This window comes from Mytilus californianus, unplaced genomic scaffold (genome assembly GCF_021869535.1).
Source record: "Mytilus californianus isolate M0D057914Y unplaced genomic scaffold, xbMytCali1.0.p SCAF_11, whole genome shotgun sequence".
Taxonomy (NCBI): domain Eukaryota; kingdom Metazoa; phylum Mollusca; class Bivalvia; order Mytilida; family Mytilidae; genus Mytilus; species Mytilus californianus.
Window position 1 is genome coordinate 18,763,044 of NW_026262593.1, and position 72,089 is coordinate 18,835,132.

General features: G+C 32.0%; 3 protein-coding genes and 1 long non-coding RNA gene across 6 annotated transcripts; all 4 read right to left on the minus strand.

Annotated features, from left to right (window-relative positions):
• Positions 1-1,929: 1,929 nt before the first annotated feature.
• Positions 1,930-8,345, minus strand: LOC127720715 (uncharacterized). Its single transcript, XM_052227480.1, has 2 exons — positions 8,184-8,345; positions 1,930-4,168 (listed from the first exon to the last, which is right to left on the minus strand). Exons 1-2 carry the CDS (start codon positions 8,239-8,241, stop codon positions 2,907-2,909), a joined length of 1,320 nt encoding a protein of 439 aa, XP_052083440.1. The 5' UTR covers positions 8,242-8,345; the 3' UTR covers positions 1,930-2,906.
• A 7,932-nt stretch (positions 8,346-16,277) lies between these two features.
• LOC127720702 (uncharacterized) lies at positions 16,278-46,270 on the minus strand. Of its 3 annotated transcripts, XR_007990936.1 has the most exons (3): positions 45,774-45,922; positions 45,065-45,274; positions 16,278-16,672 (listed from the first exon to the last, which is right to left on the minus strand). XR_007990936.1 is itself a non-coding variant. In XM_052227457.1 (2 exons), the coding sequence occupies exon 2, from the start codon at positions 45,140-45,142 to the stop codon at positions 43,061-43,063; it is 2,082 nt and encodes a 693-aa protein (XP_052083417.1). In that variant the 5' UTR covers positions 45,143-45,274; positions 46,053-46,270; the 3' UTR covers positions 43,051-43,060. The 3 variants fall into 3 exon arrangements, 2 of the variants coding, with proteins under 2 accessions (XP_052083417.1, XP_052083416.1); XM_052227457.1 differs by lacking the exons at positions 16,278-16,672; positions 45,774-45,922 and adding an exon at positions 46,053-46,270 and having other exon boundaries at positions 43,051-45,274; XM_052227456.1 differs by lacking the exon at positions 16,278-16,672 and having other exon boundaries at positions 43,051-45,274.
• On the minus strand, positions 25,288-29,729 carry LOC127720728 (uncharacterized). Its single transcript, XR_007990963.1, has 3 exons — positions 29,543-29,729; positions 28,248-28,354; positions 25,288-25,532 (listed from the first exon to the last, which is right to left on the minus strand). It is a non-coding gene; the product is annotated as an uncharacterized LOC127720728 (long non-coding RNA).
• Positions 39,747-42,622, minus strand: LOC127720704 (uncharacterized). Its single transcript, XM_052227459.1, has 2 exons — positions 42,335-42,622; positions 39,747-41,977 (listed from the first exon to the last, which is right to left on the minus strand). Exon 2 carries the CDS (start codon positions 41,975-41,977, stop codon positions 40,022-40,024), a length of 1,956 nt encoding a protein of 651 aa, XP_052083419.1. The 5' UTR covers positions 42,335-42,622; the 3' UTR covers positions 39,747-40,021.
• Positions 46,271-72,089: the final 25,819 nt, after the last annotated feature.

Here is a 72,089-nt window from a genome sequence, read left to right on the forward strand (position 1 = left end):
TGCATGATGTATACATTTATTATATAAATAAAAAGAGATATGGTCATACGTCAATAAGATATCATCTCATCAGACATATAGGGTTTGTAAACTGTGTAGTTTTGCACAAGTCATAAATGTGAGGGTCACTCCTCCTGGTTAGTCTTTAATTCAAGACTTAATCTCTGTATTGTTGACCTGTGCTCTAATATATAATGTAACTGATCACAGTCATGTATTTATATATTCTCTGTAATTATGCAATTTGAAGTTAATGAGACATAAAGTTCATTCACTCTTAGAGTTCAATAAATGGTCTTTTTATCAGTTGTTATTGACTTTGAACTAGCTGCCAGTAACTGCGAGTACTCTAAGAACTAGCATGACTTAGTGTCTTTTTTTGTTGTTAGGGATGTATAAGTACCATGCCACGTCCGGTCTGTGTTTTGTTAGATGTATTTCTGTTTCGTATCTACCTAATGAGTTAAGCGCTTTTAAACTGATTTTTATAATTTGTTCTTATGTTGTACTGTTACACCACTGTCCCTGGTTAAGGGGAAGGTTTGCGCCTTGAAACTTGTTAAACCCCGCTGTATGTGCCTGTCCTAAGTTAGGAGACTGTAATTCAGTGGTTGTCGTTTGTTGCTGTATAGCATATTTGTTTTTCGTTCATTATTTTGTTCATAAATCAGGTCGTTATTTTTTTTCTCGATTAAATTGTTTTACATATTTCATTTTATGGCCTTTTATAGCTGACTATACGGTATGGGTTTTGCTTATTGTTGAAGGCCGTACGTTGACCTATAGTTGTTAATTTCTATGTCAGTTGGTCACCTGTTGAGAGGTGTCTCATTGGCAATCATACCACATCTTCTTATTTTTATATTAAAAAATAAACGGTTTCTTTGCAATATTATAAACAATAATAATAAAGTGATATGATGTTATCTACCATCATCACAAAACCCCAATAAAGATAAAATCACATTACAGTAAGATATGAAAAAATACAACCGTGGTAATATTTATTTTAGTTTGGTATTATTAGTCAAATTCCAGGAAAACTGTTTATGTTTGGGTTGAAAATTAAGTTCGTACACATACATGTTCATACGGATCATTCTATGATGTGCTTCTTATTTGCATTTAAGCTTTGTTTGAAAGCATAAGTGTTATCTTACTGTAAAATGAAAAATCAAAGACCGACCGATTATACTGAACTAAAATGAACACTAAGAGCGATAATTCTTATGGAATTTGGTTAAAATTATAAGATTGTGAAGAATAGAAATGTCATACTTATCCCGTTATCGTTTCTCTAATTGTAACACAGTGAAGCGACTTATAATAATAGAAAACAAATGATATGGGGTTATTCATCCATATAGTTGGTTTTTACTTATCATTAGCAACATGGCGGTGCCACTTGTGGAACAGGAACTTCTTACACTGAACCGGAGAACCTAAGTTAATGCTATTCTTTATGTGGGAGTTCGTGTTGCTCATTCTTAGTTGTCTATGTAATGTGCTGTTGGCGGATATATTTCTGTCGATCTTAAATTTATTTATTTTTGTTGTGGTGTTGTCTGTTTTCTTCGAACTTTGGTTTCTGGTTAATTTCCTCTTAATTATCTTTTTTATTATTTTCAACAGTTGTAGCTTTAACAAAGCATACAGATTAAGTGGATATAAGGAACAGGTATGGTATTGCTGCAGGGGCGGATCCAGCCAGTTCCAACCATATGTCCCCATTCAAAAGCATTGATCTTCAAAAAAGGGGGTTCAAACCCCAGGAACCCCCAACTCCCATCCCACCCTTGATCCGCCACTGTGCTGCGAAGTGTGAGCTTCATAGTTAACTACTAGTATTTAAAACCTTTTATATTGACCTCGTGACCTTTCTTTTCTGATTCGTGTTATTATAGAGAGTTTTCCTTAGAAAAGTGAAAATTGTGAAAATGACTTTTATTCTTATATTTATTCGTAATTTCGATTACAAACAAAACACAATTCATGAACAAACTGATAGACGTCAACCTAGTAGGATTTTAAAATTGCTTAAACTTTCAATTGTTTATGCAACAACAACAACAACAAAGTGGTAATTACAAAAATGTATTCGATATATAAATAAATGCATGCACTTTTATACAAAATGACTGAAAAAGTCGCGCGCACTCAAGGTAATAATTTAAATACCTTTCGACTTTTGCAAAAATACTAATTCGAAGCTTGCTTCTATCGATATTATTATAATGGCTATTCTATTCCTATTTTCACTTTCTACTTTATTTCTAGTCATTTTTTGTACACATTTTTTATGATCATAACTTCCTTATAACATGTAGTCTATAGTCTGCCTATTGATTTGAAGTATTGTAATTATCTTTATTTTCACATTCAATCCAATTTATTTGTCTTCCAGAAAAAGTATATGTTTTTTTTAAATTAAAGAAATAACAATTCACATTAAGATTGACTCAGTCTGTTGTACTTTTTCATTGATTTAAAATGACGAAACTTCGTTATATTTTACCATTTTATCCGTCATTAAAAAGCAGTACTTGTTATAAGTTTTCAATTCTGTCATTTTATCGAATATCCGTTTAGTTTTAGACCAAAGTGATATTTTTAACCTCACATTTAAAATATTTAATAGATAATTTTTCAATGTTGATTATCATTTTGACTTTAGAATGAGAATGTTAAAGGATACAAATTAACAGTTCAGCAAAAGGGGGGAAAGTCTTAAAAATGAATGAAATGTCAAATCTCTACGCCTTCTAGTAGTTTTATCAAACGATTTCGAACCAATGAAAAGATCCAACATGGAACACATCAGTGGCGGAACGATTCAAACAATCCTTGAAGTTATATGGCTTTAAGCCGGTACAATCCACATACTTTTTACATATTTATCTGTAAAATTAATCGTAATCTCCATCATCGTCGTAACCGTAGTATGATGGTATACAGCATGTTGACAGTCCATATGACCAACGATGTCCACAACGTCCCCTATATTCAGTTCCTGGAGGACACCAGGTCATGCATACACAATATTCATCGGCAAAATATAGTTCACGACCAGATGGCTCAACCGGTTCTTGGGTTGTTGGTGCTTCTGTCCGTACTGCTTCTGTTGGTTCCACTGGTTCAGCTTTCGAGCTCCCTTCTACTTTTTCCGATTTTGGACCAGCTTTCAAGCTTCCTTCTCCTTTTTCCGGTTTTGGACTAACACTCTGCGATGAATTATTTGAATCAGATATTTTTTTATCAATATGCTTATTGATTTTTTTCGTTGTCCTTAGATCAGATTTAATCACATCTTTAACAAACTTTCCATGATGTTTCACGTTCTTGCCCATCGTATCTGTGTTTTTCGTGGTCTTTCCTAATTTGTTGGTAACAGCTTCTTTGTTAACAGTTTTAACTTTGACAACATTAGTTTTTTCCGATTTCTTTACTGATTTAGTTTCTTTCTGTACAACATATGGTGTATCATTTATATTACCGGCAAATGGACCATTATTTGTATTGACGATAGAGGGACCATTATGTCTATTGCCGACATATGGACCTTTATTTGTAATTCCGACAGATGGATGTTTATTTGTAATGCCAACATATGGACCATTATTTTTATTGCCAACAGATGGACCTTTATTTGTAATGCCGACAGATGGACTATTGTCTATATTGCCGACAGATGGACTATTGTCTATATTGCCAGCAGGTGGTCCATCAACTAAAGCATCTACAATTAACTGTTCAATTGATCCGACAAGGTCTTTATTTTTCCTCATAAGAGAATCAATAGGATCAGCAGATATACCGGATAATGGTACTGTCTTGGCAATGTTCGTGTTCAGTTTCACAATGTCTGACTTTGCTATTTTCATGTTTGGTTTCAAAACGTTTGAAAATGGAGCAGCTTCAACGATTTTCATTTTCTGTGGAATAAATGGTCGTGTGGCTGGTAGCGGAAACTCCCTATTAGCATTTGCATATGAGAATCTATGTCTTATACCCGTTTTAAGTCCTGAATTCAATGGTTTGGATTCAACTAGTAAATTTGGATTTCGGTAAGAGAAAATATGTTTTCTAGTACGGGAACCAGACATTTGTCCCTGTCCATCGTTGTACTGTTGAAGTATTGATTGATGTCCATTTGTGTGACGGTGTGAACCTGTCAAAGATACAAAATTAAAGGTATCATTTGTGTGAAAGTGTGAGCATGTCAAAGATACAAAATTAAAGGTATCATTTGTGTGATTGTGTGAGCATGTCAAATATACGAAATTAAAGGTATCATTTGTGTGAAAGTGTGAGCATGTCAAAGATACGAAATTAAAGGTATCATTTGTGTGAAAGTGTGAGCATGTCAAAGATACGAAATTAAAGGTATCATTTGTGTGAAAGTGTGAGCATGACAAAGATACGAAATTAAAGGTATCATTTGTGTGAAAGTGTGAGCATGTCAAAGATACGAAATTAAAAGTATAATTTGTGTGAAAGTGTGAGCATGTCAAAGATACGAAATTAAAAGTATCATTTGAATTGCTATCTGTTTATGGGTTAGTAAATAAGATAGTCAATGTGACTGTGGATTAATTGGCAACTGTAATGACGGCAACCAAACAACCAATTAAAGCAAAAATGTCATTGGTGGATAAGTATGACATATTATACTGTTAGTATAATAGTCCCAGATTTGCATGAGTTTGTATAATTGCTACTGTAGAATAATAAATAGGCGATTTTTTTCATAAAAAATTCAGCCTTGTTACACGCGGCAAAAATTGAGAAAAGGACGAACATAATTGTTGGAGTCCAAACTAAGAGGATGTTAAAAAATTATTTTATCACTTTACCTTATAAAGCATGTTCTTATTTATTGGGAATTGAGAACTAAGATATTGACGTTTAATAAATTACAAAAAGTAATCTCCTTCACATTGCTTTTTTTCAATCTAACGTTTGATTTGACATCTCTTTTTTTCTTTTTCTTTTTTTTTAACAAACTTCAGATATTTTATTGCACTAATTTGAAATCTCTAAAACAAATGTCATTTGATAATAATTCCATTTTTGTATTCTCGTATAATTTAACTTCCGGTTTTAATCATTATTGATGTTCTTTATTTTATTTGCCATTCAATCAATGCAGCTGCTATTGTAGTAATCCAAAGAACATGTAAAACATATAAATATGACATCTATAATGACCACTTATCAATTAAGAACAAACATATTATTGTTTACATGTTGTGTATTGCTGTTCGGTGACAAGGTAATCATTGTTTGACAATGAGAAATATTGACATGTTACAATTACCATTAGTGACTAATGAACTATTAAATGTGGAAGAAATGCCTTTTGACAAATAAAAAGCTCCTAAAATCAAAACTCACTAAGAAATCGCAGAAATTATAAAAAATAAAAAACTATACAGTGCATTATTAAATAGAATTAATGTAGTATTAAAAGTTTCTTATTTTAATTTGCAATTCAGATTGTATATATTTTGATAATAATTGAATATATTTGGGATAAGTTGTATTTGTACGTACGACAATAAAAACCCAGAAAACTAATACAGTATTTTAGTAATTTTTCGTGAAGAAAATAACTAAATAAGAAGATACCTTTTTTGTTTTGTTGATTTTCATTACTAACTTTACTAAATTTTCTTCGAAGTTTCGAGGTCCAACAGCTTATTATTATTTTTTTTTTCTTTTTTTCAATTTTTTCAATTTTTACCTTTTGTATAATTGTAATCAAGCGACACATTCGCTTTGTACAAGAATGACAAAATAATTTCTTGCTTTTCTGTTGCAGAAAGTGCAGCCAATATTGTTTTGATAAAAAATATGAAGATGTGGTATGATTGCCAATGAGACAACTTTCCACGATAGACTAAATGACGTTGAAGTTAGTAACTTTAAGTCACTATACGGCCTTCAAAAATGAAGAAAACCCATACCGTATAGCAAAATTTTTTTTATTATAACTTACATATATAAATAGGAAAAATAGGGAAAAGATAGCAAGGGACCATCAAACACCATCAGTCGCAAAAGACAGACAAACCCATAGAGAAAAAACGACGATAGGTCAATAAAAACTTACACAGAAGATTTAAGATTGTGTCACACCCCACCAAAACCAGGGTTGAACTGAAGTGCTAGAGAATTGTAAATAGTTCCTAATCCACTGGTGACACCCATCCGTTTAAACACGTTTGTGATTTATGTCCGTTGATAAGGCATCGCAAAATATCAGATTGTTAAACCCTCAGATATAACAAAAGTCATTACACATCATTTCAGGTAAATTGACCGAATGTGAAAGTTTGGAATGAATACATGATTTTTTAAACAAAGGATTGACCAGACCTTATCTGGTAGAAACAACACAGACACTGAAAAATTAAATAGCACAAAATAGTAAGCAGCATTGAAAACAAAAGCAAACAAAAGCAGAACAAACCCGTTTGGAATAAAACAAGAGGTGTACTCAGGTATATTGTAAGAATATAAACATGAATAATATTAACGGTACCAATTTTACGGCACGAGATGCGCATTTCGACAATTATTGTCTCCTCCTCGAGGCCAAAATATTATAAATCCAAAACTTATTCAGAAATTGAAAAGCTTATTAAACAAAAATAGGAGGAAAAGTATAGCAGAAGATGGGCAAGGAATCAGAGCTATGAATGACGAAGATATATTCCGTAATTTAAAATAATCTCCAAAATTTTGTAAAACCAAATTTCAAGAACACTTTATCCGTATTTCCATGCCAGTACCGAAGTACTGGCTACTGAAGTTTGTATTTCATTACTATTTATGCCCGTAGAATATCGATATTGGTATAAATATAAACCCGTTACAAAACTGAGTCATAATACTTGGGAAATTGATAACAAATATTTAAAAAAGTATACGAAAATTATATTATAAACTGTCTATAAGTAATTTTTGATGCATTGCATCCAACAATCTATTGTTATGTAATAACATACACGTCATATATCGGACATGAATGGTGTCATGTCGAATAATTAATATGTCATATATGTGTGTTTTACTTATTTGTTTTGATTCCTGAATGAAACACAGATAACAAAAAAAAAAACATCTAGAGGGTAACGTACAACGTAAGAATCTTCATTCATTTATTGATTCATTAATTTATTGTACAAAACCGATAAAGATTAGTAGTTTGTTTTAAATTAGGTCTTTTGTTTTCTCGTTTGAATTGTTTCACATTTTTCATGGAGGGGCCTGTTATAGCCGACTATCTTTTATGCGTTTTTCACATTGTTGAAGGCCGTGCGGTGGCCTATATTAGCTTACTTTGACCATGGAAGTATTATATTGACATTTTACTTTCATGCTTTGACTTAATTCTAACTCTGGTAGATATCTGTCCCGTTGGCAATCATATCACATGTCCTCATTTTCATAGTGATAAACGCAAAAACAAGTTACAATGATGGAATGTGGCAAGGATGTCGGCTGCTGACTGATATTTATCATGGGATTTTCTTTTAGAGACAGCAGTTTTCAAAAAGACACGATAGCGGCCAGATGTACATGCATTAAGCTTTTGATACCCGCGCGTTATATACTGATAACAAAAGTTTAGCAAGAAATATTTATAATTGTATAATTTTTAAATAAACTACACTTCAAACATGACAATAGATGAATTATTGTAACACAGAAAATAAACCATAAGATGCAACCTTTTCTCGACAGAAAAAATATCAAAATGTTATTTCCGCAACTCTGAATAATTTTGATTCTATTTAGTTTTTGAATTAAAATATATGTTGCTAAACTTTTTTACCTCAGTATATATATATATTATATCGATTACACACAAGCCTTTATTTTAGACTAACTTTGAAAATAAATACCATGAAAACTATTGTAGTATAATTTGAGATATTGAACAGATAAGTGAAACATCTAAATAATATTTTTTATTATTATTATGAGTAGTAGAAGTATTAAAATATTAGTTTTCATAACCTGAGACTACTATATTACACATTATAGTAGTTGAAGTTTTAACTTATCTTTATAATTTATTGTGAAAATTTCAATAGAAATTATTTCCTTTAAACTTAAAAATGATAAATATATATATATATATAACACGGGTAATAGTTAATAAATAGACCAATTACCTTGAACTGAATTAAAAATCACAAGAATGGAAAGAATAACGTGCACAACCAATTCCATAGTTCGTCAAACAACCCTCAGTGCTGGCTATAAGTTATATATACTATAAATTCCAGGACTGACGTGCCGAATGTCCACTATCAGAATGCGTAAATTGGTCACTAATTAATTGTTGATATAGGTAGTGCATTGTTTTATGGTACACATTAATCACTGTATTAATTTCCGACATATATTCACCTGGGTAATCACCTGGGTAACATTCCCACACTTCACATCCTTTGATGTCACGGGAACACACGTTAACGTAGATAGGTAATGTTGATGTATTGGGTCCGTCATTACTGTTTAGTAATAAAATGATTAAGGGATGATACCTCAATCTAATACCTATGAACATGAAATTGTTGTTAATTTGGAATCTGTTACCATTATCTAGGTCTCGCAGACATTCTGTAGACTTTTTCACGCATTATTAAATAGTCTGGGCTGTTTTTATTCTTTTGTAAACTGTTCTCCCCTGTTTAATGTATCTAACGAATTTTTCATTAAGTTATATCAGATTCAACAAGGATTTGTATAGGCACACGGAAATAATTTAGCAAAATCAAAAGGTAATGTCCACATCATCATCAGCAGCAGCAGCAATAGAAGCAAATAGGAGTAATACACGTAGTTGTATTCAAATTGCATGTTATAAATGCAATTAACGATATTTCTGTATGTATAACATCTTGTCATATATCAAACTTTATTTTCATCATTATGTTTCGGGTTGATCTTTTACACGGCCACCAATCCAACTAAGTCATACACAAATAATATGAAAACAAGTGCGTTAATCCGACTTCCGAGTATGCAGTAGAAGTAATAAACAATCAAGACTTGCTATACATTCACAAGGTAAGTCACCAATTTATATCATAAGCTTTATATTTTTCAAAAAACCGAGAATGTCATTCGACCCTTTATTTTGTTTTCCTTCGTGTGTTATCACAACTTTGTTGTACATTGAGTAGTATTTTTACTACAGCTTTTCTCCCGGTGAATAACGATACAATCTGCACGAAATTCTTACCGACATCTTATGTTATTTGTTAATAAGACACGTTATGCATGAGTACTGGTACATTTATTGATCGGTGTGATATATAGATTAATTCTAGAAAGCAAAATACTTTATATTTGTACTAATTATCAAATTATCGCAACAAAATTAAGAATGTATGGTTAAGAAGGACCATATATGACTTAAAAGTAACGAGTATGAGTAAGTGAGATATATTTTAGTAACCAACATGATGATGTTCTTTTACACAATGTCAATGTTAATTATGAATAAATTCATCTTTAGGTACCGTCCTTCCTTTAGGGGATATATATCTAACAGTAATAATTAGCCAGTAAGCATGAAGGTTTAAATTCAACCCTGTTAAGGCGGATGCGCTCGACGCCTATCTTAGTTGACTGGGATTGCCAGTTTTCTTACCGAAGACCGGGGTGTCTACTGGAAGCCTTCAACAATAAAAGAAAACTAATAGTCGAAAACTGAGCTAGCAAAACAATCCATCTAATGAAACACGCAGATCAAAATTATTTGCCTGGAAATGCAAATAATTATTGTACGCATCTATTTGCTATTTATCGTTTTAAACAAGTTAGCAACCTGCATACCATATATAAATACAACTTTTAACAATCTAACAATGTTTATAAAAATAAGAATACTCGCTCGGAATAGTAAATAACCTCTCAACCAGAACCTTATATAAAGAAATGGATGTCTTTGATGAAACGTTAACAAAATGAGACAGCAAACAAACGATAAAAATAATCAAATAACCAACATTGGACAACAAACACACAGTTTCAGCTCTCTATAATTATAAAAAAAGGTTGAATACGAATGTGTTAAAATAGAATTCTAGATTAAAACGGAATGAGGCAAAATGCAAAGCGAAAACTAGTGACGGATCTAAAAAAAAAAGGGGGGGGGGGGTGGTCGATGATTGAAATCGCCTTTTTCTTTGACGACCAATTCATCAATATTGTATCTGTAATAGTGCGAAAAGAAAATCAATCTGTATTTTTTGCAAAAATGTCAAATTATTGTCACTTTATAAAGGGGGATTCCGTTTGTCCGATCAAAACTATTTGCCTGGAAATGCTTTTCCCATTTGGAACCTGTAAAGACAAGCAAATAAATTTAGAGGAGAGCTTTTTCAGCAAGCATTACAAATATAAAGATGTTTTTTTTTATTAGAAAGCTGGATTATTGAGATGTGTAACTACATTATACTAAGAGCAATTTTATGATCTAAATTTTTCGTAGTGTGTTCTTACGTTACCATCAACTCATACTTGGTACGTTTTAATCATATGTGATACCTTCAAATCATATCCTCCTAGTTTTATATCGTTAAACGATAATAAAGACATATATACACATCTAGCAACGTATAATTGATTTATATATCACACCGATCAATAAATGTACCAGTACTCATGCATAACGTGTCTTATTAACAAATAACATAAGATGTCGGTAAGAATTTCGTGCAGATTGTATCGTTATTCACCGGGAGAAAAGCTGTAGTAAAAATACTACTCAATGTACAACAAAGTTGTGATAACACATGAAGGAAAACAAAATAAAGGGTCGTTTTTTGAAAAATATAAAGCTTATGATATAAATAGGTGACTTACCTTGTGAATGTATAGCAAGTCTTGATTGTTTATTACTTCTACTGCATACTCGGAAGTCGGATTAACGCACTTGTTTTCATATTATTTGTGTATGACTTAGTTGGATTGGTGGCCGTGTTTTAGTAGATTGTAATCCTCTTGAATTGAAGCGTCAAACAAACAACAGTGTTTAGTGTAGGCATACAAACAAACAACATGTTTAGTGTAGGCATACAAACAAACAATATATTTAGTGTAGGCATACAAACAAACAACAAACATGTTTAGTGTAGACATACAAACAAACAACATGTTTAGTGTAGGCATACAAACAAACAACAAACATGTTTAGTATAGGCATACAAATAAACAACAAACATGTTTAGTATAGGCATACAAAAAAACAACATGTTTAGTGTAGGCATACAAACAAACAACATGTTTAGTGTAGACATACAAACAAACAACATGTTTAGTGTAGGCATAAAGAATATGTAGAGTTGTAAAAATGGTTAGGACCAATTTCCCCTGTATTTATTTCACTCACGGGGCTAAAATCTAAACGTTGTCTTATCCTTCTGAAAATTGAATATCGAAAAGGCTATAGCATCCTATAGGAAATATATTGAATACTGGACATACCTCTTTAATTTTTACAACCAGGCAGGAAAAAATAGGAAAGACGTGAGGGAGGGATCACTAAAATCGGATGTCGTTTGGTTAATCAAAATGTCGTTTCTTTATCATAAACTAAACAAATCTCTTTAAATTATATAAAAAATCGAAAATATTTGATGTAGTAACACGAAAAGGAAATACTCTCATATTTATTTTATTTATACACTGAAAACATATCTCTACATGCAAATATTTTTTCTCTTTTTCGATAAATACATTCTTAAGTATACGGTACTTCATTAATCTTTTATATTTTAATATTCAGACAAGTTTCTGCTAAAAACACAAGGGGTTTCACCCGCAATGGTTTAGAAATAATATATGGTGTATTGGCAAGGTGTGTTCCAACAGGGAGTTAAAACACACACCAAAAGGTTTTATCGTAATTGTTAACATCCAAAGTGAATTTTCCTATAAAACCAAGTGATGTCCTGAATCAGATCACCACAATCCAGTACGCATAGTGTAATGTGCAAACAATTCGATATCTTATTTCCTTAAGGTGGTACATAACATTACAGGGAGATAACTCTGTCAAAATCAGCTGAACGTTTTAATCACGTTCTATTTGTTAAGGAAATATTAAGCTTCTCAATGATCAAAATTAGTGTTTGTCAAACTGCTATATATCCAATGAAATTTTTCAGATAAAGTGTGGTTCAAGTTTTTTGAAATTTTTATATTTTTGTCAAAGGGTAAAAGTAAATATTTTGTCAAAATTTTATGAAAATTAAACGAGCCAAATTAATTTTAGTCAAGGTGTTAGGTACCACCTTAAATGAATTTACTCTTGAAATAAATTCCTTAGACATAATGACCTAATTCTAACACCAGGGTCCTGAGACAGACATTTTCATTCCAAAAGTTAGAACAGCTTTGCGCGGAATTTTTAATCTATGATACACCGAAATAATGATTAATATGAAGTTGAGATTACTGTTATAGTAATCTGGATATGAAGTATGTCTTTAATTCTGCCTCGCTTTGTTATAGCAATTGAGGAAAGTAGTACGTTTTACATGGGCGGGCTTTTTTTTTTCTTCAACGTCTTATAATGTTATGTAAGATCCACTTCTAGTGCATAATAGTTATCAAGTGAAATCTTTTTTTAACTATTGTCAAGAAGTTATAATTGCACTTTTTAAGATATCCTTACCATATTATTATCTTCAAGAAAACAAAAGATCCCTTGTAGAATAGTCACGTACGCGGATGTTTTTTGGGAAAACTTCCTTCTAAATACTTCACCAATAAGCTTTTACAATGAAAGAAAGGACTTTTGTTGGTTTAATTCACATTGTTTTTTAAACCTAAATCCACTTTCATACTTTTAACTAGTCAAAATACATTTTCACAGTCTGTGGCAAATTTACATGAATTATAAAAAAAGATTAGCTATGGGGGAAAGTTAACAATGTATTCACCTAAACTTTTATATAATCAAAAAGTATTAACAAAAATACCAAATTCCAAGATAAATTAAAAAAGGGGGAGTCCATAAAAACTGACAAAATCAAACGTTATCAACCAATGGAACGAAAACAAATTAACTGTCATTTTCCTGACTTTGTACAGGCGTTTTCAGAAGAAAATGGTGGGTCGAACATCACATGTATACTATCGATGTTCTTTTAAGAATTCATGTTTAGCTTATCTCATGGAACTAATGTTAACTTTTATTGGATGAAATGTATTGAATCTATTCTTAATGAAACTGGTTTATCTAATGTACATGTATGGTTAATTCAAACTTGTATTAATGAAATTTAGTTAAAGACTGCTGTTAGAACATCTCTCCAAGATCAGTTAAACAAACATGGTATTCAGATATTCAAACGAACCCGAAAACATTAACTCACCGCCTTTTTAAGGAACTTTTTGGATTCGAGAAGTATTTAGATATTTTGGAAACCCGTGATATTTACACCCTCTGTCAATTTAGACTAATTAACCATAGATTACCAATAGAAAGTGGTAGATGGAAAAAAATTCAGAGAGATAAAAGAATATGCGAACAATGTGACTTAAAAGATCTTGGAGATGAATTTCATTATGTAATGAAGTGTAAAATGGCTGTAGAAAGAAAAAAGTATATTGATAAAAAGTATATTGATTATCCAAATATAATCTAATTTAAGGAAGTTATGAATAGGACAAAATTTCATATTTAAAAAAGCTATGTACATTTATAAGGCATATTAATGCATGTGTGTGTTCTCCTGGCTAAATTCAATTTATATTTGTAAATAGTGTACATATTATGTTTTCTTTTTAATTATATCTGTGCTATTTATGACATGTAACTTCTGTATACCATTGTATTGACAAAGGTTTATCAGAATAAAGATATATATATCAAGAAACGGAATGTTAAATGTACTTTCAGTAATCATAATAACAATATACAGGACTTATATTATATTTCGTCTTTTCTTTTTTTTATCCTCCTTGATGATTTTATGCTTTAATATTATAACGTTTAAAATTGTAATATGATGTATATAAAGACTACTTTATAACTTGTGTCTCAAACTTTTTGCTGTGTTTTTGCAGAAATAAACTATACACAAAAAGACATTTATTTATTGTGGCAGTATGGTTTCTATTCTAAGATTTAATTTACAAATTTATGGTATCTCATACAATTTTTTTTTATAGTAATATTATTGATTAAACTACCAATGTAAGCATTGCCCTTAGACTATTTTCTTTTGACACTTATAATTTTGTAATGTAGTTTTGAAGTCAATTACGTCTTGCATTAAGGGTAATCAATTTAAAATTCAAACATATGATGTATTTTTGGTATAGCACACTATTAGGATATTTTTCCGCAGTGTTGAGGAGTTGCTGTATGTCTGTGTGTTTATTTGCGGTTAACGTAACTTTCATCGCCCTTGGATATATCATGGCAGCGATTTTTTATTGGCGGGAGCCAAAGTACGCGTAGAGTACCAACGGCCGCAGGAAAACTGTTTCGCTGTAAGACGACATTGTTTCGATATCAGAGTACTTTGAATTTGCTTTAAGTAACTGCGATCATTCTTTAAATCGGCATACTAGTAATTCTACAGTCAGGCCTATGTTTTTTATTAAGTCTACTATACAAATGGAGGATGAGTATTAAAATTTTATTGAATTTTCATTAAGTATTTGTAGTTTGTCTCTCGTGCTTTCTGAATACATCAAGAAGCATACATATGTTTAAAGTTTCTGTAGTTTTTATAATTGAATGTATTTAATCTCGTTGTACATACATCCATTGGTTTCCGAATACAAACTTGAGTCTTTTAATTACGAAATCATTTCAAATATGGAAAAAGTGTTAGAGATCCCTAAGTACACATCCTATTTCAATTTGATTGCTTTTATTGTTTGTCTTAGCGGAGTAATACCCCTTGATATAGCGTGAAATAGGATATTGTGTGGTTTCCTCGAAAATACCGTGGATAGGCCTCTATCAAATAATTTTAAATTTTGAAAAAGAATTGAAAATGTTGTTATGAACCATTACACAAAGATCTGGGTCGAATTTTACCGAGTTAAGAGTATTTTTAGAGCCCGTGGAATTTTTTGGAAAAAGGTTTGGTTTCCGGACAATAACTCGCTTAATCCTCTCACAAATCATCTGAAATATGAGATAGTTGAAAGGGGCATCCAGTTCCAATTTCGTTCCAGAGTTATGGCCATTGGCACTCATACCACATCTTCTTATTTATATTTATGGCCCTTCATCAAGAAAATAATCAATAAAGAATAACTGATAACATCCGTGTCTACAATAGGCGGGGACATCTGTATCTCATGGACACCATTTGTTTCTAATTTTTACATCGAGATGACCGTGAAGTCATTCCGATGTATTGCTATCGCCTAAATTTTGCACACGCAACTTTCGTTTTGGGATTGTAACCGATCTATAAACATGATAAATACGCGGATATTAAACTAGTGCAAACTAACATTCCTTATCGTTTGTTATAAATACATCTTTTCTATGAATACTGATAAAAATATTTTTGTTTAGAACATAAATTAATAATATGAAAATGTTTTGTCGTTAGATATTTATATATATATATATATATATAAGTAAAAAATCATTGATTTAATATCTTTGCACACGTACCGAAAAATTGTGTTAAAGTATGCGGAAGAATATCCCAAGAACGTTTTGCGATAAGTCCGGCAAGGACCGGTAACTCTGTAATTGTTTTTGCGGGAAAATATGAACTCCTACTCATATCCAATCTTTTAGAAAAATCGAATTTTACAGAAGAGTGTCCACCATGCACTTGCACTGCGCTATTTTTAGAATAGTAGAATGGAATGATATACAAATGGATGAAAATTATATATACATGTAACTTTTATATTAATATAATATATAACAACAAACAAGTGTATACTGATTTGTATCACTACAATATAATAGTTATTACGGTGAGGTTGAATTTCCTGTCATTTATTCATCATCCACGCACGAACTTGTCTCAGAAAAAAATATATCTCTGTACATTAACCTCAGTTTCAGGTATAGAGATGTGATTTTTTTTCTGTGACAAGTGCTTTTGACCAGCCACAAGAACTTGTGGTCATCCGATGTTCAGTACTTCAGTACTTTGATTAGATTTAGAGTTACCTCTCATCTTTCTTCAAAGAAGGATTAATGGTTAACTCTAAATTCATAAATTATAAAATAAAAAAGAAAATTTTTAGTAATATAATAATATTTAATAACAGAACTTTTCATTATTTCACTTTTTCCTAGTACGTAGTAACCTTAACTTGAAATGGATCCAAAACGCAAAATGTTCTTGTATTTCTGGATCTTTGTAAAGCTTTTGGTCTTCTAAATCATGAACGGCTCCTTTAAAAATTACATTAATAGAAACTTTCTTTACTCTTCTGCATTGGTTTACTTCATATTTGACTGATAGATCAACAATAGTTGCACATGCTAAACACGTTATTCTGTTCTATACCATTTGTAATGAAACATTTGCTATATCCAATAATTGCCAACATATGAATTAGTCACTGTGAAAAGGTCCTTGGTATATTTTGTTGACGCAACTCCGTCTTGGTTTAATTGGTCATATCAATGATGATATCACAAATGTTAATACTGAAAGAATCAAGAAAAATCAGCATCAAAATCCAATAATTTTATTCAAAATGCATATATTCTTCCACATTTCAACAACTGTAGTAGCAACTTTTTCATTGAAGCTTGAATTATGTAAACGAACATAAAAATATAAAACCATCTTCTGAGTTATTCCAGAAAAACAACAAGTCATTATCAATTTAAGGAATGACTGTAATATTTTTTCTGTCTATGAAGAAAAAACACAAAAAATGTGGGCCACACTGAATAACCCGCGTAGCTTGTTATTCAAAAGTGTGCACCACATTTTTTATCCTCTTTCGAATAGACAGAAAACATATTACAGTAATTCTTTATAATTAATTCTAAATTCCATTTTTAAGAAGTAAATCATGAAAAAACGTTAATGACGTCACGGTCACATGACACAATTATGTCATGAGCTGATAAACAAAAAACTTTCTGCTAATCAGAAGACGTGTTGCATCCAAAATTAAATTATATATATATATACAAAAAATTGATAAGCTTCTTAAAAATCGTTATAATTGTGCCTACAATAACAAACAACCATACAATACTGGACCTGCATCATCAAATAATTTCATTGTTCTTTTAAATTTTAATCAAATACAGAATTAAACAAATCAAGCTAAATTTTCTGTGAAAATTAAAAATTCAAGAATAAAATAGCCTTTGCATGTCATTATATTTCTATCAAATTAATTCCTATATTTGTTGGTTTTATGATTTCAAGAAAGTAACACGCACAAGCGCAGGTACAAAATGTATAAAGAACACTTATAAATAAAACCAAAAAAACTACATCATCACAATTAATTTAATAGATTGACAGGTTGTCAAAAAAAACGTGGATGATTTTTCTGAAATTGAGTTTGACAGATAACAATACTGCCAAAAGGAAAAAGGGCATTCAGATAACTGTTCTGCCAAAAGGAAAAAGGACAGGTAACTCTGCTGCCCACAGGAAAAGACCAGATAACACTACTGCCCAAAAGGAAAAAAGGACAGATAACTCTACTGCCAAAAGGAAAAAGGACAGATGACACTACTGCCAAAAGAAAAAAGACCAGATAACACTACTGCCCAAAGGAAAAAGGACAGATAACTCTGCTGCCCACAGGAAAAGACCAGATAACACTACTGCCCAAAAGAAAAAAAGGACAGATAACTCTACTGCCAAAAGGAAAAAGGACAGATGACACTACTGCCAAAAGGAAAAAGACCAAATAACACTTCTGCCGAAAAGAAAAAAGGACAGATAACGCTGCTGCCCACAGGAAAAGACCAGATAACACTACTGCCCAAAAGGAAAAAAGGACAGATAACTCTACTGCCAAAACGAAAAAGGACAGATGACACTACTGCCAAAAGGAAAAAGACCAAATAACACTACTGCCCAAAGGAAAAAGGACAGATAACACCACTGACAAAAGGACAGATAACTCTTCTGCCCAAAAGAAAAGAGGACAGATAACACTACTGCCAAAAAAGAAAAAAAGACAGTTACACTACTGCCAAAAGGACAGATAACTCTACTGCCCAAAAGAAAAGAGGACAGATAACACTACTACCAAAAGAACAGATAACACTACTGCCAAAAGGACAGAAAATTCTACTGCCCAAAAGAAAAGAGGACAGATAACACTACTGCCAAAAGGACAGATAATACTAATGCCATAAGAAAAGAGGACAGATAACACTACTGCAAAAAAAGAAAAAAACACAGATAACACAACTGGCAAAAAAAAAGGACAGATAACACTACTGCCCAAAGGAAAAAGGACAGATAACACTACTGCCCAAAGGAAAAAGGACGAATAACACTGCTGTCAAGAAAGAAAAAAAGACAGATAACACTACTGCCCAAAAGAAAAGAGGACAGATAACACTACTGCCCAAAGGAAAAAGGACGAATAACACTACTGCAAAAAGGACAGATAACTCTACTGCCCAAAAGGAAAAAAGACAGATAACACTACTGCCCAAAAGGAAAAAAGGACAGATAACTCTACTGCCAAAAGGAAAAAGGACAGATGACACTATTGCCCAAAGGAAAAAGACCAGATAACACTTCTGCCCAAAGGAAAAAGGACAGATAACACTACTGCCCAAAAGGAAAAAGGACGGATAACACAACTGCCAAAAGGACAGATAACTCTACTGCCAAAAAGAAAGAGGACAGATAACACTAGTGCCAAAAGGACAGATAATACTACTGCCCAAAAGAAAAGAGGACAAATAACACTACTGCCAAAAGGATAGATAATACTACTGCCCCAAAAAAAATAGGACAGATAACACTACTGCCAAAATAGAAAAAAAGACAGATAACACTAGTGCCCAAAGGAAAAAGGACAGATAACACTACTGCCAAAAGGACAGATAACTCTACTGCCCAAAAGAAAAGAGGACAGATAACACTATTGCCAAAAGGACAGATAACACTACTGCCCAAAAGGAAAAAGGACGGATAACACTACTGCCAAAAGGACAGATAACTCTACTGCCCAAAAGAATAGAGGACAGGTAACACTACTGCCAACAGGACAGATAATACTACTGCCCAAAAGAAAAGAGGACAGATAACACTATTGCCAAAAAAGAAAAAAAAAGATAGATAACACAACTGCCAAAAGGAAAAAGGACAGATAACACTACTGCCCAAAGGAAAAAGGACAGATAACTCAACTGCCAAAAAGGAAAAAAGACAGATAACACTTCTGCCAAAAGAAAAAGGACAGATAATACTACTGCCAAAAGAAAAAAAAGGATATATAACACTACTGCCGAAAAGGAAAAGGACAGATAACATTACTGCCAAAAGAAAAAAAGGATAGATATCACTATTGTCCAAAGGAAAAAGGACAGATAACATTACTGCCAAAAGAAAAAAAGGATAGATATCACTATTGTCCAAAGGAAAAAGGACAGATAACACTTCTGCACAAAGGAAAAGGGAAAACACTTTTTTTCAGAGAAATAACGACAGATGAAACTTTTGCCAAAAAGAAAAAGGACAGATGACACTCTTACCTGAAGGAAAAAGGACAAATATCACTACTGCCAAAAAGAAAAAGATCAGATTACTCTACTGCCAAAAGGAAAAAGGGACAGATAACGCTTCTGCCCAAAAGGAAAAAGGACAGATAACCCTACTACCAAAAGGAAAAGGGCAGATAACACTACTGCCAAAAGGAAAAAGCACAAATAACACTTCTGCTCAGAGGAAAAGGGAAAACATTTTTCCAGAGAAATAAGGACAGATGACACTTTTTCAAGAGTAAAAGGGACAAATATTACTACTGCCAAATGGAAAAAAGTTCAGATTACTCTACTACCAAAAGGAAAAAAAGACAGCTGACACTTCTGCCCAAAGGAAAAAGGACAAATAACACTTTTGCCAAAAGGAATAAGGACAGATAAAACTAGCGCCCGAAGGAAAAAATACAGATAACACTTCTGTCCAAAGGAAAAAGTACAGATAACACTACTGCCCAATGGAAAAGTATGGATGACACTAACGCACGAAGGAAAAAGAACAGATTATTCTATTGTCAAAATGAAAAAAAAAAAACAGATAAACACTGCAACAAAATCTTTGAATATTGTTTTTATCGGTACTAACATTAACTTTGTTATTAGTTAATTAAAAAATACCTTAATGTGTATACTTATACATTTATAAACACTTACGGTCCTACATACAGTCGATACTTATATTTTTGCATTGTACATGTTTTTCTTGCCCAGTTTATAATATATTTACACTAAATCCACTGGATGTGTACTGATTGATATATTAGCATGGGGAAGCATAATTTATTTATTACTTTTGTACTAGCTTTCAATAATTGCGAGTACTCTTAGATCTGTACTTTGTGTCTTAAGTGTTTTTGATAGTTTTTTTTTTGTGTTTCGTAACTCGACCACATTGTTTATGTGCTTGTCATAAGTCAGGAGCCTTTTATTCAGTGGTTGTTGTTGGTTGCTGTTTATCATATACGTTTTTCTTTTATTGTTTGATACATAAATCAGGCCATTGGTTTTCTGGTATGAATTGTGTTACGTTTGGTCATGTGGGCATATAAGCTTATTATACGGTATAGGTTTTGCTCTATGTTGAAGGCTTTACGGTGAACTATAGTTGTTTACATCTACGTTGTTGAGTCTCAGATGGATAGTTGTCTCATTGGTAATCTTAACACATCTTCTTACCCATTGTACAAATACGAAATACTATACATTTCTGACTTGAGCCATTTATTCATTTATTTATTTTTATTTCAAATCAAATCATAGTCAAATATACATACTTAAAAATATAAATACGATGAATAGCTGTACAGTTTAAAACACAGAATATATTGTCTATTTCTTCGCTGCTAACGTTTTAGTGTCTTCTGGGATAAACATCATATTGTCTTAGCATCAACAAGTGTAATTAGATAAACATTGACTCATTGTAAAATATTTCAATTCCTGTCAATTTGTGAAGTTTATCAATTAAAAAAAATAATAATTTCGGATCGAAAGTGAAATGTTTTAATGGTTTATTTAGCTCTTTAATATAGGAGAAAACAATTTTAGCTTGTTCCTGGCATCCACAAATTGATAAAGCTACAACTAAACATTCGCTGGTGTCAGCGATGGAATAATCATTAGAGTTAAAATGTTCATCTTGACAGGCTGCCCTAATATCAAGTAATACTTGTGTACTCGTATGATGTATGGAACTTTTATTTAAACGATATAAACATAAGAAACGTAGAAAATATAAATACACATTAGAACATATATAGGATTGAGTTGTATTCTGTACTTTGAGTTCTTGTGGATTAACTTTCGAGTTTAAATAAAAAGATATTTCATCTATGACATGACGCCTGTAGACATTTAACCTATTCCACACACCGGAGAAGATCCCTTCTTTTTCAATATCGTCAAGATTGCTGCTATAAAGTTTTATCGAATTCAGAAACAATTTATTATCCGAACAATTGACAGAAGCATGTAAAATATGTTGCCGGTTCTGAGATTTAAATTAAATTAATGTCTTGCACTTAAAGTATAACTTCTTCATGATTTTGAACATACTTCATACTGCGCAAGCGCAATCAAGAACAAGGAAGTAAAGTCCCAATATTTTTCTAATTCATACACTTATCTTTTCTTAAAGTACTTTCTTTGCTAAGTAGCAATACTTACTCTTACATAATAATTCATCAACCGGAAGTCTAGACTAATCCGCTACTTGTCTCTTACATAATAAATCATCAACCGGAAGTCTAGACTAATCCGCTACTTGTCTCTTACATAATAAACCATCAACTCATACCACACCGGAAATCGGAATAAATCTGCTACTTGCCTCTTTTTGTGTTTCTATATGTATGGCAACCTTTACTTGGTTCAATGTTTTGCTGTAATCTGCACAGGACATTTGCATATACAATTTATAAATTTTAATATAAAAAAATTAGGCTTGTCAGCCGCTAGGACTCAAGTGTGTTGCTTTAAACTGTTATTTATCATACCGCAAAAAAAAAAAACCGTCCGAACTAATTTCAAATCTATATTATCACAAAAATTACCATGTTGAATAATTATAGGCTCGCCTTTATCATATGCATATTTCTGACTTAAACTGTAAACTATTTAACGAATACTGATAGGGTATCGTATACAATGGTCTATCAAAGTTTGCAAAACACATTTTATTTAAATCTTGTGTCAGAAGGTTGATTACATTTAAAGATTACTCTTTGTGGTTAACCTTACCTTGTTTAGTTACATTACTAGATAAAGTCATACTTGATGTATCTTTGGATAACGAAACATCTTTATATTGTCTGAACAGTGTTGGTTGTCTTTCTGGGAATCGTACCACATTACCACAGATTAACTTCACTTATTGATTGTATTTCAGTGTTTTGTCTTTCTTATGGATCATTAGCCTTTATTGTTAAAATGAATAGACCATTTTCATATTTCCAACTTCTGAATCCGGATTTTTTTTTTCGACAGGTATCCTTCTCTGTGGTAGGACATCCTGGTACTCGGTCAAGCAAAAGCAACGTAAATAAGTAAATTCAAGATTTTAATCGGTAAAATTTTGAGGGAAAGTGAACTGATTAATGACTAAATCATCGGAAAACAGTAAACTTTCCCCCAAATTGCATCGATTATATATTTGATGTTACTTCTTTTGGTTGCTCGTAATTGACCGAGTACCAGGATGTCCTACATGTACCACAGAGTAGGTAACCTGTCGAAATATTATAGAACCCGGAGTCAAAAGTCGGTTATATGAAATGGTCTATTGCAAATGTACCATTCTTCGAAAAACGGTTTGACTCTAGATTTACTTTTTCATACTCATTTAATGGTTAATTTATTTTCAATTCCTTACTTTCACTTGTCATACGTAACATGACGGGGGATACTAGTGGGAAATAATCTGATTACCCTTCCGGAGCAAATTACCCCAGTTTGCAATGGTTTTAGTGTTTTAAGTAAATTTTCTGTGAAGTGTTTTGTAGACTGTTCTTGATCTTTACGTAGTTTGTTTTGGACATGATATGGCCATAATTGAACTTGACCTTGGATTCGCATAGCGATTGGGTTAACGTTATAGCAGTGATTGAACTTGAATTAGGATTTATATGGCGGTTGAGTTAATTTTAAAGAAATGATTGCACTTGAATTAAGATTCGCATGGCGATTAAATTAACGTGATAGCAGTGCTTGAACTTGAAAAAGATTCGCATGTTGGTTGAGTTAACGTGATAACAATGATCGAACTTGAATTAGGATTCACATGGCTTATAAGTGAACTTCATAACAGTGATTGAACTGAATTTGGATTCGCATGGCTTATGAGTTTACGTGATAGTAGTGATTGAACTTGAATTAAGATTCGCATGGCGGTTGCATTAACGTGATAGCAGTGATTGGTTGAGTTAACGTGATAGCCGTGATTGAACATGAATTATGATTCGCATGGCGGTTAAGTGAATTTTATAGCAATGACTGAACTTGAATTTAGATTCGCTTGGCGGTTGAATTAACGTGATAGCAGTGCTTGAACTTGATTATGATTTGCATGTCAGTTGAGCTAACGTGATAACAGTGAATAATCTTGAATTAGTATGATTCGCTTTGCGATTGAGTGAACTTTATAGCAATGATTGAACTTGAATTTGGATTCGCATGGCTTATAAGTTTACGTGATAGCAGTTATTGAACTTGAATTAGAATTCGCATGGCAGTTGTGTTACCTTGATAGCAGTGATTGGTTGAGTTAACGTGATAGCCGTGATTGGACTTGAATTATGATTCACATGGCGGTTGAGTGAATTTCATAGCAATAATTGAGCTTGAATTAAGATTCGCATGGCGGTTGAATTAACGTGATAGCAGTGCTAAAATTTGAATAAGATTTGCATGTTGGTTGAGTTAACGTGATAACAGTGATATAACTTGAATTTGGATTCGCAAATTTGGATTCGCATGGCTTATGAGTTAACGTGATAGCAGTTATTGAACTTGAACTAGGTTTCGCATGCCCAGTAAACAATCCAACGTTGACATTACGTTGTGACAACGTAATACTATCGTTGTGACAACGTAGTAAAATTACGTTGGTACAACGTAATTTTGTGGACTCCAAGGCACGTGCTGACAACCATCCACACAACGTTGGTACAACGTAATTTGTGACGTAATTTATTACCATCATAAGACGTTGTCACAACGTCGCAACACAACTGTAAATGTCCCTTGTCCTCATTTGATTGATAGGAGCAATAAAATTCCATTGAAGAAGTAAACAAGGTCTATATTTTATTCTTTTGACCAGTTTTTTAAGTTGTAAATTTGTCTATGTAGGAAAGATGGACACAATGTCGATATGTACTCTTATTTCCAAACTGCCAGCTGTGTATAATATAGTCACAAAAGTTTTTTTTTACCTTTTTGCCAGGTTTCAATGTCAAATGTATAAATATATCGTTTTCCCAAAAACTTTGCATTATGTTTTACATTAAACCTGTAGTTTTGTCCAATTCATGTTTCACACAGTTGTTTAAGGTTAAAGTCTTAGTTTTTAACTTTTGCAATACTGAAGTACAAGATTAACACATTTCGATTTAACAAAAACAACTTTCCTTTAAAATATTTAACACATAATACTATTCGAAAAAGGAGATTTTGTATGATGGCCAACGAGACAACCCTCTATCCTAAAATCAAATATTGATGATGTTAGCAATTATAGGTAACTGTACAGCCTTCAACATGACATCTTGGTACATGCTGCAACTTCTGAATGTTTAGGGTTTCAGTGTTCTAGAATATAGATTTCACTATGATGGTGGAAATTCTAGAATGTAGATTTCACTTAAACGAAGGAAAACATTTTCTAATGAATTATTCAGAAATACAACAAACTACCACATATACCTTAATATTTACTGTAGATTCATTCAGCTGGATTCACTACACAATGACAAGCTAGGAAAAAAGTTTGGAAAAAGGCCCAAAAGCTGACTTTCTAATTTACAAATATATATTCTACACAACTTATACACTTCTAAAAATATCCCAAATGAAGAAACTACCTGAAATACAATCAAACTAACTATTGCTTTTTTCCATTGACCAACTAGAGATAGACCTATCCAAAAGTTAAGACTTCTTTTTTTTTGGCTTCATGAACCAATAAAAAAATAATAATATGTTTCTGAATTTTTTTATTTTTATTCCAAATTTTAGTCTTGTGTTGGTTGTATACATGTCATTCCAAATTTTGGTTTTCTACCCTCTGATCAGCTGGTCTTGTGTTGGTTTCAGGTCTCTGAAAAAAAAAAATCATAAATTATAAAATACAAAAAAAAAAATGATCCCAACCTATGAATTACAGCAGTTCTTAAAAAATATCCTGTGTGTAAACATAATTAATATTTTTTCTATTGCTGGTCGTATAATAAATCTTGCAGATTCATAATTATGTTGTGCTGTTACTGAGTCAGCAAGGCTGTAGTGCATGTCCAAATAAACTGAGGCAAAAAAATATTTGAGCCGAGCGAAGTGAGGCGAAAATTTTTGTTAGGGGGGGTACGGGTGCCTGAAACGGGAGAAGCTTATTTCAGCATTACCATGGGAGAGGTCTATGTATTTATAATAAAAAACAAAAAAAATATAACAGAAATGCGTTTTTTTTTATTAGCTAGCCTTGTAAGTAACAAAACAAGTTTCAATATTAAAGTTAATGATTCCATAGAAAAGGCGCTTCATGATTTTGTTTAAATTAATTATAAATAATTATTATATTTTTGGTCAATGAATTATTTTATCGATTAGCATTTGTTGTTCAGTGAGTTGATCATAGTGTAAACATTAGTAACTATAGCGTTATCGATTCAAAAATAAACCAAGGATGTAATAAGTCAGCATACTTATAGGGGGTGTTTATACTCATGAGTTACCTTTTTCTGCTTTTTTTCTCTTAAAAGAACCCATCTTCAACCAGTTTTGTAACGACATTAAGATTTGTGTTTCAATTTTTTTTATTTTGATTTGTATTCGGAACACTTATTTTTTACCTTCACCGCTATGGTAAAAGCTACAATCGCTGCTGCAGATTGGACACACTGTATGTAGTGTGCCGGTAGATAATTTGAAACTCGAAACTCGCATATTGATAATGTAAAATACATAATTGAAAAAAAAAATGACACTTCTAAAGTTTGGTCGTCGTTTCAAAAGTGAGGCATTTGCCTCAGTTGCCTCCATTACGCTACGGCCCTGGTCAGAGATGTTTGTATCTTTGCCAATTATACACATTTTGATAATGTATGTTAGAAATTTTAACATAATTTCAACTGTATATAATGATTTATAACTTTTGGTTAACCTTTGTTCTTATTTAAAAAATAAATTTGTTGTTAAATTGAACATGTGTTAATGAAATTATGGCTGTTCCAGGGACGACCATTTTTTAACCCCCAGCACCGACAGAATTAATAAACTGCTTCGCTGTGCGCAGCTGGATACGCCCGCAAAGGTCCAACCATGAACAGTTGGGGCAAAAATGGACACAATATTCAAGCTTGATACAGGTCTGAATTTGGATTGAAATTAAATATTTGACATATTATAGGTTTCTGAATAAATGTAGTCAAAGAACTTGAAATTGGTTATATGAATTGAATTTATATTCAATTAATATAAAGATTTCTTGCTGTTGTGCAATACACTGTGCTGTTGTGCAATACTTAGTAAATCTGTTGTCAGACTATAAACAAATTAAGTTCAATTAATTCTCAATGTCATATTAGAAATTATGAAAATCAAAAGGGAGCTTACATCAATAGATATAAACAATTCACCAAAGTTTCATGAGAATTGCTGACAGCATTTTTGAGTTATTGTCCGAAACTGGAAAATCCCCCCTTTTTTAATGAATAAAACCCCATAACTCAGAAATGTAAAATGTAAAATTTATAAAATTGTAAAGGGAGCTTACATCAATAGATATAAACAATTCACCAAAGTTTCATAAGAACTGCTGAAAGCATTTTTGAGTTTTGTCCGAAAACTGGAAAACCCCCCTTTTTTATGAATAAAACCCTGTAACTCAGAAACGTAAAATCTAAAATTTATAAAAATCAAAAGGGAGCTCATGTCAATAGATATAAACAATTCACCACAATTTCTTGCAAGTTGGTGAAAGCATTCTTGAGTTATTTTCCGAAAACTGGAAAATCCCCCTTTTTTTAATGAATAAAACCCCATAACTCGGAAACGTAAAATCTAAAATTCATAGAAAAACGAAAGGGAGCTCACGTCAATAGAATTAAACAATTCACCAAAGTTTTATGCAAATTGGTTAAAACGGTTTTGAGTTAATGTCCAACATGTTGATGACGGACGGACAGACGGACAACAGTATACCATAATACGTCCTGTAAACGGGTGTATAAAAATAAATAAGAACAACACTCCCTTTGCATTTTGGTATTTCAAATACAACCACCCCCACATAAAATTTAAAAAAAAGAGCCTTCCCTGGGGGGACATAGTATTTTCTGGAACAACCAGTAGTTATTCTACAAATAATAATGAATCCAAATATAAAAAGGAAGTTTGGTTTCTCAATATGGTTATTTATCAATTAAATTTAGATATTCATAGGATTTTACCTTAATACATTTAGAATTTACAGCAATACAGCAAGACCTTATATCATATGCCAATGAACGCAATCTATAAAATCAACAAATTATAATTTGATAAATAAAATTAATAAAAGAAGCATGTGTCTATGAGCCACAAATTATGTTATTAAAGGAGATAACTAAAGAACAGTAAACAGATGCTCTTCAAATTCAAACTCTGCGTTTTATGATAATAAGCATTGTGTATAAATTTCATAACATGTCGTTCAGGCAAACTAAAGTTAGAGAACAGAAACCAATTTTGAGTTCAATGTATGTACGTACAGAACAAGAGTAAAACTATATCACTCAGTGAAGGAGGGCATAAAAAGAGCTGATCAACTGATGTTTACCTTTTTATATCTTGGTCCATCTTTATGAGCTGGTGCATGCTTAAGTGTTACTGCAATGCATTCTTCAACCTCAGACACATTGGATCTGTGGATTTTTATACAAGACTCTGGAAAAATAATTATAAATACATTCAATTATCTTCTATATTCCTCCGTCTGTTTACATGAGTGTCAGTCCAACAAATCTTTGGGAGAACTAGGTAAGTGACAAATTTACATGCATTCCAAAATTCATAAGTTTTATGATTGATTACGACATTGTTTCTGATCACATATTTAGTGAGAGTTGAATACAGCTCGTCATTGATAAACATTTAGATTTCATACCATAAATTGAACAGCAAAAAAGACGTCCCTATATACTGGTTTTTCTAACACCAGTAAACTTGGTTTTACCCTCAAAACAGGAAAATTTTACCCAACTTTTCCCGACTGGATCCTAGTCTAAATAATTATGACGTCTTGGAAGGCTATTTTAATTTTTTTCTGTGACGCCTATCTACGACGACCTAGTGCCAAATAATTATGACGTCTTGGAAGGCTATTTTAATTTTTTTTTTGTGTTTTTGTGACGCCTATCTACGACGATCTAGTCCCAAATGATTATGACGTCTTGGAAGGGTATTTTAATTTTTCTGTGACACCTATCTACGACAGCCGTTATTGGCACAAATGTTTATTCCCATGCATGTCAGACCCTGTGATACATTGATTGATTGTTGGTTGCTTAACGTCCAGTGGCAAATGTTTCATGCATGTTCAGGACGACCACCACTGATACATGTAGTATTATCATTAATAGGCCGAGTTTGTAATGTGCCGAGTTTGTAATGGGCTGAGTTTGTAATGTGCCGAGATGTCTAGCTTCGCATTTGTGACATTGATAAGACTTTTATGCTTCCAACATTATCAAAAAATAACAGTGCAAAAGACACTTGCAGCCTTAATATATAGGGATAGTAGCTCTTGGCATGGATAGAAAACAAGTGCCTGTGGCTGTGCTGTGCACTCCCCTTTTTTTTACTTTCTACAGTTAATTTCATACATCTTAAAAAACAACACAAGTTAATCGAGCAATTTGAAAAATGGATTCAAATAACACAAATGTTGGCTAAAATATTTTGTATCAGTGCAATATATTGACAGTAAAAAAAGAAGTATCATATTTCAACACGGTCACGGACAACAGACTTGAAAGAGGCGCCCAACACGGCAACAGATGTTTTATTTTCTTCAATCATACTTGTTTTTATCATGGAGAAACTTTTTGGCGTAATGTGCAATTATTATATTACCTTTTTCTTTGTTCTGGAATCTGGATCGAGCTAAATTTCACTGCAAGTTTGGTTATCACTGTTTTTAAAAATCAAGCGTTGAAAGTGCGCATGCTCAGACTTTTCATAGTATGCAGCGGTAAAACCCGAGTACTGCTGAACGTTCCACTATTTATAACCAATCGTAAAAAAACGATAAATGATGACAAAACTTTAATGATATATTAGGGACCGGTCAAAATTTCTTGATGCATGGGACCGGTGCAAACTGTAATGGGACAATAATTGCAGTGTTTACAGGAATGGGACTCAATGTTTTTTCATTATTGGCAAGCATGGGACATGAACTTTTTGAAACAATGTCTGTATATGAAAAAAAATTATTTGATAAATTTATAGCAAACAAAAATAACATCATGAACATCTAGCAATGTGAATTTAACAGTTACAATATACCGGTGCAAAACGCAGTAGGACACAAATTTTTTTAACTTAATTTCTGATAGGACTTCTACTTTTTTAGTTTTCAGCACTGATAGGACAGCAATATTGTTATGGCATATGTATGAATGTAGAAAATAGTCTATACAAATTTAACTACAACAAAATAAACAAGATTAATTGAGGAATAAACAAGTAACATATGGTGTAAATCAGTCCATCTAACTAAATTAAATATAGATCTATCAAAATTCCAATTTTTCTTGGTAGTTTGGTTCATTGCTGTGAAATTAAAGAAATTAATAGGTAAAAAAAAAATTTGATGAAATTCAGATAGTCATCTTTAATTATTTTTATAACTTTTTTCAAATCAACTTGGATTTTCATCAAACTATACAGCTATCTCAGTTATATACTGATCTTACTGAATCCCAGGTCGTTATGTAGTTAGGGGTATTGCTGTCAAATTTAAGGATTAAATTAATATAGTTCAAAAAAGCTAGAATTTGCAGTTCAGACTAAATTTTGTATAACTATTTCAAAGCAACTTGAATTTTCATCCAAATCTACAGCTATCTTTATTATATTTTGATCATACAAAAAAACAGGTTATTTGGTAATTTTGTTTATTGCTGTCAAATTTAAATATTTAAATTATAGGTTTCTATCTGAATTTTGTCAAAACTGAAAATTTTAGCCATTTTTTACCTATTAACTAAGTCCTTAAATTTGACACAATACACCAAAACACAAAACAACCTGGTATTTTGTAAGATAAATATATAATAAAGATAGCTGAAAAGTTTGATGAAAATCCAAGCTGATTTGAAAAAGTTATAAAATTTTAAAAATGACACCTTTGTTTTGTTAAAACAAGAATTTAATATAATCATGATAATAGAACTTTCATAACAATCCTTGATAACCTTTTAAAAAAGGAAATGTGTTCCAAAGTTACAGTAAAAATTTATTTTAATCAAATTTAAATAAATTTTTGTCAGATTTAAAGACATGGCATACAAGAGGCACTTTAATAAGGTTTAATTACATCAGTACATGTGTGTTTTAAAGGTAAAAAGAAAGCCCTACTTTTCTTAAACTCGTGTATTACTTATCGAATGTAGGACAGAAAGTCACAGGACAAAAAGTCACAGACAAAAAGCCACAGGACAAAAAGTCACAATTCAGTTTTGAGATTATTTTTCTTTTACAAGAAAACACTTATTTAAAAAAAAAAATTTTTGTACTTTTCTTGAACTTTAGTATATAAAGCAACTTTGTAAACAAAATTTATATAAAAAAAAGTATTTATAATGATCAAATAATTGTTATGAAAACAAAATGTCAAAGTGGGTTGGTACTTAAACGGCTTCATGGTGCCAAAAAATATATCTTTTGCATGATTAAAATTTAATAAATCTTTATTTATCAAGTCTAATGAACAATTTCCTCAACTGTAAAATAAATATATGCAATAAAAAGTAAATATTTAAAGATCTTTCTCTAAAATATTCAAACAAGTGTATACATATTATTTGTGACTTTTTGTCCTATCAAATTTGTGACTTTTTGTCCTATCAAATTTGAGACTTTTTGTCCTGTGACTTTCTGTCCGTTTACCTGCTTATCTAGTGAATTCAAAAGGCCTTGCGATTTAAGTTTAACAGGACGTTTGCAATTTTGAATGAATGTTATTTAGAATTTAATACTCTCTGGGAGGTGTATGTGATCTTTTTGCCCCAAGCAGGAGGTATTGCTTTATACTTCACCACTTTAATCAGAAGGACAATTTTAATAATTTCTTTAATGTTTGATCCCTTTTTGATATATTCATATAATATATATCAACATGTCGAGACAATGCCGTGACTAGTCAAGTAAAATGTGAGCACAAAATCTGGTCTTTTCAGACTCTGGGCAGTTTGAAGTGTAGATAATGAACAAATCCAAAGTGATGAAGAAGATGACCTTGTAATAAGAGCCTATGACAGTTCTGACAGTGATAATGACAATGATGATAATAATACTAAATGATGAATACAGTAGTAATAGACTTTTTTTGGTATATTCAGAGGGTAGGACATAGCTTTTTTTAAGGGAGAAATATGAATTGCACCGGTCCCAACCCCCCAATAAATATTGACCAGTCCCTTAAAGAACAGTGAAGGCAACAAAAAAAAACTTTGGAACAGAATAAACATGAAAAAATACTTTGATATAAAATTAAAAAAAATATGTAAAAATTTGATTAGATATTTTACATGTATAACTGTTTAACAAATGTAAAAAAAACGAATTCATGGATAGTGTTTCTGCACAAAAAAGCATGATTGTCAAATATAATTCTGTCCTCCCATAAAGCAGAATTTACCTACCCACTGTTAATTTAGAATAGTCAGATTCTAAATAAAGCTGCAATTTTTTTGAAAAAAATGTATTCTACCATACACTTCATACATGTTAATTGTTTAATATTGCATGTATCATTTATAGTCAATAATATATTGTCATCTGTGTTGGCAATAAAATATGCTTATGTATTGTTTTGTTTACTTTATAACAGCAATATAGATACAGTTCACACATAGTAGCATTATTTTTCAGCTATCCAAATACATTGTAGCATGAAATGTATCCACAACTTTGATCATGTTTTTTGTGCTTTAACATGGGACACACACTTTTTTACTAGGTAAAGTGCATGGGACAAGCATATTTTTATTCTGCCAGTAACCATGGGATCAAGAGAATTATTTCAGACAATTTTCTTTTTGCACCGGTCCCATGCATCAAGAAATTTTGACCAGTCCCTTAAACAATAAATATTCATACAAAATATATATATTAGAACAATAAAATTGGATTTGTAATAAGGGGACGAAGTCCCCTATTACAGTAGAAAAATCAATAAAAAAAAAAAAAAAAAAAAAAAAAATCGGGAAAATTTCCCGAAATTTTCATTGTACTAATGAACTCAAAATCGTTAACTTTTTTTTTGTAACTTTTTTTAATTCCCGCATTTGCGCAGAAATCTACTTCCTTCTTCCGGTCTCGTTTGTCATGAGACTTTGAGTGAAATATATATTTTCACTCCAGTAAAATATAGGAAGGAACACAATAACAATTTCATTTCTAATCATTCTTTGATATGAAAAAACGTTACCTGATGATAGCGTTTCTTTGTTTACATTGAATATGACGTCATAACTAAAATAACGTCACAACTAAAATCCCTAACAACAGAACCAAAATCGGAAACGTTACGGTATTTCCGTTTCTTTTTTAACAGATTTAGAACTTAAAATATGTTTGAATTAAAAAAAATAATTTATATAGACTTCGTCCCCTTTCACAGGTAATGCCTGCCTCATATTATTTTCTTGGACATTTTGGTGCAAATTATGTCTGTGCGGGAAAAAAGGGGGATATTTTGAAAATCGAAAAAATCGTGAATATATTCTAGTGAAGGTGAATGTTATATCCAGGAAGACTCATACCCACAAAATTCGTCCCATAAAACCAGATTTAAATGTGTCACTGGTATTCACAGGGTTTGTTCACTACGTTATTATAATGTTGATACGACGTAACAAAATGTTACGTCGGATTATGACAGTTATAAGCACGTTGTCACAACGTAATAAAATGTTACGTCCTGACAGGGTACTAAATTTACGTAAATTTGACGTAATTTTATAACGTCGTCTGTACGTCTGCATCCAACGTTGGATTTTTACGTTCCCACAACGTTGGTACGACGTAAACTCAAGACATGACGTTCAGCACTGGTTCTCCGTTAAAGCGCCCATTTTATGACGTTAATTTGTCCCACCGTTATAAAGCAAAACTAACGACTTCGAATTATATACCCGTAGCTTGTTATACTTATTTCTGAGATTTTTATATTTCTTTATTATCTATATTTTAAATTTTTACAAAGTTTAGTACATATTGCAACACGATAGTGATCGTACCGGCCGTCGAAATGTTTTCTTCGTAAACCTGTAATTTCCGTTAACGGATAAAAGATCAAGCAGGACAAAATATTCAGCACAACATAGAGTGTGATATGAGTTAAATTTGATTATAAGGTTACCATAAATAATTTTGTTTATAACAATGGTCATTTATTTCAAATCATATCAGTCTGAAAAACTAAGAAAAGTTGAAAACTGCAGAGATTTGTTAAGCATGTAATCTCCGTGGAATGGTCTATTCTAAACAAACACCAATTTTGAAAATAAATTCTACATCCAGCAGATCGATATCGGTGTCAACATTAAATTTTAGTACAACTTCTATCTTCAGATACACATATTATGCTTTATAAATGATGAAATCATCGAAATGTAACCTCCGTGGAATGTAATCTCCGTTGACGTTTTGGTAAAGAGTGCTTTCTATCACGTCCGCACTTTTATCGAGTATGGCATGCAAAATAAACATATTAGATAATTATCACGAATGGCGCATATATAAATTACAGACCAATAACATACATTTTAATTCAGGCGACATAAGAAGACACCATGTAACAATTCTTATTAATCAATTGTTTAAGTGTAACAGAGTTGCTTTTATCTCAGATCTAGAAAAAAAAACCCGAACCGGATTTATATCAATATTAATATATGCAAGTAAATAATTTAAACCCGTTTTCAATATTCAAGATATGAAACTTTTATTATTAATATAAGTTTGATACCGAATTTAATACGATGTAACAATTATGCAAGTAGCCAAAAAAATTGATCTGCCTAATGAGTTTTATATCATGTTGCACAGGGAGAGAAGCTTTTAATTACTTTCTTTCATTAAAATGAAGTTACGTCGGCTGAGAGGGCGTGGTATATATTGTCCGTTACATTTATTAAAAACATCATGTACAAATATTCTTTTCGAAAATAAATACAGTTAAATAGATCAAACAAAGCTATCCGTCACAATGATATATGACGGTCTGGATAAGGGGAGGGGTGTAAATTTCTGTATTTTGTAATTCTTTTGGCCATTTTTCTCTATTCAGTAAGAAATATGCTTATTCTGTAAAATTCTTGTGTTCAGTTCCTGCATATGAAATTAAATTTCCTGTTGTATCACAATTTTGACATGACAGATCTTCTTGTTCGTATCAACGACGTACGTATGACGACATTACCCCGTACACCCCTTTTTTTGGAATCTGTCACTGAACTGCACAAATGAGACCATTTATCAATTTTGATCAATATCTGATTAAAATTAAAGGGGGAGAAAAAAAAACTATTTTAATTTCTTCGTAATAATTTGGATATATGGGATAATAAACAGAGGTTAAGATGACATGAGGTATATTTGATCATAGTATATTTGGTTTGTGATATGAGGTACTAGTACTGAGAAGCAGAACATTCAGTTTTATAACAGAGACAGTACCGGTAGTTAACCGACATTAAGAGAAATCTGGAATCTGATAGAATAAAAATTCGATCTCCAGAACTAGATTTTATTCTTGATTACCCAACTGTCCAACAAAATATAAAAACATTTCCTATCAATCAATTGTTTTGGAGAATATTAAAATATAATTACATTACATGTATGTATGTTTCATTATAATACGTTATTTTGATTGGCTAAGAGCAATCTCGCGTCATTCTGAAATTAACCTTCATTTCAAAATGAAATGTAACATTCATGATGACACGAGCTTGCACAATAAAGTGCACAGGTAAATAAAAGAAAAACTTGATAGAAATCGTGTTTTGATGATCCAAGCAAAAAAATGTAATTATAAGTATTGATTGCTTCTTTTAGTAGTTTTTATAGGAGTGTAAAAGCGTTGACCGTACGCACATTTTTAAAACGAAGCGCTTACGCGCTTTATACAAAATGTACTTCGGTCAACGCTTTTACACTCCAATAAATTTACAAAAAGAAGCATTCAATTCTTAAATATTTAACATTTATTGGTACTAAAAAAAATATTATACCACTAAAAAATCTAAGACAATGTCATCCGTCCTCAAGCATCAATCTTCCAGCCCTAACCAATAAATTGTTGTTTGAATTTTAATGAGTTATGGATCTTACAAACATGAAACTGAAGACGTAGGAATTATGACAGCGTTCTGATTCTGCAATTCCTTTCAATTCCCTTCAATTGTCCATTTATAAATTTTGAAATTATAAAGAAACTAAGGTTTCAGCTCTATCGGGCAAAGTTAATCTTCGACTGATTTGGCTTTTTTTTTTTTTTTTTTTTTGTCCTTTTGGTCAGATAGCTCATCAACTCTTTCTGTTCTTTTACATCATTGGCCGAATATTCGGCGCTGGGCGTAAATGATGAAGATAAATTCAAAACACTATTGCAGAGCTTTTTGTTGTCAATGGTTATCCTGGTCTGACCTCTGTCACGAACTGTTTTATCAGTGGTGTAAAATGTAATCATTGTGACACAATGCAGGAGAAGGATGTAAGGTTAACTTTGTCTGCAATAGGATAGGAGACGAAATGATACGTTAACTCGTGCAAGATCGTGATTTTGTAGAAAAACACCGAGGATTATGAATGTATAGAATTTGCATCGCTAATTTCAATTACCAGTTCCGATTACGACCAGTTCAACATTTTATTCCAAATAATCTACTATTCTATTGTCAATTATCAATAATAAATTTGATATGCAGAAAACGCAAAGTTTCATTATTCTGTAAATCGTTTATTTCTGAAAAACAGTATTTTTTTTTACCTTATTCTTAATTTTTATACAATTATTTTTAAAAATACATTTTACCACCCCATTATTTTCTATTCCTTATTTGATTGCCTTTTTTTTTTTGGGGGGGGGGGGGGGGGGGGTCGGAGGAATTATTTCTATTCTATAAACCACCTCATATATCTTGGGTTATTTCAAATAAATATCTGATATTCAAGCGGAATAGGATGCATAATACTACTAGAATAAGAGTATCAACAAGGAGAAGCTGTTTAATTGGTCTTTTTTGGTGGTCTCTTTTAAAAATTTAAGTCGGTGAGATTAATATGCTACAACCAACCAACAAAGAGGGTTGCCTACTATGAATAAAAAATCTATGGAAAATGTTTTTATATTTTATATTTTGCTGATTGTTTTTTTGTCGTGTGTCTCTCGTCATGGTTTTGTTTATATATATTTTTATCGGTCATAAATCTGCATGAAATATTTGCCACTTTACGTTCAGAAAACAACAATCAATAAATCATATCTCCTCTAAAATTGCAGTATTATAATAACTTTAAACATTATCAAATAAGTGATTCGTTTAATCCTTTGGTCAGATGTAAACACGTCTCGTTACTCTTTTATTATTTCAAAATTTCCGATACAAAGAAAAAAGTATTATTGAATATCAAAGGAAGTAACCCATCAAAGATACAAGAATTGTGTTTCGTCTACATAGAAAATTCTTAGTTATTCAAACTATTAAAATCAAGGGATGAATGCATTATACGCCATTTTAGTGCAATTTCGAAACAGTTGATTTTATATATATATATGACCACATCGATGATAATTCATGGTAACACAGATTGGCAAACTAGATGATGATCATGATGATGAGAAGGAGGAGGAGGAGGAGGATTCAGCGGCGAATTATATGCATATTCGGGTCGAAAGCATGTTACGATATTAATATTAATCCTGCCTTGTACAAGACCGACATGCTGAGTACAAGCGTACAAGCGTACAAGTTCACAAGGAAACAGTCCACAGGAAGATGTAATACCGAAATTTATGTTGAAGAGATAAAGAAAAATGACAGACATAATATAAAGCAGACATGGCTGAATATTCCTTAATTTCAACTCACAAAAAAAACGCACATTAAAGTTTATGTGAATAAATAAAGATAACAAAACACCGTAAAAGAAATTATTTAAAGTTTTTAGCATTTTTGGTATTGAAAATCACGACGTCAAAGGAAATAAAATGACGTTAAATGTATTTTTTTGACATTTTTTTTATCTAAACTGTCTCGATCATTACAAATTAACGGTAGCATATTAAATGCTGAAATTTGTATGGTGGATAGAATATACTATGAGGATGTTCCATGTTCTTTATTTATAAGTTTTGCTGCAATTTATATTTTATCATTTTTTACTCTGACGTAAGGCGCTTTACCGGAGAACCAGTGTCAGACGACCATTAACCGACGTTGGGAGTACGTCGTGTGTTTGCTGGGTGGCGATTGAGTGAACTTTATAGCAATGATTGAACTTGAATTTGGATTGCACGGCTTATCAGTTAACGCGATAGAAATGATTGAACTTGAATTAGGATTCGCATGACGGTTGCGTTAACGTGATAGCAGTGCTTGAACTTAAATAAGATTCGCATGTCAGTTGAGTTAACGTATAGCAGTGATTGAACATAAAATAGGATTTGCATGGCGGTTGCGTTAACGTGATAGAAGTGATATAACTTTAATTATAATTCGCATGGTGGTTGCGTTAACGCGATAAAAGTGATTTAATTAACTTGATTTAGGATTCGCATGGCGGTTTAGTTAACTTCATATCAGTTATTAAACTTAAATTAGGATTCGCATGGCGTTTGAGGTAACATGATAACAGTAATTGAACTTGAATTAGAATTCACATGGCGATGGAGTGACCTTTATAGCAGTTGGCTGAACTTGAATGTACATGTGTAAGGCGGTTGAGTTAACGTGATAGCATTGTGTGAATTGAATTTGAATTCGTATGGCGGTTGAGTTTACGTGATAGCCGTGATTGAACTTGAGTATAGGATTCGTATGGCGGTTATGTTAACATGATAGAAGTGATTGAACTTGAACTAGGGATGAGGTTTTTTGTATGCTTTAATAATAATAATTATAATAACATCTTTATTAAGAGAGAGGAACTCATTTGGATTACACCAATTTTCAATTAGGCTCTCTTAATACAATACTAATAACATAATAAATTAAACAATACAAATTCAATAATAATGATCAATAAATATGGAATCCAATTTAAACTCGATTAACAATTATTATATGGCTTTAAAGTACAAATATCATGGCAATGATAAAAGTACATAGATTTGTAGTTATGTTTTAATTATAATACTGTGTTTGATTTTTTAATTTTACTAGGAAGAGCATTCCAAACTTTAGGTCCACTTTACGAGCAACTAGACTTATATAATTCTGTATTTGGCTTTGAAATTATAAAATTATCAGATGATGAAAATCTCGTATCATCTTGTTCAGCATTCACAAACTCTATGTCCCTTTGATATCTTTCGCCTCTATTCCACTTACTCGAGCAAAGTAAGTAGATCAATATAAAATTTATTCAGATGTTACATTTTTGTCATCATTTCAAACATTTTTAGCAGAGATGCTTGTAACAGATGTATGATCGATAATATCGAATAATTTAATTGGTTGATGTTTTGGTCGCTTTATGTTCAGTGGCAACTATAACACTACTTTATCATAGACCGTTTTGTCTTCTTATCTTTTTTACTTTCTTTTTAGTCGTTGAAAATTTGTATTTATCTTGCTTAATCATTTATGTAACTTTGTTTTAATTTTCAAGATGTGTAGCTGATGTCGCTGATATTTGTTTGTAATGAAGGGTGCTAATATATTAACAGTTCCTTATTCTATCATGTACACTTGCTGTTAAAAAAAATCTATACATGCGTATGAAAGAATTAATTATCCTCTTTCTTACTTTCTTACAACTTTTTATGAAAGTTTTTCAATAAGCGTTAATCTTAATGAGAACAATTGTATAGTGAAATAAACAATTTGATGATATTTAATTAATATTTATTACAAGAGAGTAATGTAATTTAAAGATATTTGCAAACATAGGGAAATATACTGGAAGCAAACTTCTAAATGAAATTGGAAAATAGAAAAAAAATTGTATGGTTGAAAAACAAAATTACATTTCATGAACGAGAATTAAAGCAGACTCTTTTTTTCTATTTTAGAGAGGTAAAGTTCTTCAAAAGAACGTTATTTTTTTTGGCAAATTAGCGAAATAAATAATCAATGGATTACATCAGACTAGATATTAGAAATAACACCCCTTATTTTTTTCTTTATATGAGTTTGATTTATCAAAATAAAATCGAGCTTCTTTCGACTGTCCAAAGATCACCAAAGCTGTTGCTAAACAATGGTAGGCTTCTCCGACAGCACATTCATTATCTTCAAGATGTGTTCTAAATACGTATAACCGCAGGTCTTCAATCGCGTGTATACACTGAAAATCTTCCTGTAACCGATATAAACAGAGAAACCTAAGAAAATGAATGTATACTCTCGATGGTATGTAACCTATTGTTGTAACCTGTACATCTAATTCTGGAGGAATAACTCGAGAATTATAATAAAAAGTTATTTCATTTACAACATGATGCTTATATAGATGTCTCCTTTTCCATATCTTTTGTCGTACTCCTTCCTTCTCAATCGTAGAAATATTACTAGAAGTTAATGTACATTTTGCGTTGAATAATTTATCATTGGTACATTCCTTTAAAGCATGGAATAAAAGTTTAAGAGAAGTTCTGTACTGGCCAAAACAATAGTAATATGTTGCTAAATACATCCAACTGGCAACTGAATCCGTATGAAGTCCCATAAAAAGGTATGGCAAAAATTGCTTCAGTAGTTTATATCTATATTTGTTAGGATATTTTGTGTGAATATCCATACTTTTACCTATAAGCTGACAAAACCCAGAGAAGGCAATAAATGGCAAGAATTCATTGGGTTTTATATTCAAAATTCTCTTGATAAATACTTTTCCCATTTTCAATTGTTCGGACGGGGTTCCTAAGATACGGAACATTCCTATTAGCCGGAAATATGATCGTGAATTCATTAGAATAATTGCATTAAATGTACAACAAACAACTTCTATATCAGACATCTTTGGTGCAAGAGGGACGTTGTTGAAGAAGTTTGAAAGGAAATCACAATTCCTAAAACAAATTATTCCGTTCGAATACAATTCATTCAGAAATATTAAAAAATCGCGATGTTGTTGTCTGTTAAATCTACAATCAAACAAATTATTCTCGATTATAAAATAATGAGGAAGATATTTGTAGTAAACGCAATATATAAGTCGCTTAAAACATTTCAAAAAACATGGCCATATATTTTCTGGTCGCCATATGGATGGCTCAGATTCCTCAGAAACCCAGAACAGTACGGTTTTCAAGAAATACGAACAAAGTAAGCCATTAAATTTCTCTTGTTTATCAATGACTTGCTTTAACATAAGTTTCAAAAGAGCATAACATAAAAGCTGAGTATGTGTAAACGAAAATATCAGATGTTTTTCAGCGACGGAAAAAGACATTCTCCATTCTAAATGTTCATTTGGCGAATCCTTGGAACCTATTGGTACAAATAAAGTACCATAGCTGCATATATTTGACACCAATTTCGGAGAAGGCCAAAAACGTTCTCTTTTAATCCATGGTTGTGCTTGTTGAATAAAAACTTGGCATCGCAGACAAACAGTGATATCAAGAAATCCTTCCAATTCGTTCATGTCTGAAGCACATGGGCCATGTAAGGTCACAGGCCTGAAGAGGCCGGCGATCGAAACAATCCAATATCGTATACGTCCACTTTCAAACCGCAATTCCTGTCCATATGGAGAAGAAAGCCAATTCACTAGTGCATCATTATTACAGCTGTTCCCTTTTAATTGAGTAAAACAAGGTTTACAGTCTTCAGTATCCATCACAAAATTATTCGGAATAAGAAACGAATCGTCTGTTCTTTCTTCACTCACATTCACCAATCTAAATAGACACATTACGTCTATATCACTCCCCATTTCTAAGCCTTCTGCCGTGCTGCCACTAGTAATAAGTGAAAAGTGTTTCTTTTCTGTGAAATAATCTACTGTCGCATAGAATTGCCGTCTTGCTTTTACAACTTCCTCTGATCCTATTGTCTCACACAAACAATGGTAAAGTCTTCTGCAAATGTTTTGGTCAGTTTCCATCTGTAAAAATAAATGAAGTTATTAATAATCTTTTAACCATTGATTATTTTATATAATGCCAATTTATCATTACAATATGAAACAAAGAATAATGAAAATTATGTGGGGATTTACACGGGTTTTATATAAAAATAAGAGTATTTGGTATGAGTCGGATCTATGGAACAAAAACTTGCATTGGATGAAGTGTGATTTAACAGTTTTGATCCTCTAATCTGGAATTCTTTAGTAATCTCTGTATCACTTTTTACATTCCTTACCCGAACCGTAAGCAGAAATACATGTAGCTTGCACTAACTTTGTACATGCATTGCAATGAATAAAGGTTTTTAAGTAAGAAAATAAGACACTACTCACTTTGATCACACTCCAATGGTTTATATTTGGCTAGATTTTTGGGGATCTGCCTTTTAAAACAGTATCAAGTTAGAATCCAGATAACAATACGCAAGTCTTTTTATAGTAGCACAAATGTTTTTTCTTTAAAACTATACAACTTTATTTCCCCTTCCGTCGTAATTGCTTGAGAGGAAACCACTTAAAACAATGCCTGTGAAAGAGAAAAAATCCCTTTCTTGATTAATGCGTTTAGCCGTATGTTTCATTTTTTGCCATGACGGCCTTATGTGTCGACTGACCGGAATAAAAGAAAACACATACTTTATATATAGATCTTTGAAACAGTTTACGACGGACGCCAAGAGATGGCAAAAGATGCATGACTTTTTTCACCAGATGGATGAATAAGAACGTAGTTGTCAATTTAAAAGTTAAATAAATACCAAATGTTTAGAAAATTGTAGTAATTAGGGAAAATCTAACAATGGGCAAAAATACTCAAAAAGTCAAGAAACTATTTTGAAACCAATTCAGTCGGTACCAGCATCATATCTGTAACTATAATGTTTCTTGTTAAAATTTATGCTAATTGTATTTACTTATATTTTATTTATATGTCGTTCTTGAACTAAATCGCTGAAAAATGATATATTTAAAAACGAGAAACTTAAAACATTTCATCAGCAAATGTGTCAGGGGTAAAAAACTAACTAATTCATATTGTCTTAACATCAACAAGTGTAATTAGATAAACATTGACTCATTGTAAAATATTTCAATTCCTGTCAATTTGTGAAGTTTATCAAATAAAAAAAATAATAATTTCGGATCGAAAGTAAAATGTTTTAATGTTTTATTTAGCTTTTTAATATAGGAGAAAACAATTTTAGCTTGTTCCTGGCATCCACAAATTGATAAAGCTACAGCTAAACATTCGCTGGTGTCAGCGATGGAATAATCATTAGAGTTAAAATGTTCATCTTGACAGGCTGCCCTAATATCAAGTAATGCTTGTGTACTCGTATGATGTATGGAACTTTCATTTAAACGATATAAACATAAGAAACGTAGAAAATATAAATACACATTAGGACATATATAGGATTGAGTTGTATTCTGTACTTTGAGTTCTTGTGGATTAACTTTCGAGTTTAGATAAAAAGATATTTCATCTATGACATGACGCCTGTAGACATTTAACCTATTCCACACACCGGAGAAGATCCCTTCTTTTTCAATATCGTCACGATTGCTGCTATAAAGTTTTATCGAATTCAGAAACAATTTATTATCCGAACAATTGACAGAAGCATGTAAAATAAGTTGTAGAGCTATTTTATATTGACAAAAACCATAAAAGTAGGTAGCTAAATAAAGCCATCCAGAAACAGCATCTGCATGAACTCCAAGGTAAAAATACGGTAAATATCGCTTTGATAAGCTATACTTATATCTGTTTGGAAAATCAACGTGAATATCGAAAGTTTTTCCAAATATTTGGCAAAATCTGCAAAATACTATTGATGGTAAAAACCGATCCGATTTAATGTCAAGAAATCTACGGATTATGTGACGCCCATAAAATTGACATGACGCATCATACAAATTGTGATTCATTACTTTTACGGGTAGAAAACTTAACATGCCTAAAAACCGGAGTTGAGCACTTGTATTCAGTGTAGTACTTACAGTGTTTATTTCACAACAAATCCTTTCTATTTTAGATTTATTTGTGTAAACAAAAAAACCGCTGTAGAAATGTGATAATGTCTTGCTGTTCCTAAAACAACCCAGACCCTTTGAATACAGTTCTGCCAAGCAATTTACCAGTTTGAGATGCTGATCTTGGTTAAAATTTTGCTCAAACACACACCGGTTGTTTTCTGTAATAAAAAAATGAGGGAGAAGTTCGTATGTTACGCAGTATATCAGACGCTTAAAGCATTTCATAAAGCATAGCCAAATATTTTCTGGTCGCCACATTGATGGATCAAATTCCTCGGAAACCCAGAAAATAATGGTTTTCAAGAAATATGAACATATAAAGCCTTTCAAACTGTATCTCTTATTAATCACTTCCTTTAATAGAAGTTTCATGAGTGCATAACATAGGAGCTGGGTGTGCGTAAACGAGAATATTAGATGTTTTTCTGCTACGGAAAAAGAAATTCTCCATTCCAGGTGTTCGTTGGGAGATTCCTTACAGCCTATTGGTACCAAAAGTATACCATATTCACATATTATCGATACCAACTTAGGAGACGGCCAGTAACGTTCTCTTTTTAACCATGGCTGTGCTTGTTTGATCCACTCTGGGCATCTCAAACACAACGCAAAATCAACTGTACCATCTTCGACACCATCAGATATACATGGACCATGTAAGGTGGCCATTGACTTTATGAGCAAATTAACTATAGATAAAATCCAAAGTCGGACATCACCGCTAGCAAAAACGTATTCCTCGCTTATTGGCGCACACATCATATGCACCAAAGGATGATAATAACAACTGTGTCCTTTCAGTTGAGTAAACCCAGGCTTACATGATTCGGTTTCCATTGTGAAATTGTTCGGAATAAGAAAAGAGTCGGCAGATCTTTTCTGACTTATGTGTATAAAGGTAAGCAGACCCATTATATCTAAATCACTACCCATATCTAACCCTTCTGACCTACTTCCACTAGTAATAAAAGCTGTCTCTCTCTCACAAAAATAATCTAAAGAAACGTAGTATTGGCGCCTTACTTTAACGACGTCTTCTGATCCTATGATCTCGCACAAGTAATTGTTAAGTTTTCTGCATACATCAGCATTAACATCCATGTCTGTAAGATTAACTGTAGAACTCCCTAATATCTCTTCAATATTGGGAAGTCTGGTTTATACTGATGAGCCTGTACTGTAAACATGATGATAAATCATTTCATCTGTGTGTTGGTTGTTTTCTTAATCATACTGAAAAGAGAGATACTGTATATATAAGGGGGGTTGTTAGTACAAAAAATTTGGTTGATCTAAATTTATTTCCTCCTTTTAAGACGATTGGGTCAATGTCTTTTATATCCCAATAAAGAGAAGTGCTTCAAATTGAACAATATCTTACATATTTTTGTTACCGTTTGATTTAATTCAATTAGCCAAAATATAATCCCTTTAAATATCGAAATGTGAAATAAATACAGGTTGGAGTCAAAATGTCGAACAACATCATAAAGTTCCTAATTGTTATTTTATAATCTAACTGTTTACATTCACCTCTAAATATGTTCGTTAACGACCTAGGACACATAGTTTAGTTAACAAGATATGAATAAAAAAGAGATACTAACTAGATTTGAAAAACTATATTTACAATGGCAGCAAAGTTAAATGCATTTCAATAAAATTAAAAGTTTTTTTTTTTTTTCTATTAAAAAATGAATAATATGCTTATATAGAATATAATGTTACTCACTTGTCACTTCTAAGGCAGATTTAAACTGGGACTATTATTCTAATATATTATGTCCCAGATTTAAATAATATATATGTACTGATGTTAAAATATGTTGCCGGTTCTGAGATTTAAATTAAATTAATGTCTTGCACTTAAAGTATAACTTCTTCATGATTTTGAACATACTTCATACTGCGCAAGCGCAATCAAGAACAAGGAAGTAAAGTCCCAATATTTTTTTAATTCATACACTTATCTTTTCTTAAAGTACTTTCTTTGCTAAGTAGCAATACTTACTCTTACATAATAAATCATCAACCGGAAGTCTAGACTAATCCGCTACTTGTCTCTTACATAATAAATCATCAACTGGAAGTCTAGACTAATCCGCTACTTGTCTCTTACATAATAAACCATCAACTCATACCACATCGGAAATCGGAATAAATCTGCTACTTGCCTCTTTTTGTGTTTCTATATGTATGGCAACCTTTACTTGGTTCAATGTTTTGCTGTAATCTGCACAGGACATTTGAATATACAATTTATAAATTTTGATATAAAAAAATTAGGCTTCTCAGCCGCTAGGACTCAAGTGTGTTGCTTTAAACTGTTATTTATCATACCGCAAAAAAAACAAAACCGTCCGAACTAATTTCAAGTCTATATTATCACAAAAATAACCATGTTGAATAATTATAGGCTCGCCTTTATCATATGCATATTTCTGACTTAAACTGTAAACTGTTTAACGAATACTGATAGGGTATCGTATACAATGGTCTATCAAAGTTTGCAAAACACATTTTATTTAAATCTTGTGTCAGAAGGTTGATTACATTTAAAGATTACTCTTTGTGGTTAACCTTACCTTGTTTAGTTACATTACTAGATAAAGTCATACTCGATGTATCTTTGGATAACGAAACATCTTTATATTGTTTGAACAGTGTTGGTTGTCTTTCTGGGAATCGTACCACATTACCAAAGATTAACTTCACTTATTGATTGTATTTCAATGTTTTGTCTTTCTTATGGATCATTAGCCTTTATTGTTAAAATGAATAGACCATTTTCATATTTCCAACTTCTGACTCCGGAATTTTTTTTTCGACGGGTATCCTTCTCTGTGGTAGGACATCCTGGTACTCGGTCAAGCAAAAGCAACGTAAATAAGTAAATTCAAGATTTTAATCGGTAAAATTTTGAGGGAAAGTAAACTGATCAATGACTAAATCATCGGAAAACAGTAAACTTTCCCCCAAATTGCATCGATTATATATTTGATGTTACTTCTTTTGGTTGCTCGTAATTGACCGAGTACCAGGATGTCCTACCACAGAGTAGGTAACCAGTCGAAATATTATAGAACCCGGAGTCAAAAGTCGGTTATATGAAAATGGTCTATTGCAAACGTACCATTCTTCGAAAAACGGTTTGACTCTAGGTTTACTTTTTCATACTCATTTAATGGTTAATTTATTTTCAATTCCTTATTTTCACTTGTCATACGTAAGATGACGGGGGATACTAGTGGGGAAATAATCTGATTACCCTTCCAGAGCATCTTAAATTACCCCAGTTTGCAATGGTTTTAGTGTTTATAAGTAAATTTTCTGTGAAGTGTTTTGTAGACTGTTCTTGATCTTTACGTCGTTTGTTTTGGACATGATATGGCCATAATTGAACTTGACCTTGCATTCGCATAGCGGTTGGGTTAACGTTATAGCAGTGATTGAACTTGAATTAGGATTTGTATGGCGGTTGGGTTAATTCTAAAGAAATGATTGAACTTGAATTAAGATTCGCATGGCGATTGAATTAACGTGATAGCAGTGCTTGAACTTGAAAAAGATTCGCATGTTGGTTGTGTTAACGTGATACCAATGATCGAACTTGAATTAGGATTCACATGGCTTATAAGTGAACTTCATAACAGTGATTGAACTGAATTTGGATTCGCATGGCTTATGAGTTTACGTGATAGTAGTGATTGAACTTGAATTAAGATTCGCATGGCGGTTGCATTAACGTGATAGCAGTGATTGGTTGGGTTAACGTGATAGCCGTGATTGAACATGAATTATGATTCGCATGGCGGTTAAGTGAATTTTATAGCAATGATTGAACTTGAATTTAGATTCGCTTGGCGGTTTAATTAACGTGATAGCAGTGCTTGAACTTGAATATGATTCGCATGTCGGTTGAGCTAACGTGATAACAGTGAATAAACTTAAATTAGGATTCGCATTGCGATTGAGTGAACTTTATAGCAATGATTGAACTTGAATTTGGATTCGCATGGCTTATAAGTTTACGTGATAGCAGTTATTGAACTTGAATTAGGATTCGCATGGCGGTTGCGTTAACGGGATAGCAGTGATTGGTTTTGTTAACGTAATAACCGTGATTGAACTTGAATTAGGATACACATGATGGTTGAGTCAATTTCATAGCAATGATTGAATTGAATTAAGATTCGCATGGCGATTCAATAAACGTGATAGCAGTGATTGAACTTGAATAAGATTAGCATGTCGGTTGAGTTTACATGATAACAGTGATAGAACGTGAATTAGGATTCGCCTGGCGATTGAGTGAACTTTATAGCAGTGATTGAACTTGCATTTGGATTCGTATGGCTTATAAGTTTACATGATAGCAGTTATTGAACTTGGATTAAGATTTGCATGGCGGTTAAATTAACGTGATAACAGTGATATAACTTGAATTTAGATTCGCAAATTTAGATTCGCATGGCTTATGAGTTAACGTGATAGCAGTTATTGAACTTGAACTAGGTTTCGCATGGCGATTAAGTGAACTTTATAGCAATGATTGAACTTGAATTTAGATTGCACGGCTTATAAGTTAACGCGATAGAAATGATTGAACTTGAATTAGGATTCGCATGGCGGTCACGTTAACGTGATAGTTGTGCTTGAACTTAAATAAGATTTGCATGTCAGTTGAGTTAACGTATAACAGTGATAGAACTTGAATAATGATTCGCATGGCGATTGAGTGAACTTTATAGTAATGATTGAACTTGAATTTGGATTCGCATGGCTTATGAGTTTACGTGATAGCAGTGATTGAACTTGAAATAGGATTTGCATGGCGGTTGCGTTAACGTGATAGAAGTGATTTAACTTGAATTAGAATTCGCATGGTGGTTGCGTTATCGCGATAAAAGTGATTTAACTTGAATTAGGATTCGCATGGCGGTTTAGTTAACGTCATATCAGTTATTAAACTTGAATTAGGATTCGCATGGCGTTTGAGGTAACATGATAACAGTAATTGAACTTGAATTAGAATTCACATGGCGATGGAGTGACCTTTATAGCAGTTGGTTGAACTTGAATGTGCATTCGTAAGGCGGTTGAGTTAACGTGATAGCATTGAGTGAATTGAATTAGAATTCGTATGGCGGTTGAGTTTACGTGATAGCCGTGATTGAACTTGAATATATAATTCGTATGACGGTTATATTAACATGATAGAAGTGATTGAACTTGAACTAGGTTTCGCATGGCGATTTAGTGAACTTTATAGCAATGATTGAACTTGAATTTAGATTGCACGGCTTATAAGTTAACGCGATAGAAATGATTGAACTTGAATTAGGATTCGCATGGCGGTTGCGTTAACGTGATAGTTGTGCTTGAACTTAAATAAGATTTGCATGTCAGTTGAGTTAACGTATAACAGTGATAGAACTTGAATAATGATTCGCATGGCGATTGAGTGAACTTTATAGTAATGATTGAACTTGAATTTGGATTCGCATGGCTTATGAGTTTACGTGATAGCAGTGATTGAACTTGAAATAGGATTTGCATGGCGGTTGCGTTAACGTGATAGAAGTGATTTAACTTGAATTAGAATTCGCATGGTGGTTGCGTTATCGCGATAAAAGTGATTTAACTTGAATTAGGATTCGCATGGCGGTTTAGTTAACGTCATATCAGTTATTAAACTTGAATTAGGATTCGCATGGCGTTTGAGGTAACATGATAACAGTAATTGAACTTGAATTAGAATTCACATGGCGATGGAGTGACCTTTATAGCAGTTGGTTGAACTTGAATGTACATTCGTAAGGCGGTTGAGTTAACGTGATAGCATTGAGTGAATTGAATTAGAATTCGTATGGCGGTTGAGTTTACGTGATAGCCGTGATTGAACTTGAATATATAATTCGTATGGCGGTTATATTAACATGATAGAAGTGATTGAACTTGAATTAGGGATGAGGTTTTTTGTATGCTTTAATAATAATAATAATAATAACATCTTTATTTAGAAAGAGGAACTCATTGGGATAACACCAATTTTCAATTAGGCTCTCTTAATACAATACTAATTACATAATAAATTAAACAATACAAATTCAATAACAATGATAAATAAATATGGAATTCAATTTAAACTCGATTAACAATTATTCTATGGCTTTAAAGTACAAATATCATGGCAATGTTAAAAGTACATAGATTTGTAGTTATGTTTTAATTAAAATACTGTGTTTGATTTTTTAAATTTTACTAGGAAGAGCATTCCAAACTTTAGGTCCACTGTAAGAGCAACTAGACTTATACAACTCTGTATTTGGCTTTGGAATTATAAAATTATCAGATGATGAAAATCTCGTATCATCTTGTTCAGCATTCAGACTCTGTGTCCCTTTCGTATCTTTCGCCTCTATTCCACTTACCCGAGCAAAGTATGTCGATCAATATAAAATTTATTCAGATGTTACATTTTTGTCATCATTTTAAACAATTTTAGCATAGATGCTTGTAACAGATGTATGATCGATAATATCGAATAATTTGATTGGTTGATGTTTTGCTCGCTTTATGTTCAGTGGCAACTATAACACTACTTTATCATAGACCGTTTTGTCTTCTTATCTTTTTAACTTTCTTTTTAATCGTTGAAAATTTTTATTTATATTGCTTAATCATTTATGTAACTTTGTTTTGATTTTCAAGATGTGCAGATTTGTAAATGTCGCTGATATTTGTTTGTAATGAAGGGTGCTAATATATTAACAGTTCCTTATTCTATCATGTACACATGCTGTTAAAAATCAAAGTGCTGGATAGCACCTGTGGAAAGTTTGCAACAGTAGATGTGTATTATTTCAAATAGGTTATAGATGTTTATTACTTCAAATTGTGTAGATGTGTATTATTTCAAATAAGTTGTAGATGCGTATTATTTCAATTATGTATTTAATCACAGCTTTGGTGTTTTTCCGTAAACCATTGTCTCATCAGTAATTATCAAAAATACCTTTTTTATATGTTTGTCATGTAAAATTTTGATAATTTCTATTGCAACCTTAAACTGTAGATTTAAAATAATCAAATATACAGAAAGCTCTGTTAAATTCTTTCTGTGCCCATCCCATGTAAAGGGCATATGTGATTAACTATTTTTTATTGATTAAGGTCCTTCATATTTGTTTTTAGTAAATTGTATTATTACTAATTAAGCAGTTAGTTTTCTTTGAATTGTTATTTATTTAACAAACTCGGACTACAATTAGTAGATTTTGTGGTTAACGGTTTTTTCCGACTTTTAAAATATTTTACTTAATACTTTTACCTATAAGCTGACAAAACCCACAAAAGGCAATGAATGGCAAGAATTCATTGGGTTTTATATTCAAAATTCTCTTGATAAATACTTTTCCCATTTTCAATTGTTCGGACGGGGTTCCTAAGATACAGAACATTCCTACTATCCGGAAATATGACCGTGAATTCATTAGAATAATTGCATTAAATGTACAAACAACTTCTGTATCAGACACCTTTGGTGCAAGAGGGATGTTGTTGAAGAAGTTTTAAAGGAAATGACAATTCCTAAAACAAATTATTCCGTTCGAATACAATTCATTCAGAAATATTAAAAAATTGCGATGTTGTTGTCTGTTAAATCTACAATCAAACAAATTATTCTCGATTATAAAATAATGAGGAAGATATTTGTTTTAAACGCAATATATAAGTCGCTTAAAACATTTAAAAAAACATGGCCATATATTTTTTTGTCGCCATATGGATGACTCAGATTCCTCAGAAACCCAGAACAGTACGGTTTTCAAGAAATACGATCAAAGTTAGCCATTAAATTTCTCTTGTTTATCAATGACTTGCTTTAACATAAGTTTCAAAAGAGCATAACATAAAAGCTGAGTATGTGTAAACGAAAATATCAGATGTTTTTCAGCGACGGAAAAAGACATTCTCCATTCTAAATGTTCATTTGGCGAATCCCTAGAACCTATTGGTACTAATAAAGTACCATAAGTGCATATATTTGACACCAAGAAGGCCAAAAACGTTCTCTTTTAATCCATGGTTGTGCTTGTTGAATAAAAACTGGACATCGCAGACAAACAGTGATATCAAGAAATCCTTCCAATTCGTTCATGTCTGATGCACATGGGCCATGTAAGGTCACAGGCCTGAAGAGGCCGACGATCGAAACAATCCAATAGCGTATACGTCCACTTTTAAACCGCAATTCCTGTCCATATGGAGAAGAAAGCAAATTCACTAGTGCATCATAATGACAGCTGTTCCCTTTTCACTGAGTAAAACAAGGTTTACAGTCTTCAGTATCCATCACAAAATTATTCGGAATAAGAAACGAATCGTCTGTTCTTTCTTCACTCACATTACGTCTATATCACTCCTCATTTCTAAGCCTTCTGTCGTGCTGACACTAGTAATAAATGTTTCTTTTCTGTGAAATAATCTACTGTCGCATAGAATTGCCGCCTTGCTTTTACAACTTCCTCTGATCCTATTGTCTCACACAAACAATGGTAAAGTCTTCTTCAAATGTTTTGGTCAGTTTCCATCTGTAAAAATAAATGAAGTTATTAATAATCTTTTAACCATTGATTATTTTATATAATGCCAATTTATCATTACAATATGAAACAAAGAATAATGAAAATTATGTAGTGATTTACACGGGTTTTATATAAAAATAAGAGTATTTGGTATGAGTCGGATCTATTGAACAAAACCTTGTATTGGATGAAGTGTGATTTATCAGTTTTGATCCTCTCATCTGGAATTCTTTAGTAATCTCTGGATCACTTTTTACATTCCTTACGCGAAACTTAAGCAGAAATACATGTAGCGTGCACAAATTTTGTACATGCATTGCAATGAATAAAGGTTTTTAAGTACGAAAATAAAATGCTACTCACTTTGATCAAACTCCAATGGTTTATATTTGGCTAGATATCAATTTTGTGGATCTGCCTTTTAAAACAGAATCAAGTTAGAATCCAGATAACAATACGCAAGTCTTTTTATAGTAGCACAAATGTTTTTTTTCTTTAAAACTATACAAGTTTGTTTCCCCTTCCGTCGTAATTGCTTGAGAGGAAACAACTTAAAACAATGCCTGTGAAAAAGAAAATCCCTTTGTGATTATTAAAATGTGAAATCCTTTAGTTTGACATTTTGAAACAATCAGCTACTACCTATCTATTATAGCTTTAAAGATAATACATTTGTAAGCACACGCATGACAATTATAAAAAAATCCTCATTTCGAAGCAATACCTTATGAAAGAAGTCATATTTTTTGTGAAATAGATGGATCTTGATTAAAGCGTTTACCCGTGTGTTTCATTTTTTGCCATGACTGCCTTGTGTGTCGACTGACCGGAATAAAAGAAAACACATACTTTATATAAAGAAAATACATACTTTATATATAGATCTTTGAAACAGTTTACGACGGACGCCAAGAGATGGCAAAAGATTACATGACTTTTTTCACCAGATGGATGAACAAGAACGTAGTTGTCAATTTAAAAGTTAAATAAATACCAAATGTTAAGAAAATTGTAGTAACTAGGGAAAATCTAACAATGGGCAAAAATACTCAAAAAGTCAAGAAACTATTTTGAAACCAATTCAGTCGGTACCAGCATCATATCTGTATCTATAATGTTTCTTGTTAAAATTTATACTAATTGTATTTACTTATATTTTATTTATATGTCATTCTTGAACTAAATCGCTGAAAAATGATATATTTAAAAACAAGAAACTTAAAACATTTCATCAGCAAGTGTGTCAGGGGTAAAAAACTAACTAATTCTGAAATAAAAAAAAGTTTTATATGGTGGTCTGACGATTTAAAGTATTTACTGGCACAAATACTGCCGATTTCAATTTTTATTTTATGAGTATATTCGAAACTCAAAACAAACGACAGTTTCAACAGGCCACAAAAATAAGTACAACAGTTTACCACCCACCAATTTTTTTTTTTTTTCTTTCACCACTAATGACTTAATTTGAAAGGTCTCTCATGGTTGATATCATGTTTAATTGTAAATACGAAAATTTGCACATTATTTCACAAACTATACTTTTCGATAAACTCAGACTTTGTGTAAAGTTGTAAGTTGACATAAAAGAATAAAATATTTGATAAGTATAGATATAAAGAAAGGAAGTTCAAACTATGTTAACAATAGAGTTTGCTCAAAGGTGAAATTTCTTTTGTTTATTTAAATATCCTTTCGTATGGATTGTGAACTAAGTGTTTTGCTCTGTTATTCAGTAACGTTCTATCATTTAATAAAAGAGAAACATCTTTTGGACAAGAGTTGGAAATTGTTTTTAACAGGACGTTTTTCTCTATACTTTGCAATGGTACTCGAAGTACTATTACATCTTCTTTATAAAAAAAAAAACAACTGATGTGAAATTCCGGGTTTTTATCATAAACACTTAATGCGTAAGATGATGATTTGATTGATTTTTTGGTGTTTTAACGCCACTTTTAAGCACCGCTTTTGGGCTATTTCGTGGCGGCAGGTTTTTATTGGTGGAGGAAGCCGGAGTGCCCGGAGAAAACCACCGACCTTCGATAGGAAAACTGACAATCCTAGTCAATTAAGATTGGAGTCGAGTGCACCCGCACGAGCGGGGTTCGAACTCACAACCTCAGTGTTGACTGGCTAGTGATTACAGTAGTAACTACTTAGACCACTCGGCCACCGAGGCCCCCGCAAGATGATGAGAATGTTTTACATTGTGAAACATTGATATGAGTGACATTGGTTAAACAATAGAATAGTGATTGTATTTCTGCTGACGTTTAGGAAAATACATTCCTCTGTAACATAAATTAGTGTAATTGTTTAATTAATAAATTTCCATTCCATACCTATATAACTTTTCTGATTGATTTAATTTCTACAACTTGAATCAATTTTGTGGTATTTTTTTTCTAGCCTCATCTGTATAGAAGATCGTTGCTTTAACAAAAAAAACTTCCAGGATTCTTATTCATTGTTTCTACTCTATATTAAACGGTAGCTTGATCATCGATATGGCATTAATAATTTCATCAAATTTTTTAATTCATATATATGATATTGCTATGGTTTCAATCTTTGTTTTCATTTATTAATTAACATATGCATGCACCTTTAGTTATTTTTAATGTTTCGCACCAAATACTGTTAAATGTTTAGCCTCAAAGGATGACGATATATTCACTTCCTCAGGAAATCTACAACCATCTGTAAATGTAACTTTACCGATAACAGTGTAACATTTAAAAAATGTAAATAAAATAAATATTGACAGTCAATCAGTGTTCGTCTTGTTTTTAAATCAACAAAAGCAATGTTAAACTTTTCAATTTAAGGGGAGCGTGTAGGACTTTGTAGTCATCCTAAATAAAAGACAGTATCTGCAATAAAATGAAAACAGAATTTATATTTGCTCATAAACATCTTCAGATTATATATTATAATGCCAACTTGATGAGAGAATATGTGTCTAGCGCAGTGCATTCGATATTACAAGTTTATTGATTGTGACATGTGTGAATTAGCATGGTGGGTGATGCATGCATATCAGGAGATGCATACCCTGTCGAGGCACTCAGGCTCGCTCGTTTGGAGTGCGTGCAATTCCGTCATGGTATATTAACTTTGTCAATGTTGAAATGAATTTATGAAAATAAGAAGGTATGTTTTGATTGCCAATGAGACAACTTTCCACCACAGACCAAATGACATAGAAGTTAACAACTATAGGTCACCGTACGGCCTTCAACAATGATAGTCATCTATAAAAGGCCCCGAAATGGTAAATGTAAAATAATTCAAACGAGAAAAACTAACGGCCTGATTTATGTTCAAAATAAGGAACGAGAAACAAATATGATATACAGCAACAAACGTCAACCACTGAATTACAGGCTCCTGATTTGGGGCAGACACATACATTTTTTTTCAAGATGTTTTGATTGAGGTTGAACTTTATTTTCTTTTATTCATGATGTGCTTACTATTGCTTCATATCTGTGGTATTATTGCTTTATATCTGTACTATTGTCGCACGATTATGTCACTGAAGATTGTATTCGCATAATAATTGTTTTCTTTTATAAATACATTATAGGGATTGTTGATATGTGCATTATGTTAAACATTTTAAAAATGATAGTAGACAACCGACTAACACCAGTCTTGCTTACCATCATTATTTGAAATTGTCATCAAGTGCAAATATGTATGAAAATTATTGTACTTTCTAAATTACTTCATTTGGAAAAAAAACCCGATTTCATAAAATACAAAATACATTTTTTTCACATTGATTTCACAGTGTAAAATTAATTTGAAATTTAATTATTCAATTCACTTCTTGAGGGGACCTCAGTGGCCGAGTTATGTAAATAGTTCATCTACAGTGATATATAGCCTTTCAACTCTTAAGGTTGCGAGCTCGAATCCATTCTTGGAGAGTTCGACTCCTATCTTTATTGACAATGAAAGCCACTTTTTTGCCGATGGTCTGCGGACAACGTCTTGTTCCACAAATAAAAGCCGGCCGCCATTATAAAGCCAAATGTGCTGAAAATGGTGTTAACAACTAAGCAAGAAACAAATAGATATAAGAAGATGTGGTATGAGCGCCAATGAGACAACTCTCCATCCAAGTCACAATTTGTAAAAGTAAACCACTATAGGTCAAAGTACGGCCTTTAACACGGAGTCTTGGCTCACACCGAACAGCAAGCTATAAAGGGCGTCAAAAATGGTTAGTGTAAAAAGATTCAAACAGGAAAACCAACGATCTAATCTATATAAAAAACGATAAACACTTATGAACCACATCAACAAACGACAACCACTGAACATCAGGTTCCTGACTTAGGACAGGTACAAGTCAAAACACCACATGACGATTTAATTAACAGGCTGTATGTAACACACCATCAATTAGCACTTCTTTTATGTAAAACTCATTATGGTGTATATTCGTGATATTACATTTGATCAGAAGGCTTGTTTAAGATATGTCATGATAAGGAATTTCACATTTTAATAAACACAAAGGGAATTTATTTTATACTGATATTCATAAAAAAAAAATAAACTCTCCAAAGATGCCAATCATTTATTTTGATCGCCAGACGCGCGGTTCGTCTTAAAAAGACTCATCAGTGACGCTTGAATCAAAAAGATAAATGGGCAAATAAAGTACGAACTTGAAGAGCTTTGAGGATCTAAAATTCAACTGGTTTCCTGTCAAGAAAAATGACGGAAAACGATAAGATTTGTAAAGTTTAATTGCGACTATAAAATGGGTTTGTGTTGTTTTCTGGATTTTTTTTCTGACTTGCTCGTGATTTAATAGGTAAATCATCAAAATTTTTATTTAGCCAACTTTAAAGCATTGGATTGTAATCAAGGTGAGCAATATTTTTTCTTCAAAATTTCTATGCATGGCTATGAATGTACAAATTTATTTAGTGCGCACTGCATGTATTTCTGCTTTAATTTTCAGGTACACCTGAAATATAATTTATAGCACGGGTTAACAAAAAGGTTTGTTAAAAGTAATATAAAGATTATTAAAGGATTTAAGATTGGGTGATCAAAATTGTTTACCACTACTCATCCAATAAAATTGTTCATGGACCGAACTTCATTCAGTGCTAATTACTTCATAACTATAATAATCATTATATGTACTAGTATATTGTAATCATAATAGGCATACTAAAAATAAGAAAGTTTTACAAGACTTTGACTGCAGTGGTTAACATAATTTATTTATTTTTAATTTCAATTATTTCATAAAGATGGAGACTGAAAAAGACTTTTGCAGAAGACTTTACCATTGTTTGTGTGAGACACAATAGGATGTAAGGAAGTCGTAAAAGTAGGACGACAATTCTACGCATCCGTAGATCACTTCGCAGAAAGGAAAGACTTTACACTTATCAGTAGAGGCAGCAGGGCAGAAGGTTTGGAAATGGGGAGTGATGTAGACGTAATATGTCTATTCAAATAGGTGAATGTGAGTGAAGGAAGAACAGACGATTCGTTTCTTATTCCGAATAATTTTGTGATGGAAACTGACGACTGTAAACCTTGCTTTACCCAACTAAAAGGGAACAGCTGTCATCATAATTAGTTAGCATATTGGCTCTCTACTCAACAAGGACAGGGATTGTCACTTGAAAGTGGACGTATACGATATTTGCTTCTTTCGATCATTAGACTCTTTAAGCCAATGGTCTTACATGGTCCTTGTGCATCTGCCAATGACGTCGATGGATTGTGTGATATAACGATGTGTCTACGCTGTCCAGTTTGGATTAAACAAACACAGCCATGGTTAAAAAGGGTACGTTACTGGCCTCTGCAGCGAGTTGTGTCATATATTTGCAGTTATGGTATTTTATTTGTACCAATAGGTTATAAGGATTCGCCAAATGAACATTTAGAATGAATAATTTCTTTTTTCGTGGCAGAAAAGCATCTGATATTCTCGTTTACACATACTCAGCTTTTATGTTATGCTCTTTTCAAACTTATGTTGAAGCAAGGTATTGATAAAGAAGAGAAATTCGATGGATTATTATGTTCATATTTCATGAAAACCATAATTTTCTGAGTTTCTGAGGAATTCGATTCATCCCTATTGCGACCTGAAAATATGCTGCTTTGTTTCATGAAATGTTTTAAACGACTTATTTATTGCATTACCTACAAATGGATTCCTCTATATTTTATAATCGAAAACAATTGGTTTGAATGCAGATTTAACCGACAACAACATCAGGACTTTTTAATATTTCTAAATGACTTGTATCCGAAAGGAATAAATTGTTTTAGAAATTGTAATGTACTATCGAATTTCTTCAACAACGTCCCTATTGTTTCAATGAAGTCTGACGTTGAGGTTGATTGCTGTAAAATTAATGCCAGTTCTCTTCATAATGCACGACCGTGTCTCCGCCTGTTGGGAATGATCAGTATATTAGACACGCCACCTCGGCAATTAATAAGAGGACAATTATTGATCAAGAGATTTTTTAATATACACACAATGATTTCTTGCCGTTTATAGTTTTTGTGGTATTCTGTCTACTGGTAGACAAAAGCTTGTATGTTCAAACCAATTATCCTAACACATATAAATATAAACTATCGAAGCAATATTGGCCGTTCTTTTTCCTAGGACTACGTTGGGATGCAATTTCATGTTGGATGTACTTAGCAAGATACTACTATTGCATTGGCCAGTATACTACTTCTCTCAAGCTTATATTTCATGCTATGAAACAATGTACCCCTGACAAAATATTTGCCCTTGGTAGTAAACTTTCTACCCGTCAATTATCTGCGATTGAGAGAGAAGGAATACGACGAAAGATATGGAAAAGCAGACATCTCTACAAGCGTCATCTTATAAATGAGATATCTTTTTATTATAATTCTCGAGTTGTTCCTCCAGAGTTGGATGTACAGGCTACAACACTAGCTTACATACCTTCAATTGTCTATATTCATTTTCTACGATTCCTATGCTTTTATAGGTTACAGGTTCCTTGTGTATGAAGGCCATTCGTGACTTACGGATATCTGTCATTAGAATAGATCTTAACCATGATATATTTTCAGTCGGAGAAGCCTACCATTGTTTAGCAGTAGCCTTGTTAATCTTTGGACAAAAGAAGGAGGCTCGATATTATTTTGCTAGATCGAATGCCAATAAAGAGAAATGCAAGGACATTTACTTTTAAATTCATATAGATTTATAAATATTTCAATCGATAAATAAAACTAGTTTTTGTAAACAATGAAAACATAGAAAATATTTCACAACAACCTCACAAAAAGACAGATGTGTAAAACATGGAATACATACATAATTGAAACATCCTAGAAATATACTACCATTGAATATATCATTTTTCATTCTTGATTCTACTTTATATATATTGTGGCATGATTTATGTGTTTGCCAATAAAAATATCTGTTTTATAAATCGTAAAGATGTTTCATGGGAGGAGCCAGTCTGTAGTATAACTTTTATTCAGTGACGTCATATCGTAAAATAACTTCCATTTTTGGAAGATACAGAACGGGAAGTTATAAGTTCACAAAATGTGCTTTTCATTGAAATAAAAGACGAAGAGAAATATGCCACATGTACAAATTCTTTAAAATCTAATCTCTTTTCTGAACAACGGTCACCAGCAAAAAAATTAATCAAAATTAAACATTAATCATACATACATACGTTTGATAACATGCTAAACGCTTGCTAAATTTTATCATCACTACAAGAAAATCATTCGTAAATATAAATCAAAGTGTCGACGTTTTTGGTGTTTTACATTCCATTAATAAAAATATCGTCATTCACCTTAAAAAAACTAACCAAAAATTTAAACCGAGTTATTCAAAAGGGATATAGTTACGATACTGTTGTCAAGTCATTAAAGATGGAATTTTTGAAATTTACATTGATTGCATCGGAAATAAACACATTTATTCTAATACAAGTTGTTGGCATGCTACGGGTCTTGTTCTTCCCGTATATTTATGATGGCATGATACTAAACCCTCAACGGGAGGGATTGTGGTTGATTTTCATATGATGAAGACATAATCTTTCAATCAGTTTAATTGAAGTCTGGAGCTGTCATGTCAGTAACTGCTAGTGTTACTTTGTTGTCCCCAAAGGATACAACAGATACAAATTAGTCTGCCTCAAATCTGCATATGGAGTATATATTTCCCAGGTGGTACGATATTCCAGGGCATGTATTTCCTAGGGCATGTATTTCCTAAATTTTACGGACGCCATCACGAGTTGGTTGACCGTTATGGAATATTCGTTTCACAGATGACAACGGATATGATCCAATTGTCGTAACTACAATTCCGTCCCCTTTCTTCCCCGAATGTGATCTACCGAATTAGACTTATCACCGGGTTTGTACTACACTGTAACATGAGCAACACGACGAGTGCCACATGTGGAGCAGGATCTGCTTAACCTTCTGGAGCACTGTTGTTTGTCTGTTTGTCTTTTTCATTTTTAGCCCTGGCGTTGTCAGTTTATTTTCGACTTACGAGTTTGAATGTGCCTTCGGTATCTTTCGCCTTTCTTTTGTCCTCCAAGCGACGCGTTGCGGGGGTCATATAAATAACAAACGTCCGTCTGTCCATCCGATCTTGTTAGCGCTATCACATGTACAATTCTTGCCAAATCTATATGAAACGTAAAGCATAGGTTAACATCAGTTATGTCTTGGACAAGTTCAAAAATTAGTACCGATCAATTATTTGCAAAAGAGTTATGCCCCTTGGAAATTTTGATTATATGGACAATTGCATTGTATGCGCTCTCTCATGTTCAACTCTGGTCAAAGTTTTATAAACTAATTTCATAGGTTTATATCAGCCATGTCTTTGACAAGTTCGAAAATCAATTTCAAAAGAGTAATGCCCCTTGGTAATATTATTTATATGGAAAATTGGACTGTAAGCGCTTTCATGTGTACAATTCTTTCCAGAATTCTATTAAACTTGTAGCATAGGTTTTAATTAGCAATGTCTCAGACAAGTTAGAAAATCAGTGTCGATCAATTTTTTTTAAAAGAGTTATGCCCCATGGAAATATTATTAATATAGAAAACTGAATTACAAATGCTCTCATGTGTACAATCAAAGCCAGAATGTTATGAAATTTATATCAAAGGTTAACATCAGCAATGTCTCGAATAAGTTTTAAAATCAGTGCTGATCATTTTTTTTTTTAAGAATTATACCTCTTGGGAAATATTTAATTTTTAGTGCTCGCATGTGCACAATCTTGCAAAATATATATTAACTGTTTATCAAAGGTTTATATCTTTGACAATTTTAAAAATCAGTGCCCTTCATTCACAAAAAATTCACAACCGTCCATCAACCTTTGTTGCAATTCTGCCGCTTTCAAATTTGTCTCTCTCTAGGACTCCACACTTCAGGAATGTTTGTAGCTGACCGTAAACTGTTACATGATGTATTAGTCGTATTCAGATGGTTTAAACGATCACTGACCTTTTTCCGACGCGTCTTTTCAGTATACTGTTAAGGACATACTATACAGTTACATGAGAGGTAATTGCGTCGCATGGCGATTGAGGTAGCGTGATAGCCGTGATTGAACTTGGAATCGTATCACATTACAAAAAATTACTTCATTTATTGATCTTTTCTCAATGTTTTGTCTTTGGGATGGATCATCAGCCTTTATTGTTAAAATGAATTTCAAACGTATCGTTCTTCAAAAAAACAATAGGACAATAGATTTTTTTTTAAAATTTTTTTTAATGATTAATTTATTTTCAATTCCTTATTTTCACTTGTCATGGGCAAAATGACGGTTGATACTAGTGAAAAAAAAATCTCCTTACCCTTCGGGAGCAACAGAAACAATTTGTTTGTGAAGTGTTTTGTAGACTGTTCTTCGTCGTTGTTTATTTGTGTACGTAATGCCATAATCGAATTTGGATTAAAATTCGCATGGCCGGTGAGTTAACTTGATAGCAGCGATTGAACTTGAATTAGGATTCGCATGGCGTTTGAGTTAACGTTATAGCAGTGATTGAACTTGAATTAAAAAGTAAAATCACAAAAATACTGAACTCCGAGGAAAATTCAAAAAGGAAAGTCCCTAATCAAACGGCAAAATCAAAAGCTCAAACAAATCAAACGAATGGCCAACAACTGTCATATTAAGTTTCCATGGCGGTTGTGTTAACGTGATAGCAGTGCTTAAACTTAAATAAGATTCGCATGTCAGTTGAGTTAACGTATAACAGTGATAGAACTTGAATTATGATTCGCATGGCGATTGAGTGAACTTTATGAACTTTATAGCAGTGATTGAACTTGATTGTACATGCGCATGGCGGTTGAGTTAACGTGATGGCATTGAGTAAACTTGAATTAGGATTCGCATGGCGGGTGAGGTAACGCCATAGCCGTGATTGAACTTGAATATGTGATTCGTATGGCGGTTATATTAACATGATAGAAGTGATTGAACTTGAATTAGGGATGAGGTTTTTTGTATGCTTTAATAATAACAATAATATCTTTATTAAGAGAAAGGAACTCATTTGGATTACACCAATTTTCAATTAGGCTCTCTTGATACAATAATAATTACATTATAAATTAAACAATACAAATTCACTAATAATGATCAATAAATATGCAATTCAATTTAAACTCGATTAATAATTATTCTATGACTTTAAAGTACAAATATCATGGCAATGTTAAAAGTACATAGATTTGTATTTATGTTTCAATTATAATACTGTGTTTGAATTTTTTAATTGTACTAGGAAGAGCACTCCAAACTTTAGGTCCACTGTACGAGCAACTAGACTTATACAACTCTGTATTTGGCTTTGGAATTTTAAAATTATCAGATGATGAAAATCTCGTATCATCTTGTTCAGCATTCACAGACTCTATGTCACTTTGGTATCTTTCGCCTCTATTCCATTTACTCGAGCAAAGTATATCAATATAAAATTTATTCAGATGTTACATTTTTGTCATCATTTTAAACATTTTTAGCAGAGATGCTTGTAACAGATGTATGATCGATAATACCGAATAATTTGATTGGTTGATGTTTTGGTCGCTTTATGTTCAGTGGTAACTATTACACTATTTGATCATAGACGGTTTTATATTCTTATCTTTTTAACTTTCTTTTTAATCGTTGAACATTTTTGTTTATCTTGCTCAATCATTTATGTAACTTTGTTTTAATTTTCAAGATGTGTAGATTTGTAAATGTCGCTGATATTTGTTTGTAATGAAGGGTGCTAATATATCAACAGTTTCTTATACAACCATGCACACATGCTGTTAAAAAAAGCTATACGTGCGTAGCAAAGAATTAATTATAATTTTGTTTACTTTCTTACAACTTTTTTATGAACGTTTTGTTAATAAATGTTAATCTTAATGAGAACAATTGTAAAGTGAAATAGACAATTGGATGATATACATTTACAGAGGATAATGTAATGATAAGAGATTTGTAAATATAGGAAAATGTACTGAAAGCAAACTTCTACATGAAATTGGGAAGTAGAAAAAAATTGTATGATTGAATATCACAATAACATTCCACGAACGAGAATGGGAGCTGACTCTTTTTTTTTCTATTTTAGAGAATTAAAGGTCTTCAAAAGAACTTTTTTGTCAAGAAACGAAATAAATAATCAATGTCTTATCTGAGATTAGATATTAGAAATAAAAACCGTTATTTTTAGGTCTTCCACTTTTCTGTGGAAAGACCTATTAATTTTGTTCTGATTATTAGGTCTTTCCACTTTTCTGTGAAAAGACCTATTAGTTTTCTTCTGATTAGATCTTTCCACTCTATTGTATTTGTTCTGATTATTATTTTTTTCTTCTGCCAAATTTTGTTATCGCGTAAAATTTTTGTTTTGCAATATGTCCCTAAGATATTTCTTATATAGTATCATACAGTTTATGCGCTTTTTATTTTTACCCATTCTAAGCCGAACAAGTTTCTTTGTAAGAGTTATCTCCCTATTCACTGTTTATCAAGTGTCTGCATCTCCTTCGAAACAAAAAAAGATATCGACAAAATTCTTTTTCTAAATTGTTCGTTACATCCTCAGAAATTTTTGGCTATTCTGGATTGAAGCGATTAGATGAAATTTTAAAGGAATTACTTTACCGAATAAATTTGTCGGTAGGTTTTTTTAACTCATAAACCGTTAACCGTATAACCCGGAATCTTTTTATTTGAGGTCCCTAGGTCCTAACTTAGAAAATGAGGTCAACGTCAAAGGTCAAGGTCAAGTTCTAAATTTTAACTTTTCCTTGTTTTTGCATTTTCTCAAACACTTTTAAGGATATATATGAAACAACAAGTGCAAAATGTTTGCTTTATTGTAATGAAGATATGTTACATTTGGTCTGAAACAATCTAATTGCATCTTATAGGAGTAAGTGCCCCTGAAATGTCTAATTATAAGGTTAATTATTACTTCAACTTGGTTCATTATAAAGCCATATGACCTTTTACAAACGGTTGGATGACATATGACCTTGAAAAATGACAACCGGAAGTGACCTTGAAAAAACCGGAAGTAGCAATTTTTGCAAATTTTGGAAAATTACTCGGAATCCATATATTTTGTAATTTTAATACATTAACTTATCACTGAAGACTAGAAATGTCTTTCGATAAACCGGAAGGGGGCAATTATCTCCTGGTTTACAACCAAAGTATATAGAAACTATATATTTTTGGAATCAGTGTGAAAGAAACTATTATATGAGACCGGAAGTGACATTTACTTCACCTGAAGTAGCTAATTATCTCCCTTATTTCACTCAAAAGTATATAGAAACCACTTATTTATCGCATCAGTATGAAGAAACTGATGATAAGATGCCAATTTTAACTTTGAGTAAACACGAACTAGCTTCTTTTCAATAAATTTGAAAATTGCTGTTGTAAGACCTTCAATTGTTCCCTGAACAATTGTTTTTTATTTTTTTTTTTTTTTTCTTCTTCCGCCACTTTTATTTCATGCGTATACATTTTGTATGCAAGCTGTCGCTTGAATGTTTCGTATATGATATCGAACAGTTTATGCGCCTTTGAAATTGACCCTACTTAACCGAATACTTTTCTTTGTAGGAGTTATGTCTCCGAACACTGTTTTCCTTGTGAGTGCGTTACCGTAAAAGAAAGCAACAAATTTATTTTACCAAATTGCTCGTTATATCCTCCGGATGTTTTGTCTAATTTTGACCGAAACGATACATAAACTCCATATGAGAGTTATTTCCCCTTCTGTGTTTGACATAAGGGATATATAAATGTATAGCATGAATGGTGAGTGATAGAGACCTAAGGTATATTGATTTGAGTTCTTTGGTTCATTTAAATGAAATTGAGGCCAAGGTCAAAGGTCAAGGTCATATTCTAAATTTTGACTTTCCCTTGTTATTTGATCTCCTCTGTCACTTTTAAAGATATATAAAAAAAAAGAACTAGTGCAAAATGTTTGCCTAATTGTGATTAAGATATGATACATTTGGTCTGAAACAATCCAATGACATCTTATAGGAGTTATTGTCCCTGAAATGATTCAATCTAAGGTTAATTGATTATTACTCCAACTTGGTACATGATAAAGCCATAGGGTCTTTTGCAAACTGTTGGTTGACATATGACCTTGAAAAAAGTCAAGACACCTTGAGTGAATCGGAAGTAATATTTTTGCACTTATTTCATGGAAAAGTACATAGAATACATATATTTTTTGAATGATCATACATTAACCTATCATTTGAGACCGGAAGTGACATTTTATAAACCGGAAGTAGCATATTATCTTCCTTATTACAGGCATAAGTATATAGAAACCACATATTTATTGAATCAATATGAAGAAACCTATATATGGAATCAGTGTGAATAAAGTTTTCATATGAGACCGGAGGTGACATTTTCTAAATCGGAAGTTGGCAATTATCTCCATTATTTCAGGCAAAAGTATATAGAAACCACATATTTAATGAATCAATATGAAGAAACCTATACTTTGACGCTATTAATAACTTTGAGTAAACCAGAAGTAGCTTCCGATCAAGTATTTAGAAAATTGATGTGGAAAGACCTTCAATTGTTCTTTGAACAATTGGTTTTTAATTATTTATTTTTTTTTCTTCTTCCGCCACTTTTATTTCTTGCGTATAAATTTTGTTTTGCAAGATGTCGCTTAAATGTTTCGTAAATGATATCGAATAGTTTATGCGCCTTTGAAATTGACCCTGTTTAACCTAATCCTTTCTTTGTAGGCGTTATCTCCCCAAACACTGTTTTTCTTGTTATTGTATCTCCTCCGTAACCAAAAAAGATAACGACAAAATTCTTTTTAATATTTGTTTGTTACATCCTCAGAAAGTTTTAGCTGACTTGGATCGAAGCGACCCAGTTAAATCTTAAAAGAGTTATCTACCTTTTCCAAATAAATTTGTCGTAAGCCGTATAAACCTAGATTCCTTTTATTTGAGGTCCTTGGGTCCTAACTTAGAAAATGAGGTCAAGGTCAAAGGTCAAAGTCATGTTCTCAATTTATCTTTTGCTTGTTATTGCATTTTCTCTGATACTTTTTACGTTATATATAAAAGAACCAGTGCAAAATGTTTTTGTGATGAAAAATATGATACATTTGGTCAAAAACAATCCAATTACATCTGATAGAAGTTATTGCCCCTGTAATGTTTAATTTTAAGGTAAATTCGTTATTTCGTCAGATTGGCAAAGTACATAGAAACCATATATTTTTTAAATGGGCATACATAAACCTATCATTTGAGACCGGAAGTGAACTTCGATAAACCGGAAATAGCTAATTATCTCCCATATTACAGGCAAAAAAATACAGAAACCATATATTTTGGAATTAGTGTAAAAGCAGCTACCTTTTGAGACCGATAGTGATTTTCTAAACCGGAAGTTGACAATTATCTCCCTTATGTTATACAAAAAATATATAGAAACCATATATTTTTGGATTCAGTGTGAAAAAAGCTATCATATGAGACCTAAAGTGATATTATCTTAACCGGAAGTAGCAAATTAACTCCCTTATTTATGTCGAAAGTATATAGAAACCTTTATTTTTCGAATCAATATGAAGAAACCTATGATTAGAAGACAATAATTACTTCTTTTGAAAACTGGAAGGCACATACATGACAACTATTCAAAAATCCTCATTTAGAAGACAAAACTCTTGAAAGAAGTCTTAATTTTTGTGAAGTAGATGGATCTTGATTAATGCATTGTACCTGAATGTTTCATTTTTAGCCATGATGGCCTTATGTGTCGACTGACCAGACCGTAAGAATCATTCCCAGTAGTTTGATTGACATTGGTTCAGTGTTTTCATAGGAGATATTTAAAAAAGTTTACGACGGACGTCACGAGATGGCAAAAGATCACATGACCTTTTACACCAGATGACTGAACAAGAACGTAGTTGTCAAAGTCAAATAATTTTCAAATGTTTTGAAAATTGTAGTAATTAGGGAAAATCTGGCAAAAAAATTTAAAAGTCATGAAACTATTTTATTATAAACCATTTTAGTCGGTACTGACATCTTATCTGTAACAATAATGTTTCTTCTTGTTAAAATTTATGATATTCCTTGAACTAAATCGCTGAAAAATGATAAATATAAAAACGAGCAACTTCTAAAAAATTTCATCAGCAAGTGTTTCAGGGGTGATAGACTAACTTATTCTGAAATAAAAATGTCTTGTATGATGATTTAACGATTTAAAGTATATACTGGCACACATACTGCCGATTTCATTTTTGAGTTTATTACAAAATCAAAACAAACGGCAGTTTCAACAGGTCACAAAAATAAGTACAACAGTTTACTACCCACAAAATGTATCTGCTTTCTTTCACTAATGACTTAATTTGAAAGGTCTCTTATGGTTAAAATAATGTTTTAATTATAAATACGAAAGTTTGTACATTATTTCACAAAAAATACTTTTGTTAGTGAATTGTTCAAATGTACACATCGATAAACTCAGACTTTGTGTCTAGTTATAAATTGACATAAAAGAATAAAATATCTGATAAATATAGGTAAAAAGAAAGGAAGTTCAAAATATGTTTACAATAGAGTTAGCTGAAGGGTGAATTTCTTATTTTTATTTCAATTTCCTCTCGTATGCATTGTGAACCAAGTGTTTCGCACTGTTAGTCAGAAACTTTCTATTCTTTAATAAAATACGAGCTGGAAATTGTTTTATAGCATGACGTGTTTCTCTATACTTTGCGATGGTACTCGAAGAACTATTAAAAAATCTTTATAAAAATACCAATTGTTGTGAATTCTGGGATTTTATTATAAACACTTAATGCGCAAGATGATGAGAATGTTTTACATTGTGATATGAGTGACATTTGTTAAACAAAAGAATAGTGATTGTATTTGTGCTGGCGTTTAGGAAAATGCATGAATTATCGTAACTGTTTATTTGATAAGTTTCAAAAACATATAATGTTTCTCATTGATTTGTACAACTTGAATGATTTTAGTGGTATTCATATCTGGCGTCATAGAAGATAGTAGCTTTAACAAAAACAAACTTTCAGGATTCCATTTATTGTTACAATTTTATATCAAACGGTAGTATAATCATTTATTTGCTATTTTGTTTATTATTCATATATCTGACATTACTAGGGTTCCACTCTTTGTTTTCATTTGTTAAATAACATATGCATACACTTTTATTTAATGTTTCGCTCCAAACACTGCTATATATTTAGCAACAAAGGATGACGATATATTCACTTTCTTAAGATATCTAAAACCATCTGTAAATGTAACTTGACCTATAACTGTGTAAAATTTTTAAAATGTAAATAAAAAAAATATTGACAGCCGATCACTGTTCGTCTTGTTTTTATTTCAACAGATAGGACTGTGTAGCCATCCTCAATAAAAGAGAGGCACAGTTTGTATTTGCAATAAAAATCAGACAGAATTTATATTTGCTAAAAATATATTATAATGCATACTTGATGAGAGAATATGTGTCTTACGCAGTGCATTTTATATTACAGATTTATAGATTGTGACATTTTGTATAAATTCGCATGGCGGGTGCTGCATGCCTATTAGGAGACACTTACCCTGTCGAGGTACCCGGTCTAAGTAAGGGAGAATATAAATAAATAGAAAAAAAACGAAGAAAATCCTATAAATAAGTGGAAAGTGCTAAATCTAGAATATTTTGTGAAAAGGCCATTAATACAGAACTTTGTGTTCTATTTTTAATGTTATAATCGCATTTGAAAATTATGGTTGAATACATAACAGCTTTCATATATGGCTGCCTATTAATAAAGGCAACAGTAGTATACCAGTGTTCAAATTAATATCAACTGAAAATAAGCCCCCCAAAAAAATACAAATAAAGTTGAAGTCGATTGAATTGATCATCTAGAAATTTCACCCGGTTATTGCTCAATGAAATATATACATTTCAGTTCAAGAGGTATAAGCAATATCCCTTAAATTTGTTTCACTTGATGGGGACCAATTCTAAAAAATTGTTTTGAAACCAAGTTGAATCTTAATATAAAAGAGACTATCTGATCGGCTTTAAGGTTTTACAAAACACTTTTACATACATCTATCAAACTGAAATTTTATTGGGCGCTTTCCTTTTTGTTTACAGTTTTGAAACAAGGAACGAAAAACAAATATAATATCCAAAAACAAACGAAAACCGCTGAATTACACGATCTTCACTTTGGGCAGACATATGCAAAATTTCCTTTTTCATTGAAATGTTGTTTGAGGTGTAGCTTTATTTTCTTTTATTCATAATTTGCTTACTATTGCTTCATATCTGTGGTACTATTGTCGCACGATTATGTCACCGAAGATTGTATTCGCATATCGATCGTTTTCTTTTATAAAGATGGATAAATTATAGGGATTGTTGATATATGCATTCTTTCAAACATTTCCAAAATGATAGTAGACAACCGACAAATACCAATTTTGCTTGTCATCAATATTTGAAATTGTCATTTAGTGCAAATATGCATGTAAATTATTGTACTTTCTAATTTATTTCATTTGGAATAAAAAATCAAGATTTCATAAAATACAAATATATTTTTTTCACATTGATTTCACAGTGCAAAACTCATTTGAAATATAATTATATTGAATTCACTTCTTGAGGGGACCTCAGTGGCTGACTTGTGTAAAAAGTTCATCTACAGTGATATCTAGCCTTTCTACTCTTAAGGTTGCGAGCTCAAATCCGTTCTTGGAGAGTTTGACTCCTATCTTAACTGAAAATGAAAGACATTTTTACTGCCGATGGTCTACGGACAACGTCTTCCTCCACAAATAAAAACTAGCCGCCATTATAAAGCCAAAGATGATGAAAATGGTGTTAACAACTAAGCAAGAAACAAACACTACATGACAATTTAAAGAACTGGCTGTATGTAACACACCATCAATCAGCAATTCTTTAATGTAAGACTCACTATGGTGGATATTCGTAATTTTACATTTTATTGTTGTTATCTTGTTTAAGATATGCCATGATAAGGAATTTCACATTTTAATAAACACAACGGGAATTTATTTTATACAGATATTCATAAAAAAATTAAACTGGCCAAAGATATCAAGAATTTATTTCGATCTGCAGACGCGCGTTTTAAAGGATTTAAGATTGGGTGATCAAAATTGTTTACCACTACTCATCCAATTAAATTGTTCATGGACCGTGTAAATCACTTCATAACTATCATTATCATTTTATGTATATTGTAATGATAATAAACATAATAAAAATAAGAAAGCTTTACAAGACTTTAACTGCAGTGGTTAACATATTATTAATATTTAAAGTCAATTATTTCATACAGATGGAGACTGACAAAGACGTTTGCAGAAGACTTTACCATTGTTTGTGTGAGACAATAGGATCAGAGGAAGTCGTAAAAATAAGACGACAATTCTACGCATCCGTAGATCACTTCACAGAAAGGAACGACATTACACTTATCAGTAGTGGCAGCAGGGCAGAAGGTTTGGAAATGGGGAGTGATGTAGACGTAATGTGTCTATTCAAACGTGTGAATGTGAGTGAAGAAAGAACAAACGATTCGTTTCTTATTCCGAATAATTTTGTGATGGAAACTGACGACTGTAAACCCTGCTTTACCCAACTAAAAAGGAACAGCTGTCATTATAATTCGTTAGCATATTGGATTTCTACTCCACAAGGACAGGGATTGTCACTTGAAAGTGGACGTATACGATATTTGTTTCTTTCGATCATTAGACTCTTTAAGCCAATGATCTTACATGGTCATTGTGCATCGGACAATGACGT

Excerpts from the sequence above, each read along its gene's own strand:
- LOC127720704 (XM_052227459.1), bottom strand. The coding sequence starts at position 41,977 with ATGGAAACTGACCAAAACATTTGCAGAAGACTTTACCATTGTTTGTGT.
- LOC127720702 (XM_052227457.1), bottom strand. The coding sequence starts at position 45,142 with ATGGATGTTAATGCTGATGTATGCAGAAAACTTAACAATTACTTGTGC.
- LOC127720715 (XM_052227480.1), bottom strand. The coding sequence starts at position 8,241 with ATGGAATTGGTTGTGCACGTTATTCTTTCCATTCTTGTGATTTTTAAT. Across the intron at positions 4,169-8,183 it reads GATTTTTAATTCAGTTCAAG|GTTCACACCGTCACACAAAT; the intron begins GTAATTGGTCTA and ends TATCTTTGACAG.